The 72,089-nt window shown below is 38.7% G+C and overlaps 1 pseudogene; it reads left to right on the top strand.

Annotated features, from left to right (window-relative positions):
* The first annotated feature begins 21,736 nt into the window (after positions 1-21,736).
* LOC107789969 (uncharacterized) lies at positions 21,737-35,108 on the top strand (annotated as a pseudogene).
* The last annotated feature ends 36,981 nt before the right edge of the window (positions 35,109-72,089 follow it).

Raw genomic sequence — 72,089 nt, forward strand, 5'->3', positions numbered from 1 at the left:
GGGTGTACACGTGATGACAGCAAATGAAATGATCTTAATTACGCTTCCAAACAAAGGATGTTTTTTCTACATCTAAAAATTAACACTAGTAATTATCAACTAAATCGAAGAGACTAGAAGACTAGTAATTGTTATTGTAGTTTTTATCAAATGGGTAAAAGGCCCAAGGATGTAACCTTCACCTACGTGTTAGCCTAATGGGTAAATCATGTTATAGCTTGTTTTAGTGATCGGGGTGTATTATAACTCTCAACTCTAAATTACCCACTCAATACCTCTCGATTATAGAGTGATTTTGCCCAAATTGGCTTTCTCAAGGCCAATTGGGTATCAATTCAAATAGTTGATATGAACTGAAGTCGGGTTTTCCCTATCTCTAGTTCAAACCATTTAATTAGGCTAGCCAAAATCTTAACTAGCCCAATTTCTTGCTAGGCAATTATTTCTATACTAAGTCCATCTTTCTCAAGTAAGAACCAAGTCAAATAGGCATGAATCAATGTTTGCAACCATTAATTCTAGAAATAATGCATGAACAAGGCTAAATAATAAATAACCAATTATAAACAAGTATTAGATTAATCACCCATAAGGTTTACACACTAGAGTTGGGTCACAACTCTAAACAAAATGTAGCTACTCATGATAAAAATTGAAGAAAACAAAGAAGAAGAACTAATTACCCAAAGTAGTAAATTATAATGGTCACTAATTACCCAAAGTAGTAAATTATAATGGCTACAGCACTAAAAACTACCCAACTTGCCCTAAAAGTGTTTCCCGTCTATTTATAGTGGCCCAAAGGTTACTGACAAAAATACCCTTCGGGAGGTTCTGCTGCCGCACAATTCCATGTGCGGTCCGCACTTCTTAGTTCTGCAGGTGAAGAACTTCTTCAGCTGCACAATTCAGTCTACGGCTGCACTTCAGCTTCTGCGACCGCACTTTTCCTTCTGCGGCTTGGCAAGGCTTCACACTTGGTCGTTTTGCACATTCTCTGAACTTTTTGAATTGTTGTCAGTGCGACCATGTTTTGCGGCTGCACAAATTGTGTGCGGTCCGCACTTTTTCAAACATCCTTTGATCTTCAGGTGCCAGATCTGTTGCCGTAGAGGTAATTCTGCGGTCTGCGCTTTTTTCTGTGGCCGTAGAATTCCTTTTGCAAATCGCACTTTTGGCATGTTGCACTCTTTCTTGCTTTATGAGTCGGAATACTCCTTTTTGAGTTAGATTTCTTCGTTGAGGTGCAATTCTCCAACATTCCTACAATTTGCATAATTTTATTAGTTTTGGGAACAAAAATCAACACTTTCGGACTAAAACTAAAGTAAGAAGGTACTAATAAGTGGTTAAAATCCGCACTTATTAATTATCGTCGGTTCATGGAGGGGTTTTCATCTATCTCAGCCCCCATTGACCAAGTTGACCCAGAAGGGTGCTCTTTTCAGATGGTCCGATGAGTGTGAGTTGAGCGTTTAGAAGCTCAAGACTGCTTTGACCACAGCTCCAGTTCTAGTTTTGTCATCAGCATCGGGTTCATATGCGATTTATTGTGATGCTTCATTAATTGGCATCGGATTTGTCTTGATGCAGGAGGGTTTTGCGATCGCTTATGCTTCACGTTAGCTGAAGCCCCATGAGAAGAACTACCCATTCTTAATTTAGAGTTGGCAGCCATTGTGCACATATTGAAGATTTGGAGGCACTATGTCTACGGCGTGTCATGTGAGGTATTCAAAGATCATCAGAGTCAACAACACTTATTTAAGAAAAAGGATCTAAACTTGAGGCAGCGGAGGTGGTTAAAAATGTTAAAAGACTGATATCACCATTTTATACCATCCCGAGAAGGCCAACGTAGTGGCCGATGCCTTGAACATAAAGGCTGAGAGTGGGTAGCCTTACATGTATTTCAGTTGGTGAGAGACCGCTAGCATTGGATGTTCAGTCTTTGGCCAATCAGATCGTGAGGTTAGATATTTCGGAGCCTAGCCGGGTTCTTGCTTTCACGGTTTCTTGGTCTTCTTTCAATGAGCGCATCAGAGTGCGCCAGTATGACGACCCCAATTTTCTTGTCCTTAAGAACACGATGCAATGCAGTAATGCCAAGAAGGTTTCTATTGGAGATGATGGGGTGTTGCGGATGTAGGTTTGGATTTGTGTACCAATGTAGATGGGCTGCGTGAGTTGATTCTTGAGGAGGCTCACAGTTCACGGTATTCCATTCATCCATGTGCTGCCAAGATGTATCAGGATTTGAGGCAACAATATTGGTGGAGAAGAATGAAGAAAGATATAGTGGAGTATGTGGCTCGGTGTTTGAACTGTCAACAGATAAAGTATGAGCACCATAGGTCGGGCGGTTTGCTTCAAAGACTTGAGATTCCCGAGTGAAAGTGGGAGCGTATTACCATGGATTTCGTTGTTGGGCTCCCACGGACTTTGAAGAAATTTGACGTGGTGTGGGTTATTGTGGATAGACTGACTAAATTTGCACATTTCATTCCGGTTGTGACTATTTATTCATTATAGTAGTTGGCTCGAATCTATATCCAGGAGATTGTTCGTCTTCACAGTGTGCTAGTGTCTATTATCTCCGATCAAGGCACACAGTTCACATCGCAATTTTGGAGAGCTATGTAGCGTGAGTTAGGTACTTGGGTTGAGTTGAGTACAGCATTTCACCCCCAGATAGATGGGCAGTCCGAGTGCACTATTTAGATCTTGGACGACATGTTACATGCTTGTGTTATGGATTTTGGGGGTTCATGGAATCAGTTCTTACCGCTTGTGGAGTTTGCCTTCAACAATATCTACCAATCGAGTATTCAGATGGCTCCTTATGAGGCCTTATATGGGAAGCAGTGTCGTTCTCCAGTTGGTTGGTTTGAGCCGGGAGAGGCTAGGTTGTCGGGCACTGATTTGGTTCGATATGCCTTTGAGAAAGTCAAGTTGATTCAGGATAGGCTTCATGCAGCTCAGTCTAGATAGAAGAGTTATGTTGATCGGATGGTTTGTGATGTTGCATACATGGACCCATCGTTGTGGAGGATCGTTGTCACGACCCAAACCGATGGGCCATGACGAGTGCCCGAGTCCTACCTGTCGAACACCCCTAAGCATGCGTCTAAGATATAAACATGAATTAAGGGTAGGTCATGGATAACATTTGTCAATAAACTACTGAATCACGTGAATAACATACGTGAGGAAAACATGTCCAAAAGACATATATACATATACATGCGGAATACGGTAGGGCGAGCCGACAAGGCTGCTATAGACAACTATATATCCAAAACTAGAAGCCGACAAGGCCACATATTTTCCAACTATACATGACTGTCTACATACCTATAATAGAGTGTATAACTGTATGAAGGATGGGACTGGGCCCCGTCATACCCATATCTACATACCAAAAATAGCGTACCAAAACTAGTAAAAGCTCTGGATCAAGTGGAGCACACCAACTCTCGCTGATCAAGGATCCTAAAAAGGAGGACTGTCAGCCTGTCTACCTGCACCTACATGCATGAAACGCATGCCCCAGGAAATAGGGGCGTCAGTATGAATAATGTACCGAGTATGTAAGGTATGAAAATCAGTACATAAAATACATAAAAGAAATATGGAGTAAAGGAATCCGCCTGTAAGTCTAAATAACTTTGTGAATCCTGAAATATTTATAAAGTCATGCATGTGCGTATAAATGTCGTATCATGCATAGGTATATGTGTACATAACATCATCAAGCCTCTGAGGGCATCCCATCATATCATCTCAGCCTCGGTGAAATCATCAACGTATACCAACTGATCAGGTGGTGGTGCGTATATAACGTCGTAACCTTTTCTCATATCCCATATCCATATAATATACGCGTATATAACGCCATATGGTCATGGGTCAATGTACATGTATAAATGAATGAAATGCATAAGAAGTAAGTTAATAAGATTTTTCGGAATGTCATAAGATCAATATGCTTTCGGATAAACTTTATCAATTACGCATTTTTCTGAGACCCATGAACAAAAGATATGATAATAAGACACATGGGAATTCAAGAGCATAGGCACCCCTAGTGCTTCTATGAATATAGACAATTATGAAAGTTGTGCGTTTGCTCGTTTCGTTTGTATCATATGGATTATGCCAAAAGGAAAGAAGAGATAGCCTTAACATACCTGAGCCGATTCTCTTAACAATCCCTCTAACCCACGTCTTTTGCGAAAAACACGTAACGGCAGATCGAAGTAGGGAAAAATCTGTATGATATTCTTGAGAAAGATTATATTGTGCTCTCTTAGAATTGCATCTCACGCTGCTGTAGCGTTATAAGGGTTCATATGGACTGTTTTGAGGCTCCATCCATTACTTAGCAACCATAACATCACACTTTAATGATATAGGAAGATATTTTATCCTTGTGGGTTGTGGGCCCCACTTGATAAGGATTAATTTTTCCCAAAATCCCCTAAATATGCCACCTAGTTACATAAACTAAGAGTCACCATTTGGCTTGATTAAGAACCCCATTTGCTGCCACGTTGGGAGGTCCATTAGGCTTATCCACAATTTCCTAATAAGCTTGTTAATTTCCCACTAAACCAATAATTAACCCATTACCAACATAATTAGGTAATATCTTAATTTACTTAAAATACTAATCACTTTTAACATGCTTTATACATCTTACTCTCATGGTCATATGGTACCTTGTATGGTACTAGTCCATAAATACCGGGTATTATAGTTTGGACCGTATTTTATCCCAAATTGACAAACTTCAACGAATACTCATTCTTTAATTTGTTTACCCTCTAATCTTCACGGCACTCACTTATCACTTGTTACAAATAACATAAATACTTATAACCTCAAAAATAATCTCATTCCCGAGCTTACGTCGATTAACTTATGGCAAAATTTTAACGTACTAAATGCGGGATGTAACAAGAGTTTTGCCCATGAAGGGTGTGATGAGGTTCGTAAAGAAAGGCAAGTTGAGCCCTCGGTATATTGGCCTCTTTGCGGTGCTTGAAAGAGTTGGGGAGGTGACCTATAGACTTGCATTGCCACCTAGACTATTGGGTGTTCACCCAGTGTTTCATGTTTCTATGCTCTAGAAGCATTATGGTGATTCGTCATATGTTTTGGACTTCAGCACGGTTTAGCTTGATGAGAATTTAGCCTATGAGGAGGAGTCGATGGCTATTCTAGCCTAGCAGGTTCGAAAGTTGAGATCTAGGAGTTTTCCTTCTGTGAAAGTGCAATAGAAAGGTCATCTGATCGAGGCAGCTACGTGGGAGTTCGAGTCCGATATGCAGAGAAGATACCCATACCTTTTCACCAGTCCATGTACTTTTCTATTTTTGTTCGAGGATGAACGTTTCTTTTAGAGGTGGAGAACGTGATGATCTGATAGGTTATTTTGAATACTAGCCCTTATTTTTGTATTCGGAGACCTCCCGTTGCTTCATTTGATGTTTCTTGCTATGGATGTGTGGTCTGTGTCGCTTTTCGAAAAGCTTTATATGAAATTTTGATAAAAATGGAAATTTTAACTACAAATAAGGCTAGAGTTGACCACGGTCAATATTTTGGGTAAATAATCCTGGATCGATGTTTTGACAATTCCGGTAGGTTCATATCGTGATTTTGTCCTTAGACGTATGACCGTAATTGAAATCGGAGGTCCCTGGGTTGATTTGACTTGGTTTGCCGAAAGTTAACAATTTGAAAGTTTGGAAGTTTTCTAGATTTGACCGTAGGTTGACTTTATGGATATCGGGTTCGTATTTTGGTTTTGGGACTTGGAATAGGTCTATTTTTTTATTTGAAACTTGTCTGTAAAATTTGGTGCAAAACGAAGTTGGTTTGATAGGAATCAGACGCTTAGTTGTGATTTTAGATGTTCTTGAGTTTTTCTTTGAAATTTCATTCATTTTGATGTTTGATTTATAGTTTTAGATGTTATTTTGGTGTTTTGATCATGCGAGCGAGTTCGTATGATGATATTACACTTGTATGCATGTTTGGTTTGGAACGCGAGGGGTTTAGGTGAGTTTCGGACGCGTTTCGGGTGAGATTGGATAGTTTGAGGATTGCTGGTGCACTGCTGTTTCTAGCGCTTGTCTGCAGAGCTCACATTTGCAAGGTCTGGCTCGCAATTGCGAGCCTCACTTTTGCGAACAATAGTTGGCATTTGCGAGCATGGGTTGGGGGCTAGGACTTCACATTTACGAATAAGGGGTCACATTTGCGTTGGATGTTGTGTCTGCATTTGCGACTCCGGCATCTCAATTGTGTTGCAATGTTAAATTGGGGTATCTTCGTAATTGCGAAGAAGTTGGTTGTTTTTGCGAAGGTGGGCAGTTCACATTAGCGAACATTTTGTCGCATTTGCGACATTTGGGCTTCTGATACAAGGTTTGCATTTGCGACCTTTGTTTCTCATTTGCGATGTTCGCAATTGTGAAGAAGAGCTCGCAATTGCGACATTTGCAGCTGGGTAAACGAGGAAAAAATCGGGACTTAGCTCATTTTACACCATTTCTCAACCCTAAACACTCTGAAGGCGATTTTTCAAGAGATTTTGCTTCCCAAATTCATTGGTAAGCAACTTTAATTCATTTCCTTTCAATTGCCCACTTCTTTTCATGTGCTTTCAATATCAAATCTAGGATTTTCATGGTAGAAATTAGGGATTTAGGAGGAAATTGGGGATTTTGAGAAATTGAGATTTAGACCTCAAATTGAGGTCAGATTTTGAAATAAAATACATAACCGGCCTCGGGGATGAATGGATAATTAGGTTTTGATCCGAATTTTGGGTTTTGACCAAGCGGGCACGAGGTTAATTTTTTTCTAATTCATCAAAGATTGAATCTTTTTCACTCGTGGATAGTTTTTAAAGCCTATTTTGAAGTATTTGAACTATATTTGACTAGATTTGATTGGTTTGGAGGCTAATTCTAAAGAAAAAGCTGCAATTGAGCATTGATTTGGTTGTGGAGTGAGGTAAGTATCCTGGTTAACTTTGACTTTAGGGATTAGGACTTGTTGGTCTTTTGCTAAATGAATTATGTGTGGGGACGGCATATATATAAGGTGACGAGTATATATACGTTGTTATTGGGTTAAATCATGCGGGTGGTAATTATTTTATTATATTATTTTATTTCCATGACTATGTTTTCCGTGTTGTAGTTAGATTATTACTTCTTTAATTGTTCGCTTGCATATCTATTGATTATTTGGAATTGTTAGAATTTTAAAAGCTTAGATGAATTATCATTACACTAAGATTGAAGTGAAATAGCTTCCCTTCTTGTTTTGCTATTTTGAATTAACGTTGTTGCTTGGTGAGGAAGAGTGAAAAGTACGAAGGTTGTTGTCGTGCCTTATTTGCATACACTATTATTTATTGAGAGATTGTGAGGTTTAAAGCACAAAGGGTGATGTTGTGCATTCGATTGCTTATTATCATTTATCACATCAAGTGAGGTGGAGAGTAAAAGCATGAAGGGTGATGCAGTGCCATTTTACTTATGATATTACATAGAGCGGATGAGAGTAAAAGCACGAAGGGTGATGCCGTGCCATTATTGATTTTTTTGCTTTACTTGGACATCAGATTAATGATTTGCTTGGTTGAATTATTATTGTTTCCTTTGGGAGAAAGGTTATTCGGTGATTTTGTACTTGTCGTTCTTTTGTACTCCCTTTTCTATATGTCACATCCCAGTTAATACTTTAACGGTTCTACTTGTTATTTTGTTGCTTTATATATATATATATATATATATATATATATATATATATATATATATATATATATATATATATATATATATATATACACACACACACACACACACACACACACACACACACACACACACACAGGGTTAGGCTCAAAACTTACGGAGTACATTGGGTCGCTTGTACTCATGCTACACTTCTTGTGTAGATACTGGCGTTGGTCCTAGAGGCATTTAGTGGTGTTTTTCCTCGGATTCAGCTGCATCGAAGACTTGAGGTAAAGTTGCACGGCGTCCGCAACCTTGAAGTCCCCTTCTTTATCCAGTTTACTGTTTATTTAGTTTCAAACAGTTGTATCTTTGTTCAGACTTTATCTATAGACTCTAGTTGCTCATGTATTCATAATACCAGATTTCTGGGATATGTTTAGTTATGCCATATGTTACTTATTATATCAACTTCAGACCATTGCAATTATTTTTATTAATGATTTGATTCGGATTATTAAAAACTGATTATGTAATCTAACTAATGCTGGTTTGCCTACCAAGTGAAATGTTATATGCCATCACGGTCTTGGGGATGGGATTCCGGGTTGTGGCAGTACTGCTATAAAGATAGTTGTTGTTGTTATTGGTAAAAAGCTATTATAGAGAGGTAAAATATAATATAAAAATTTAGTTTCGAGAAAAACTTCATTTTTATAGTGAATGGTTGTTATATAAGAATATTATTATAAAAAGGTCTAACTGTATTATAAGAATATTCGAGGTAGACTTTTATACGATGAGGTGGCTCGGATTGTAGTGATAAATTAGCACTTTTAGCAATGTTTGTTCGTTTTAAAGAAGAAGAATTAAATTGAATAGCTGCATAACCAAGCGCTTAAACTCAAAATAGCGGACGGGTGTATAATATATATAAAATTCATGTATTTATAAATGTATAATGAGGAATTTTCAGAAACCACTATAATTTAGTGACTATTAACTTCCTATAGCTACCATGTATATATTTACTTCCTATAACTAATATTTTGATGCTACTATACTGTATTCGTTGTATTCGCGCTAGTGTATTCATGAATACATTCACGGAATTAGCCTAATAAATAGGGTGTCTAGTTTTTTAATAAAGGAAAGAGGATTAATTAGCATATATCACTCCTAATTCAACTCAACAAATTCAATTCTACAAAATTTTGTTGCTATTGTGCTATATTTCATGTATTCGCGCGACTGTATTTATAAATACAGTAAGGTAATCCACCTAAAAATAGAGATTACAGCTGTTTAATTCTATATTTTATTTATTCACGCGACTGTATTTATAAATACAGTGAGGTAATCCGCCTAAAAACAGGGATTATACTTGTTTAATTATGTATTCCATGTATTCACGCGAATGTATTTATTAATACAGTGAGGTAATCTGCCTAAAATAGTGATTACAGGTGTTTAATAACGAAAAGCGCAATATTGAATTGTATTCAATTTCACTATATTGAATTCAGTTGTATTCAAACAACAAAACATCAAGAAATAAGGTGTATACCATTCTATTCAATTCGACTGTATACATTGTATTCAATTCGCCGAAATTCATTATTCCCTATTATACATTCTATTCAATTCACCGTATTCAATTCAACTGTATTCAAACAAAAAAATTAACAAAAACAGTGATATTCAGTTGTATTCAAAAAATACAGACCTCCTGAATACATAAATACAAGTAAAAATATAATGTATTTATACACAAATATAATATATTTGAGTGTATTTGTATATAATACAATGTATTTGTACCATTGTATGTGACTCAATAGCAAAGAAGAGAAGAAAGTTCGCTGGAGATGGCGTTCTCCAACCAAGTAAAATACTATATATATTGTATTAAAACTAAAAATAGAGATGAACAAAAACCCCGCCTTCAAATCTTCTCCGGCGGCGCTACTTCAAATTTCCAAAAGCTCAATCCGTAGCCATGGCCAGATTTGTTCACCTACTCCCTCTTCGCTTCAGATCTATTCTTTTTGCTTTAGAAAGTCCACCATCGCCACCAAAAATGGCTGCTACGACGACTGCCTTGATGGAAAAAGGAGAGAGATTTGAGGGAGAACAGAGAGGGTTGAGAATCTTGTTGATAGAGAAAGAGAGAAGGAAGAGAGAGAGAGAGAGAGAGAGAGAGAGAGAGAGAGAGAGAGAGAGAGAGAGAGAGAGAGAAAGAACATTACTGGTGTATTTCACGCCTCAATGGTAAGGTATAAAATAAATACTTATTTTGCTATAGAATAGAAAAGGTAGCTGTAAGTAATAATATTTTGAAATTGTTTTGATTTATAATAAAGCGGCTGTAATAATTTGCTATGGGAGATAAAATTTCCATGTATAATTGTGTATAATTATTGTTTATATAGTGAATTAATGGGTGCCCAAGGTCATATGTAAATGACGTTTATGAGATGGGCTTTTGAGCTGATTCTTACTCGGGTAGGGCCCATTACAAGTATAAATGATCGGTTTTTTTTCCTATTATACAAAATTAGAATACTAATATTTATCCGTTTTATTTAGGTTTTACTATTTACAAAAAGCAACTAGAGATGCTTACAAAATATATAATAAATTCAGTCAAAAACTATAATTTACATATAATATATGTAACTTGTATATAATATTTTTTATTATACCGAATCCGATCGAAAAGCTATAGTTTATATACAACTTGTATACAATTATATTAGTTGTATATTGTCACGATCCAATTTTTCCCTCCGTTTGATATCGTGATGGCACCTAGTCTTAGGGACTAGGTGAGCCTAACAATAATTGAAACAACATTATATAAATAACATCTAATAATTTGAAATAGAATCTCTTAAAATTTACAATTCCCAAAACCGGTAGTACAAGTCATAAGCTCTATAGAGTGTTTGCTAGAAAACTTCTAAATACAACTGTCCAGAAATAAGAATAAACAGTGCAAAACGAAAACTTGAAGGTGACTCCGAAGCCTGCAAACGCAGTGGCAGGTTTACCTTGAGTCTCCGCAGCAACAGTCCACACAGCTAGCTAACGAACAAATACCTGGATCTGCACAAAACTATACAGAAGAGTAGCATGAGCATACCACAGCGATACCCAGTAAGTATCAAGACTAACCTTAGTGGAGTAGTGATGAGGAACAGTCAAGACACCCACTGATCTAATAAACTAAACGGGTACACGTATATGAATAACAGGAGTATGATGTCTACATAAGAACTATGCAATATGGCTCACAATACAGTAATGGCATTAAGGAAGGAAACAACAAGTATCAGCGGAATATCATGAAAATGACACAGACAAAGTGAATGGAACACAACCTAAATCCGGAATCACAAATACAACAAGGACAAGTAATAACTCAGCAACTACAACCGCTTTTACATCAGATTTTAGCCAACAATTCTACGAGGTACCGAACCTCGGACAAATCACAACTCACGGGTCTCAATACCTGAACTCTAACACTTGGCATCATGTACCCTCATAACACCTCACAACCGCACTAACGACTCGCGTGCCAATAGAGCCATTCTCACATAGAAGGCAAGTAAATAAGGGTGAGCATCTATGCTCAACAATATCAAGAACACCTCTTATCTGATAAGAGTGCTTAACTATGTGTATGCTTGTGCAAGTGTCCTACTATAGTCCATATCAGCAAATAAGCATAAGAAAAAAGAACGGACAACACGTAGAATATTTTCTCACAACTTTCACAATATAAAGCTCACACAGGTACGTATACCACTTGTCTCGCCACAAATCATCACAAATCAATCCCTGAAATAGCCCACCTTGTCTCGCCACGTGTGCAATAATAAAGTAAGAGCCTGCCTTGCCTCGCCACATGTGCATAACAATGTTCCCACCTTGTCTCGCCACATGCGCAACCCACATATATATATATCCCGCCTTGTCACGCCGCATGTGCAAATATCAATAGTAACAATAGCACGGCAGAAACCTTGTGCAACCCCATAACAACAACTGCACGGTAGAAACCTCATGCATCACCACAACAAGTACAATAACAACAATGGCAATAATACAAAGTACGACAAGTAAATCAACTCAAAAACATTAAATCACAAGAAACGGTAGAACCAATTCGCAAGGAATAACTACATTAAAGAATGCTAGGCGTAAAGAGAACAGCTCAAATAAGGGAAAACTAATGTGTAGTAACGATCCCACAATATACACTTCAACAACAGGGAAGCTAACACGAGTCAAATAATTCCAAATAAAACAAGTCGACTAAGATATAGGATATCTAAACTTCTTTTAAGATTGATGAAATTACGTAGGATATTCAACAATTCAATTAAGGATAAGCAGCGGAAAAAATAATCATAACCTCAATTAAGACTGAACAATTATAGGATGAAATAATATTAATTCCAAATAAAGATAAGCAGTTATGAAAAGATAGCACGGCTATAAAAGAGATAACAGTTTCAATTAAGGCACATATGAATCAAGTAACAATAATAGTGGATTATGAAGCAATTGATTCTAATTAAGCAGGTAGATGTGAATCTAGTAATTAAGATATATAATCATAACAAGAACAACTGCATATTCAATAAATATAAGGACCTAAGAACCCTAAAAGGCCAACTTTCCACAAATAAGTCAATGCACACACTCGCCACCTCGTGTACACGGACTACAATCAACATAGAAGACTCAAATCCTAAGGGAAAGTCCCCTACACAAGGTTATGCAAGATACTTACCTCGAACCAAGCTCAAACAGCCCGTAAGAATGCCCTTTCCTCGATTATCAAACTCCAAATGGCACAAATCTAGCCAAACACAAATTTGCATATCATGAATACAACCATAATAGACTCATCTAATTAGTGAAATTAATATTTTAACAAAAATTCCGAAATCCGCCATAAAAGGTCGACCCGGGCCCACGTCTCGGAATTGGGTAAAAGTCACAAAATACGAACACTCATTCACTCACGAGTCTAACCATAATAAAATCATCAAATTCGATACCATTTCGTCCCTCAAATCGTGATTTTTCATTTTGAGAATTTTCTTCAAAAAACACCTTTTTTCTCAACTCAAAACACAAATTAAATAATAAAAGTAAAGATAGAATCATGGAAATAAATAAATTCTAGTTGAAGAATATTTAGCCAATCGATTTTCTTGAAAAACCCATAAGGAAGCTCCCAAAACCGAAGTCTAAAACTCAAAATATGAAGAAAATGGCCAAACCCTCGACTTAATGTTTCTACCAGGATTTCTGCATCGCGAACTAGGAGACGCACCTATGCACTCGCATTTGCGAGAAGGGTCCGCATCTATGAACTCAGTTGGCCAGGACTGGAATCGCATCTGCGGATTTACAGCCGCACCAGCGACACCGCAGAAGCAAAAGGGGGAACGCAGAAGCAAGCTTCTTCGCAGATGCGATCGAGGAACCGCAGAAGCGGCCTTCGCACCTGCGTGTATGCTTCCGCAAAAGCAAGAAAGCTCCCAGACCTCAAGGATCGCAGAAGCGACCAGGCTCACGCAGAAGCGGAGCCGCACCTGCGCTCCAGGCGTCGTAGGTGCGAAAACACCAAAACCAGACCTGTTCAAAACCATGAAAAATATCGGAAACTTGTCTGAAACACACCCGAGGCCCCCGGGACCTCGTCCAAGCATACCAACAAGTTCCATACCCTAATACGGACTCGCTCGAGGTCTCAAATCACATCAAACAACGTCGAAACTATGAATCGCACCATGAATCGAACTTATAAATTTTCCAATCTTCCAACTTCTAAAACCCATGTCGAAACCTATCAAATCAACCCGGAATGACGTCAAATTTTGCAGGCAAGTCCCAAATAACATAACGCAGTTGTTCCAACTCTCGGAATAGCATTCCGACCCCGATATCAAAAAGTCCACTTCCGGTCCAAATCTCCAAAAAATCGACTTTCGCCATTGCAAGCCTAAATTAGCTACAGACCTCAAATTCACAGTCCGGACACGCTTCTAAGTGCAAAATTACCCAACGGGGCTAATGGAACCGATGGAACTCCATTCCGGAGTCGTCTTCACATAGTTCCGACTACAGTCAAAATCCTAAGACTTGAGTTTCCGTTTTAGGGACTAAGTGTCCCAAATCACTCCGAATCATCCGGTAACTGAATTCAACCACGCAGTCAATACACATAATACGAAGCTGCTCAGGTCCCTATGCCGCCGAACGGGACTTAAATTCTCAAAACGACCGGCCGGGTCGTTACATCTTTCCCCTCTTAAACAAACGTTCGTCCTCGAACGTGCTAAGAATCGCCTCAAAGTCTTCAAATCACTGAAAGTACATATCCAACATACATCCGCGGGGGACCCCACGTCACCCCAATCCACATAAGCCTAACGACACCATCCCAGCTGTAATTTATCCTTTCTATCAACATCGATAAGCCTTAGAGTCAAAATTCTCACCTTCAATTTATCTTCAAAAGACCCGATTCTAAATCCATAACCAGTATCAGTCTCAACCAGCTGTAACAACTCTTGTCTACACCCACAAGGTACGACCATTCAATAACACACCACACATAGGCTCATAATAATATTTCTGATCACCATAGCTGCCCGTAATCAAAACCATCACCCGCAATTAGCCTCATATTCATTAGAACCCTGTTCAAACCTCCAAAACACTGACAATGATGCAAGAAACATAAAGACCTCATAACTATACACCTGAATTAACAAGTCACAACTAACACCACCGGGCACACACCTCGCAAGCCAAAACGTAAGAAGCACATAACGAAAAATGACTGAATATGTAAAAAGAAACACATAAGAGAAATATCAAACAAGCCTGACAGGCACAACTCTCTAACAGTACCCTATTACGAATCAATTTAAAAGGAAAATTAAAGTATATGAACAAATCACAAGGATCTCATCGTGATATAACTTCCACCGTGGTACTCAGCCCGGCTCAAAATATCAAATCACATGGAATCGCGAGGGTCTCACCCTCAACTCTGAATCACAAGTCGAATACACATCATACCAATGGAAATCTTCCACTAACTCAATTATGCCAATAAAATCACAACACTTACTAAACTTTCACCCCGGTAGAGTATCAAATCACAAATCGTAACCAAATTACTCATGAATCACATCAAACCTGCCATAATAGACAGCATGAATACACTTATAGTCTCGTAACTTTCAATAACGCATTAAAACAATGATAGACATGGCTATCGCTCATAGAATCTCCCAACAGGGGTAAACACCTAAACATAATACTAAGTCATGAACTCACCCATAGGTGGGACAACAAATAGGGGAACTCGCCCCGATAAGCAGAACCGAATCAAAATACGGATGGTGCCCCTTTGTAACAAATCAAAGCATACCCGTATGACATCATCTGGCGTAGTGGCCTCAAGACTACTATATGAAACATATCAACGGGCCGGGCCTTCCCCTTTTGGGCGCCCTCTACTCGCCTGAATACTCCATTGTGACACACCTGTCCGGAGTCTAGGAAAATCTCTCACCCTATGGCTGGTATCTCCATACTCGAAGCAACCTCTCTGCTGATGTGCCTGTGGAAACTGTGCAGTACGTCTACTCTAAGACCCATGAGCACCTGAAACACTGTGTGAAGCCTGAAGTGCAAACTGAACTGGCTGACCCACAAAACCTCTACCATGTCATACCCTGCCTCCAAAATAAGGACCAGTAGATCTGTCTGGTCTACGAGGCCTCCTCACCTCCCTGTCCTCTCTCTCCTGATCTCGCTTATACTCTTTCTCATGGACCCGCATGTCCTCTCTCTCATGAAACCACATGCCCTCTACACTGCCAGCGATCCCTACCACCTGCTAAAACTAAACATCTCACTTTAACTCCCGAGCCATACTGAACCGAATATCATGCATGAGTCCCTCAATGAATCTACGGACACGCTCTATAACTGTGGCGTCCAAAGCAGGTGCATGCCTGGCCAAATCACTAAATCTCACGGCATACTCTGACACTGACATAGTGCCCTGGCGCAGCTGCTCAAACTCCGCGCGCCATGCATCTCGAAGGGACTGAGGTACAAACTCTCTCAGGAACATCTCTGAAAACTGAACCCATGTAAGTGAAGCTAACTCGGCTGGGCTACCCAAATCATATGCCCGCCACCATTGGTAAGCCGCTCCCCTGAGCTGGAACGTAGTAAAAGCAACCCCGTTCGTCTCCACAATACCCATAGTATGGAGAATGCAGTGACACTCTTCCAGAAAATCCTATGCACTCTTCGAAGCCAAACCACTAAATGTAGGAGGGTCATATTTCTTGAACCTTGCAAGTCTAAGGTGCTCTTCCTCAGATACTATTGCCTTGACCACGGGCTGAACTGGAACCATAGGCTGTGTCACCATGACACCTGGAACCTGACCAACATGAACTCGCTGCTCTGGGGTGTGGGCGGCGGGAGTCTAGGTTCCTCCCCCGGTCTGTGAAATAGCTGGTGCAACCGGAATCAACCCCGCCTAAGCCAATATACCAAACATGCTCAAGAACTGTGCTAAGGTCTCCTGAAGTCCGGGGGTAACAGCAGGCGCCTCCAGTACTTGCCCCCCAACTGGAACTACTGGCGGCTCCTCAATTGCTGCTCTGGTAGGTGCTCTCGTCGGCCTCTGCCTCTTCCCCTAGCGACATCTGCTCCGGGGGTAACGTTATCAACAACTGCAGCACCTGTCCTCACCATTTGTGAGAGAATAGAATGACAAAGGCTCAAAATCCGATATCAATAAAATCGCACGATAGGAATGAAATAAGTGAAACTATCCTAATAGTTTGGTAGCCTCTCGAAGATAAGTACAGATGTCTCTGTACCGATCCGCAAGACTCTACTAAACTCGCTTATGACTCGTAGCACCTATGAACCTAGAGCTCTGATACCAACTTGTCACAACCCAATTTTTCCTCCGTTGGGTACCATGATGGCACCTAGTCTTAGGGACTAGGTAAGCCTAACAATAATTGAAACAATATTTTTTAAATAACATCTAAAACTTTGAAATAGAATCTCTTAAAATTTACAATTCCCAAAAACGGTAGTACAAGTCATAAGCTCTACAGAGTGTTTGCTAGCAAATTTCTAAATACAACTGTCCAGAAATAAGAATAAACAGTGCAAAACGAAAACTTAAAGGTGACTCTGAAGCCTGCAAACGCAGTGGCAGGTTTACCTTGAGTCTCCGCAGCAACAGTCCACACAGCTAGCTAACGAACAAATACCTGAATCTTCACAAAAATGTGCAGAAGAGTAGCATGAGCACACTACAGCGGTGCCCAGTAAGTATCAAGACTAACTTCGGTAGAGTAGTGACGAGGAACAGTCAAGACACCTACTGGTCTAATAAACTAAACGGTTACACGTATATGAACAACATGAGTATGATTTCTACATAAGAACTATGCAATATGGCTCACAATACTGTAATGGCATTAAGGAAGGAAACAACAAGTATCAGCGGAATATCATGAAAATGACACAGACAAAGTGAATGGAACTCAACCTAAATCCGGAATCACAAATACAGCAAGGACAAGTAATAACTCAGCAACTACAACCGCTTTTACATCAGGTTTTAGCCAACAACTGCACGAGGTATCGAACCTCGGACAAATCACAATTCACGGGTCTCAATACCTGAACCCTGACACTTGGCATCCTATGCCCTCATAACCGCACTGACGACTCGCGTGCCAATAGAGCCATTCTCACATAGAAGGCAAGTAAACAAGGGTGAGCATCTATGCTCAACAATATAAAGAATACCTCTTATCCGATAAGAGTGCTTAACTACGTGTATGTTTGTGCAAGTTTCCTACTATAGTCCATATCAGCAAATAAGCATAAGGAAAAAGAACGGACAGCACGTAGAATATTTTCTCACAGCTTTCATAAGATAAAGCTCACACAGGTATGTATACCACTTCACAAATATCAACAACAAGAATGCCCCCAGGCCACAAATCATCACAAATCAATCCCTGACACAGCCCACCTTGTCTCGCCACGTGTGCAATAATAAAGTAAGTGCTTGCCTTGTCTCGCCACACGTGCATAACAATATTTCCACCTTGTCTCTCCACATGCGTTATATACGCATATATATATATATATATATATATATATATATATATATATATATATATATATATATATATATATATATCCCGCCTTGTCACGCCGCATGTGCAAATATCAATAGTAACAATAGCACGGCAGAAACCTCGTGCAACCCCATAAAAACAACTGCACGGCAGAAACCTCGTGCATCACCAGTACAAGTACAACAACAACAATGGCAATAATATAAAGTATGACAAGTAAATCAACTCAAGAACTTTAAATCACAAGAAACGGTAGAACCAATTCACAAGGAATAACTACAGTAAAGAATGCTAGGCGTAAAGAGAACAGCTCAACAAAGGAAAAACTAATGTATAGCAACGATCCCACAATATACACTTCAACAACATGGAAGCTAACACGAGTCAAATAATTCCAAATAAAATAAGTCGACTAAGATATAGGATATCTAAACTTCTTTTAAGGTTGAGGAAATTACGAAGGATATTCAACAATTCAATTAAGGATGAGCAGCGGAAAAATAATCATAACCTCAATTAAGACTGAACAATTATAGGATGAAATAATATTAATTTCAAATAAAGATAAGCAGTTATGAAAAGATAGCATGGCTATAAAAGAGATAATAGTTTCAACTAAGGCATATATGAATCAAGTAACAATAATAGTGGATCATGAAGCAATTGATTCTAATTAAGCAGGTAGATGTGAATCTAGTAATTAATGTATATAATCATAACAAGAACAACTGCATATTCAATAAATACAAGGACCTAAGAACCCTAAAAAACTAACTTTCTACAAATAAGTTCGTGCACGCACTCGTCACCTCGTGTACACGGACTACAATCAACATAGAAGACTCAAATCCTAAGGGAAAGTCCCCCGCACAAGGTTAGGCAAGATACTTACCTCGAACCAAGCTCAAACAGTCCGTAAGAATGCTCTTTCCTCGATTAGCAGACTCTGAATGGCCCAAATCTAGCCAAACGCAAATTTGCATATCATGAATACAACCATAATAGACTCATCTAATTAGTGAAATCAATATTTTAACAAAAATTCCGAAATACGCCCAAAAACGTTGACCCGGGCCCACTTCTCGAAATCAGGTAAAAGTTACAAAATATGAACACCCATTCACTCACGAGTCTAACCATACTAAAATCATCAAATTCTGATACCATTTTGTCTCTCAAATCGTGATTTTTTATTTTAAAAATTTTCTTCAAAAACTACCCTTTTCCTCAACTCAAAACACAAATTAAATGATAAAAATAAAGATAGAATCATGGAAATAAATAAATTCTAGTTGAAGAACACTTACCCAATCGATTTGCTTGAAAAATCCATAAGGAAGCTCCCAAAACCGAAGTCTAAATCTCAAAATATGAAGAAAATGGCCAAACCCTCGACTTAATGTTTCTGTCAGGATTTCCGAATCTGCGGACTAGGAGACGCACCTGCGCACTCGCATTTGCGAACTCAGCTGGCCAGGACTGGAACCGCATCTGTGGATTTACAGCCGCACTAGCGGCACCGCAGAAGCGAAAGGGGGAACGCAGAAGAGAGCTTCTTCACAGATGCGATTGAGGAACCGCAGAAGCGGCCTACGCACATGCGTGCAAGCTTCCGCAGAAGCGAGAAAGCTCCCAGGCCTTAAGGATCGCAGAAGCAACCAGGCTCATGCAGAAGCGGAGCCACACCTGCGCTCCAAGCGTCGCAGGTGCGAAAATGCCAGAACCAGACATGTTCAAAACCATGAAAAAATATCTGAAACTCGTCTGAAACACACCCGAGGCCCCCGGGAGCTCGTCCAAGCATACCAGTAAGTTCCATACCCTAATACGGACTCGCTCGAGGTTTCAAATCACATCAAACAACGTCAAAACTACGAATCGAACTTATAAATTTTCAAATCTTTCAACTTCTAAAACTCGTGCCGAAACCTATCAAATCAACCCGAAATGATGTCAAATTTTGCAGGCAAGTCCCAAATAATATACAGAGTTATTCTAACTCTCGGAATCGTATTCCGGCCCCAATATCAAAAAGTCCACTTCCAGTCCAAATCTCAAAAAATTTGACTTTCGCCATTTCAAGCCTAAATCAGCTACATACCTCAGATTCATAGTCCAGACATGCTCCTACTTCAAAATTACCCAATGGAGCTAACGGAACCGACGGAACTCTATTCCGGAATCGTCTTCACATAGTTCCGACTACAGTCAAAATCCTAAGACTTAAACTTCCGTTTTAGGGACTAAGTGTTCCAAATCACTCTGAATCATCCGGTAACTGAATTCAACCACGCATGCAGTCAATACACATAATACGAAGTTGCTCAGGTCCTTATGCCGCCGAACATGACTTAAATTCTCAAAACGACCGGCTGGGTCGTTACATATATATTTTGTACGTCAATTGTACACCCGTTATACAAAATATATATAATTTATTTATATCTTCTTCTTCGAGTTTCAATTTGAAATTATAACCAAAATCAACTCGAATCTTCACCATGTTCCCTCAAAGTTGAGATATAAACTCCAAAGGATATTTTCAATCCAAACAAATAAGCAATTTCGCAAAATTCGATTTTCAAATTTAAAAGTTTCGAAGTTTTTAAATGTTTGTTAATGGAGTTTAAACTCATATTTTTCCGTCTAATTTAGTTTTTGGTTTTAAGTTTCTGTTTATTTTCAAATTTTACTCCATCTTCATTAGTCGTTCCCTTTCATAATCCTTCCACAAAAAAAAATTCTTACTAATTCGGTACCTTCATCCTCTTATGTGTCGTAACTCGTAAGGTGCAATGACGAATATTGATTAGTTCAAGAAACGACGAATTTCTCAAGCTGGTAGTCTTTTTAGGTTTTCCGGTTCTTTAAGATTCTTCACTTTGTGTTAATTCTCCATTTTATTTTTTAAACTAGTGATTTTGTTTGCACTTCGCGTGGTATAATGATAAATTTAAAATTTTCCTTTTTTTAAATTAAATGGAGATAGAGTATTCCACTAATTATGAGGACTATTTTTCTATATTGTACCATTTGTTAGTAAAATGGTATTGAAGGAAATTACTTATTTGACAAATTTCATTTGTTAGAGAAATGCACTCTACATTTCCAATGATTTTTATTTCATATATACAGCAACTTCACTACTTATAAATCAAGAAGAAATGAGATGGGAAACAAAAAAAAAAAAAACGGAGGAGAAAGGAAAAGCAGGTTACTCCTCTTAAAAGATAATGATGGATGCAACAATTACCATGCAAAAGACAACACACCTAAAGTCAATAAAATATGAAAAAGTATAAAGAAGAAGAAGAAGAAGAAACACAAAAAACTAACCAGAAACCTCAAACAAAGATCAAAAGCACAACATTTTCAACAAACTCAATGAAAGAACATTTGATATTGTAATTTAAGTATTTGTAGTTGGAGAAAAATGTGCGGCAACTGAACGTGTCCAATATAGAGGGAGCTTTTAAAAGACACCTTCATTGGGAAGGAAATGTAACTGCTGCAGGAAGATGCAAAAGTCAGGTTATATCGTTTAAGATTTTAAAGTGACGTTCCAGTTCCTTTTTTGATGTTTAGTGATATTCGGCTTAATGTAGGTATATTTTGATGTATATTGCCTCACATTATGCTCATGTCTCATAGATTTCGGATGTATAATATAATGATATGCTAATTTGGGGTATTTCTATGTGTAGGAATCATTCCGACGCCATTTGGGATGAAAGTACGCGAATTGGAGCGAAAATGGGAAGAAAAGGAGAAATGGCTCAGTTGAGCACCACAGGCAGCATGGGGCGCTACCTGTGGCGTACAAAACAGAATGAAGAAAGGTTGAGCGCGAGGGCCAGCGCCCCACGCTGCCCTAGACGCTCAAAATGTGAACATGTCTTATTTTGACTAGGACTCGATTATTTAGACCCCAAGACGCCCCAACTCATATCAAAGCCAACCTAAACCTACTTTGAGGGGGGGAAGTGACTTTGAGAGAAGAACAAAAGTACGAAACACTCAGGAGCACGGATTTGATCAATTCTTCCATTCTTCTTCTAGTATTCATTGATTTTATGTTTGAAAATATTATTTTTGATGATTGTATGAACATGAGTGGCTAAGAACCCTATTATTCTGGGGTCATGGTTGCTACATGAATGTTGACGTTTGAAGTTTAAATTAACGAGTTTGATTTTATCATATTGGATTGTTTATTTAATTCTGTCCTTAATTATTTTGCTGAGTAGCTAACAGTGAAATACCATTTATGAATCTAGAGTTGAACTCGAAAGTGGGAATTCTAGATTGCATATATAATTAAATATGGCAAGTTCTTGAACCCGGGCATCGGGAACGAATTCGCAATTAGGATAGAAATTTACCTAATTGCCTTGCTTGGTTGAAATACAGGAAGTGTAAATGCATTCTTGTTAATCTTAATTCCATAGAAATATAGGCATTAAGTTAGCTTGGATAGACGAGTAAGAACTCGACAGATTCTTATGAGTAATATCAACCTGTCAATCAACAATCCAGATAATCAATTAGTCATTTTAAGCTAAGAACGCAACATGATTGTTAGCTAGCCTATGACCCTGGAATATCCTCTCCTACTGATTGTTAACCAAAATTGCTTAAGTATTATGGTTGATTTCTAGTTATTTTATTGCGTGATAGTTTCTTAGGTAGTAAATTAGACACTTATACACTTTGTGAGAAATCTCTTGAATCGATAAGTTGTTTGAGTTTGAATCAGTCAAAAGTTAATCATAAGTCTTCGTATGAATGATACTCTACTCATTACTCTATTACTTGACGATCATGTATACTTGCGTGAATGTGTTTGGTCGCAACAAGTTTTTGGCGCCGTTGCCGGGGACTTAGAAATTAGCTACTTAACTGAGTTAAGCTTTTATTAGTTATTTGTTAAAGTTTTAATTTTCAGTTTATCTTGTTTGTGTTAACGCATGCTCTTCTCTTGAATGCGGAGGAGTAAAAGCGCAAACAACCTCCTTCCTCTTGATCCTGAAATTGAATGATCACTTCATAGAGTAAGGAGGGAAGTCGAAGCTAGAACTAGAGTAGAAAGAGAGTTGGACATCGTAGTTCAACCATAACCAATAGAGATGGCAAGTAATGAATAGCGTCTAGAGATAGAAGCTGCAAGGCCTAATCTTGCTAATATGACTCAGGCTATTGTGAAGCTTGGTATCACAAGTCACGTTGAACTCAAACAGTGCATGATACAGCTGATTCAGTCTATACGGCAATATGTGGGTCTATATCATGAAGATCCGGAGAGGCACATTCAGAACTTCCTAGAAATTACGGGCACTTACAATTATCCGAACATTTCCAAGGACTATGTCAGGCTGAATGTGATGACCCAATATGTCATCTTTAAATTTAATATTTATTTCTATCTTCTGAGACCTCAAATAGTACCATTCAACTTTCCTCGACTTGCGTGCATTTTTTGAAAATTTTTTATGTGAAAAATTGATTAAAATTTGAGATAGTGCTTTAAAACTCACTTAAGTTGACTATGGTAAATATTTTGGGCAAATAGACCCGGATCAGTATTTTGACGGTTCATGTAGTTCCGTATCGTGATTTGGGACTTGGGCGTATGCCCGGAATCGAATTCGGAGGTCCCTAGCTCGAATTATCGCCATTTAACGGAAACTAGAAATCTAAAGGCTAAATACTTTCAAAGTTTGACCACAAATTGACTTTTCTTGATATCGGGCTCGAATTTTGATTTCGAAAGTTGAAATAGTTCTGTTATGTCATTTATGACTTGTGCGCCAAATTTGAAGTCATTTCGGATTTGTTTAATATGATTCGGCACGGGTTTTGTAAAGTAAAAATTTCATAAACTCATAATTCCAAATCGAGGTATGAATCATAATTTTGATGTTGGTTGACGTGATTCGACACTCCGAGTAAGTCTGTATTATGTTACAGGACTTTTTGGTATATTTGGACGGGGTCCCGAGTACCCCGAGTGCGATTCAGATTGAAATCGAATCAAATTTAGGACTTAAGCAAATTTTGGAATTTTGTTGCTTCTGGTGTGTTCGCTTCTGCGAAGCTTTGGCCGCAGAAGTGGCTCCGCGGAAGTATGAAGTCCATCGCAGAAGCGGAAGCAGAGGAGTTGGGCAAGAAGCTACAGAAGCAGAAAACTGGACGCTTTTGCGAGTCCGCAGAAGCAGACATTTCATTCACAAAAGCGGAAGGCAGCACAGATGCGCATTTGGCATCGCAAAAGCGACGCCGCAGATGCTGCCATTTCGTCGCAGAAGCGAAAATTGACAGAAACATAAGGGATCGAAAATCAGTCATTTCGCCATTTTTGTTTGAGTTTTAAAACCTCAGTGTTTGGGCGATTTGAAGGCGTTGTTCACGACTTCGGACTGGGTAAGTGTTCCTTATCATATATTGATGATATTTCACAAATCCATGTCGATATTCATCATTTATTTCTGATTTAGATGGAAAAAATCGGAATTTTTGTAAAACTTTCCAAAAACAAAAATTTAGGATTTGAAAGACAATACGATGTCGGAATTCGATAATTTTAGTATGGTTGAACTCGTATCGGAACGGGTATCCGGATTTCGTGATTTTTCGTCGAGTTTCGAAAAGTGAGCCCCACATTGACTTTTCTAAAAATGACTTAAATTAAGTCTCTTTTGAATTGTGAATAATTTCTAAAGCTTAAATTGAATTGTTGGTAAATAAATTGCTAGGTTTGATTGGTTTGGAGGATAATTCAAAAGGAAAAGTCGTGGTCGAGTGATCTCTTGAATTGCGAAACAAGGTAAGTGTCGTGATTAATCTTGACTTGAGGGAATAGAATCCTTGAATTATTTGTTACGTGAATTTCATGTGTAACGACATATAGGTGAGGTGACGAGTGCCTATACGTCGTCAAATTGATTATTTGCATATTTGTCTGAAAATCATAAATTATTTTAAATCATGAATTAATTAGTATATTAATTATTTCTCTCATATTCCTTGTCCAATATTATGTTTTGAATTCATGCTATAATTGTTACCTGCTTATTTGTTTTATGTGTCTTAATTTCTACTTGACATTTAGTGTCACGACCCAAAATCCAACTAGTTATGATGGCACCTAACCCAACCTGCTAGGTAAGCCAACTTTCAATTATCCAATTCCAATAACAATTATTAAAGCAATTTAAGTAAATAAAGATCTTAATTTTACACATTCCCCAAGAACTGATAGTACAAATCATGAACTTCTAAGAATAAAATATACAATGCTGGTATGAAGTAAATACATCATCTGTTTGAAAAGTACATAAACATAGTTTTATAAATCTAAGGCTACCATGAACAAGAGGCAGCTACAACCGGAGTGCAGGTACATCTTCAGATCCAGCTCCCAACGAACACAGCAACATCAGCAGCCAACATCTGCACGCAAGGTATAGAAGTGTAGTATGAGTATAACCGACCCCATGTACTCAATAAGTAACAAACCTAACCTTAGGTTGGAAGTAGTGACGAGCTTGTACCAAGGTCGGGTCCAAAACCAATAGTCCACAACAGTCCATAACAACGTAAAGCAAGTAATACAAGAAGTAACTCAGAGATAAAATGCACAGCAAAATCATGATTTCTGAAAATAGTTCTGCCTTTCAAGTATATCAGTGAAAACCAAATCATTTACCGGAATTGCCAAAAATATGAATAAGTTTGAAAATAATAATTTTCCCAAGATCCTTTCAATAATAAATAAGATGTTTCATTTCCTTTCCATATAGCAAGTGTGAAATACCTTTCTATGCTCACATATCAATGTGTGTAAAAGTCATGAATGACGTGATACCGTACAGCATGAGGAAAATGCGTCTCTATGCATGTATGTCATGTGTGCATGCCAATGCCATGTATCTCAGAGATGAATCATGTACTCACACTCTCAGAGTACTCAATCTCATTGCTTCTCACTTTTCACTCATCATGCTCAACCACTCGGTACTGTATATGGCCCATACGGTCCAGGAAATTCATCTCGGAACATATACAACACTGACTATAAGTCACCCAGTACCAAGGAAAAAAGGCAATTCAACCCTGTGGAGAAATCCATCTCCAGGTAGTAAGTACTTCGGACAAATCCATGTTGAGGGAAATCGATCCCTCAATAGTATCATCCACGCTCACTGGGGTGTACAGACTCCGGAGGGGCTCCTTCAGCCCAAGCGCTATAAACCGCACAAACAACTCACGTCCTGCACGGACAACTCACGTGCTATATAAAGCCTATAAGACCTGCGGCAGGAGGGCAGCCCCGATCCACATAATAATAATAATAATAATAATAATAATAATAATAATAATAATAATAATAATAATAATAATAATAATAATAATAATAATAATAATAATAATAATAATAATAATAATAATAATAATAATAATAATAATAATAATAATAATAATAATAACAATAATAATAATAATAATAATATTTAAATGATTTAGAAGAACTTCTTGATAAAAAGTTATCCGGTTTGAATATCAAACCTATTGATTTATCAAAAGATTTTGCTGATAAATTAGATACTACTTTTGATTACAAAAATGAAGTTTGGTCAGAGTTTAATAAACTTAGAGGTTATCCCAAAAAGAATAGTAGGCATGCTGATAAACCCAGAATGCAAACTTATTATTACGATCATCCTACTCCTCAAGATGTCTTAATAGAGGAACGTGATTGGAATCAGACTAATACGTCTTATAGTGGTTCCGAAATTTATGAGTAGAATCTTGATGGATTGACTGATAGACAATTAACTATTCGTGTGCATAGAATGCTTATGTATGCAACTATCTGTAAGAGTATGAAAAATACAGATAGAACTATTTGCAAAATGATTGTTGCAAGTTTTACTGGCCAACTTCGTGGCTGGTGGGATAATTATTTGACTGTTGATGAAAAGTTAATGGTTATTAATGCTATAGCCACTGACGAAGGAGTTGATAACTTAGGCATGGCTCTTGTGAAAAATAGAGAAGATGTTATTTATACCCTTGTTCTTATAATATTAGAACACTTCAATGGTAGATTTACCAATCATCATAAGACAGTTCGTACTCTACTTAATGGTCTTAGATGTAGGACCTTAGGTGAATTCAGATGGTATAAAGACACCTTTATGAGTAGAGTTATGGAGTTACCAGAAAATAAGTACGACCATTAGAAAGCTAAGTTTATAGATGGCCTTCCCTCCTTATTTGCTGAAAGAGTTAGAAAGACTCTAAGAGGTAGCTTTGGTGAAATTCTGTACAAAGATTATACCTATGGTAAGTTGATAGGAATTTGCACATAGGAAGGTTAAACCTGTGCAATGAGTTAAAATTATCTAGACAGCTTAAGATGGATAAGCTTAAGGAAAGAAACCAATTAGGAGACTTTTGCACTCAGTTCGGTTTACCCGAGACTTCTACTCATAAGAAGAAGAAACACAAGTATCATAGATACCCTAACCGAGACAGTCCTTATAAGAGAAAGAGATCTAGATATAGATCTAAAGAAGAGCGTGATGCTAAAAAAGCCCATCGCAAGTCCACTAGATTTACAAAAAATAGGTCTAACCGTGATCTTGCTGATATTAAGTGTTATAAATGTGGAAAGTTTGGCCATATAGCTCCAAATTGTAAGCTTCAAAAGCTGAAAACCTTAGAACAAGACAATGAGTTACGTGATAAGGTTTATGGTTTATTATACACTTCTGGATCAGAATCTGATTATTATTATTCTGAGTCAGAATCTGAAGCTGAAATATATTTACTTGATTTATCTGATAGTGATAAAAATATTGATAATACTTGTGCAGCTTGCAAAGGTAATACGTGTACCTGTGATGATGATGAATTTTATAAATTGCAATCTCAGTTCTAATATTTGAACATAAAAACTATTACATCTGATAATGTAATAGAACTTTTAAAAGAAGTTACTGATGATAAACTTCGTGAAAAAATTATAAATTTGGCTGCAAGTACTAGTTCAAGTTCTTCAAAACCTTTTGAAAACTCAAAAAAAAGAATTTGAATATTCTACTCCTTATTCTTTAATAGAGGTTAATAACCGTCTTTTAAATAAAAATACTACTCCAGCAAGAGATTCTTCTTTCGATGATTTAAAGGTTGAAGTTGAAAACTTGAAACGAGAGATCAAATCTCTTAAACAAAATCAAATGATTTGTGATCATAGGATTACTCAGATTGAGAAAATCAATTCTCCAGCTGAGAAATCTGATGACAAAAACAAAGGTATTTCTGAAAATGATATTTCTTCTGAAAAACCTATGATTCTCAACATGATATGTTTTTGGGAATGATGCAAATTGTTACTGCTCATAGATGGTATATTAAATGTACTATTCTAATTGATAATAGTTTTTCTATCACAAATATTGCTATGATTGATAGTGGAGCTGATGTTAGCTGCATTCAAGAAGGTTTAGTACCTACTAAATATTTTCAAAAAACTACTCATATGGTAAAGTCTGCATCAGGACATGCTTTAGATATAGAGTATAAAATACCTAATACTGGTATTTTTCAGAATAAAGTCTGCATTCCTCACTTCTTTTTCTTAGTAAAAAATCAGTTATATCCTCCGATTATACTTGGAACATCGTTTATTAACGCTATTTATCCTTTCACTAGCATAGACTCAAAAGGTTTTTCTGCTACTTATAAGGATAAAGAGATAAGTTATACTTTTGTTACAGATCCTGTAACTAGAGATATAAATGCCTTAATTGATATGAAGCAAAGACATATTGATTCGTTACAATTGGAATTGTTTAGTATGAATATATTCGATACTTTGAATTCCACTAAAGTGCAGGAAAAGATTAAATAAATTTCAGAAAATATTGCTATTGATATTTGTGCTGAGCATCCCAGTGCTTTTTGGAATAGAAAAAAGCATATTGTCACTCTGTTATATGAAGATAATTTCTCTGAGAATGATATTCCTACTAAATCTCGACCTTGTCAGATGAACGCTGAACTGGTAGAATTCTGCAAGAAAGAGATTGATAATTTGTTACAAAAGGGTTTGATAAAACCCTCAAAATCTCCTTGGTCTTGCACAGCTTTTTATGTTAATAATGCTGTTGAAAAGGAACGCGGTATTCCTAGATTGGTTATTAATTATAAACCTTTAAGTAAGTTTTTAAAGTGGATAAGATATCCAATTCCCAATAAAAAGGATTTATTGTCAAGATTATATGATGCCAATATATTTTCAAATTTTGATTTAAAATCTGGATATTGGCATATTCAAATATTTAAAGAGCATACTTATAGAACTGCTTTTAATGTTCCATTTGGGCAATATGAATGGAATGTTATGCCTTTTGGTTTAAAGAATGCCCCTTCTGAATTTCAAAAAAATCATGAATGATATATTCAATCCTTATCTTGATTTTATCATTGTTTATATTGATGATATTTTGATATTCTCAAAAATATTTGAAATGCATATTAAGCATTTAGATATTTTTAAAAGAATTGTTATACAAAATGGTTTGGTTATTTCAAAATAAAAAATTAGTTTATTCCAAACTAATATTCGATTTTTAGGACATTATATTTGTCAAGAAAAAATTACTTCGATTCAAAGATCTATTGATTTTACTTCAAAATTTCCCGATGTTATTACTGATAGAACTCAATTACAAAGATTTTTGGAAAGTTTAAACTATATATCACCTTTTTATAAAGATTTGTCTCGTGATTTAGCCCCCATATATGATAGGCTAAAACAAAATTATAAAAACCCTTGGACTGATAGTCATACTATTTTGGTTAAAAATATTAAGCAACGTGTTAAATCTTTACCTTGTTTGGCCCTTGCTAATACTGCATGGCAAAAGATTATCGAGACTCATGCGTCCAATATTAGTTACAGAGGGATTTTGAAACAGATAAATCCTAATAATAATCATGAATATTTGATTAGATTTTACTCTGGAAAATGGTCTGAAGCCCAGAGAAAATACGCTACTGTGGCTCATGAAATGTTAACCATAGTTAAGTGTGTTTTAAAATTCCAAGATGATTTATACAATCAAAAGTTTTTGATAAACACTGACGCACAATCTGTTAAATATATGTTTAACAAAGATTTTAAATATGATGCCTCAAAAATGATATTTGCAAGATGACAGGCTCAATTGGCCCCTTTTGATTTTGAAATTCAATACAAAAAAGGGAATTGATAATTCTCTGCCGGATTTCTTCGTGAATATTTGTAGGATGGAACCCCCATGGGGTGGAGGTAGAGGTAGAGGATGGGGAAGATCATCCCCACATTCCAAAGGGAGAACATCCCCTTCAGGATCGTCATACGGATCCACATCAAACTCCCCAGTTATACAAATGGGAAGAAAAAGTTTGACTAATGAGAAAATATCTCTCAGAGGCGAGTCCTCGATGATAGGACCATCCATTCACCTGGAAGATATTCCAGAAAATAGTCTGTTATACGCACACTATTATTATTATTAGGAGAGAAGGCCGTGCGGATTACCGCCCGCCACTTTATCCTGTTAAAATGGTATCAGAGCCTAGAAACTTTCATGGTATATATGAGATAGATATGAAATATTTGACATAGATATGATTTTGTTTCTATGAATTTGGGAGCCTAGGAACTTTCATGGTATAATTATGTGCATGTTAGGATGGTTCAAATTGCTTTTAAGCCATTAACAATTAAAGGGTTACCAGAGACGTTTTTGGCTTCTCTTAGAGATGCTAGAAATCTGAATTTTAGACAGTCTCTGATGGGTTCTATTGAATCTACTGTGGCCTACGGTCTAGTATATTTTAATACTCAACCCAATCTTCAATTATCTCTATCTGATGTTTAATATACTTGATGCCTTGACATTAAATGTGAAAACGCATGGTTAAAATTATGCACCTGGTTCTGAACTTATATGTTTATCATATAGAATTTATTTCAAATTGCTATTTACGTTAAACCCTAGATGTAAATTATATGATACATCTGATCAGACTATATTAGTGGAAACGAATTTTGCAAAGTCTAAGGTTACCACTAGGAGACCTATTAAGTGGGAAGAAATTAATTTCCCAACTACTTGGACTTTGGATACGGTTATATCCCCGTCATGACCCAAAACTAACCCCCTGTCGTGATGGCACCTATCGTGGAACTAGGAAAGCCGACTCATTTCCAAAACAAAATGATATTTTCATTTCAAAGATAATTTCAAGGTAAAAACCTCCATATAAAGAGTTCAAATCAAAGAAAAACAGAAGTGCAGAAAAGAAAAGCCCGACATCGGGGTGTCACTAGTCATGAGCAGCTACTATAATCTGTCTAACAATATCAAGGCTAACTTAGCCTGAAAAATAGCTAAATACAACTAAAGGAAGATAAGAGGGAGAAGAGCAGGGGCTGCGATTGCCAAATAGCTACCTTACTATCTCCAAGAAAACCTGTAACCAGAACATTCAATAATCGCTACCGTGTCCAGCTACACCTGAATCTGCACACAAGGTGCAGGGAGTAATGTGAGTACGCCAACTCAGTAAGTAACAACAATAAATAAAGACTGAACAGTAGTGACGAGCAATAAAGTATATAACGTTCATATCATGAAATCTCAGTAAAGTACAACATGCTTTAAAATCAGTGTTTGAATCGAATCGTCTCGTTTAAACCGGGTTCCAGTAAAAATTATTTAAAAATATTTTTCCAACAGTTTTTCTCAAACAAGGCTCAATGCAAAGGTGAGTAAAAATGATGAAATCATAAACAGCCGCTCGGGCATACCTCACAATCACTCTTGCCACTCGGGCATACCTCACAATCACTCTTGCCACTCGGGCATACCTCACAATCACTCTTGCCTCCCAGTCACTTAGCACTCGGCACTCGGCACTCACACTCAGTAGGTACCTGTGCTCACTGGGGGTGTGTATAGGCTCCGGAGGGGCTCCTTCAGCCCAAGCGCTATAATCTGCATGGACAACTCACGTGCGATAATAATAGAGTATGCTGTAGGCGGGCAGCTCCGATCCACACTCATCCTCACAAATCAGGCCCTCGGCCTCACTCAGTCATAAATATCTCAAGCCACTCGGGCATTTCAGTAAAACAGGGCATTCGGCCCAAAATATTTATATGCATCAAAATAGAGTCATAAAACTGAGTTATGCGGTAAACAAGTATAAACATGACTGAGTATATGTTTTCAATCGAAAACAATGAGAGGATGGTAAGAAACAGCCCCTAAGGGTCCATACAGCATTGGCGCAAGGCCCAAACATGGCATTCAGCCCAATTTATAGAAATTCTTTCTAAAACATATAAGTATCAAATGGTTTCAACAAAGTATGCAACTTTACAGTTGCCATGGGACAGACCAAGTCACAAATCCCCAATAGTGCACGCCCACACGCCCGTCACCTAGCATTTGCGTCACCTCAAAATAATAGAATGATACGAAATTCGGGGTTTCATACCCTCAGGACTAGATTTACAATCGTTACTTACGTCAACAAGATGAACCCAACGTCGAGCAAGCTAATCAATACTCAGGAAATTTCCACTCCGTGCGTATCCACCTCTGAATGCCCTCTTGTCTCCTCAATTCAATGCCAACGATCCGAAACTGAAATTCACCCTTAATGATAATACAATGATCTACTATACTAAGCAACTTCAATCTACAATATCAACATCCATTGGGACCAATTTTAGTAACAAATCCCATAGGTTCATTGTATTCATAAATTTCATCGCCAAGATTACCATTCACCTTCTCTCTTATTTTCTCAAAAGTACTATTCATGCCATGAACTAGAGTTTTATAATCCAATCTTTCAACCATTAAAACTTGTAACAAATGCTTCAAATACTTCTAGCTACTCATAATAAACGAGTTTGAAGCATTGGAATTACTTCTAGTAGATCAATCTTGAAAAATCACAACTTTGGTGATTTTTGTGTTCTTGAGGATTTGATGATGAAATCTTGTATTTGGATGTAAAAATGATGTTAGAACTCATGTATATTGAGTGATAATCAACCCAAAACATCATTAACAACTTACCTTGGTTGATTGGACTTGACTTGAGCTCAAAATCGCCCCTTCACTTCAAGAACCCTAACCCCCAAATACACAAAATACCCTCTTTACCCGACCTTGTATTTATAGGCCCAGATTTCTGGGTTTCGGATGCGGCCCTGGATGCTTCGCATCCCCACTTCACTCCTCTTTGAAGGTCGGATGCGGACCTGGATGCTATGGCAGCACTTCACTGCCAGCCTCTCTTTCGGAGGCGGCCTCGGATGCTTCGCATCCGCAGGCTTCTCCGCCAGCCTTTGATAATTTGGTCACAACATCTTGTAGGAATGTCCAAATGATGAATGGTTTGAAGAGTTAGAAACTAGACTCAAAGATCTTTCATTTGATAGGTAATAAACCATATAACACTTCGTATAATGAGAGTTATGCTCAATGGAATTTAGGTCTTATGCGAACTCACTTGAAACTTTAGTCTTATGAAATTTCCAACTTCCAAACTTCTCATTAACCATCCGAAATCATCCCGAGCCCCTCGAGACCTTAACCAAATATACCAACAAGTCCTAAAATATCATACGAACTTAGTCGCATCCTCAAATCACCTCAAACAACGCTAAAACCATGAATTACACCCCAATTCAAGCCTAATTCCTCTACGGGCTCCCAAATAATATTCCGGACACGCTCCTAAGCCCAAAATACCATATGGAGCTATTGGAATCATAAAAATTCAGATCCAAGGTGATTTACATATAGGTCCATATCTGGTCCACTTTTCTAACTTAAAATTTTCAATCATGAGACTAAGTGTCTCGTTTCACTCCGAGTTCCTTCCGGACTCGAACCAACTAATCCGATATAACATAATATAGTTGAATAACATAAAAAGAAGTAGAAATGGGGAAAACAGGGTTACAACTCTCGAAATGACCGGCCGGGTCGTTACAATCCCCTAGTCAAATTACTGATGTTGTTAGTAATACTGAATATTCTCATATTACTCAAAATCTGGAGGGTAGGATTTGCATTCAGTTTGATGATAATAGTTCCACTTATAATAGGCAGTCATTTTCTAATAATAGACTTTTGACTGCTACTAGTTCTAATAATAATAGACATTCATTTACCAATCGTAGACTGTTACCTGATATTCAACATATTTCTCCTGTTGAACCAGTCTATGGACCAGCTAGAAATCGTGCTGCATCTTTGCATACAATTTCTACTAAAGTGGGTGATAAGCCAGTTGAAAGGGTTAAGATTAACCCCCAGACAAATATTGTTCAGGATAGTGAAAATATTTCTGATAAGGATATTCCTTCTGTATCCGAGATGGATTTTAACCCCAATGATGTTTAATGATCCCACACCAAATAGATTTTAGTCTAGGGTCACAAGCTAGAATTTATATTCAAAAATATTTTTTCAGTGACAAATGAAACCGGTTTAAAACTTGGTTTTTTGATACCTATAGTAAAGATGATTTAAATAATATTTCTCAAGAGTTTTATGAAACTTGTGCTTTACACAATCAAATTATGTATTTTGTTCCTTGGTTTATAACCACATATTTACCTCTTTATATAAAGGTTTTAGAAAGGTCTTTTAAAGATGGGAGTGGCAATATTACCAACGCCATTTACCCTCCTCAAGCACCTTTTGTTTTATCAAATAATACAGGTATTACATTTACTGCATTTCAAAACTTTATTGATGAAGATATTGCTGCAGTCAGCATCGCAGAAATTAATAAACTAATTTCTCAAAATAATTATTTGAGTTTATATGTTAAAGTTTTAGGTGAACAAATCAGTTTTCTTGATAAAAAACTTGATGGTTTAACAGTTTTGATAAAAGATATGAGTACTAACAAGATTTTAACTGATATTGCCTCTACGTCAGGAAGCAAATCAGAACCTCAAATTATTCTTACTCGTGTTCAAAGACCCCCTGAGATTCAGGATCAAGTGGCGGGCGGTAATCCGCATGGCCTTCTCAACTGAGCTAAAACAGAGATCACCGATTGATCGGGAACTGGAATTGTTTCACACCTCTGTTGACTGTTATATGTCCACCGAGGTTTCCACCAGTTAAAGATCTCTATTTTAACACTATTGAGAATTCTTAATCTAGCTAATTCAGCATCCTTATGTTTAATACTGGCGGCAATCCGCACAATCAGTAAGGATATAAGAATCGAAATATACTAGTATTTTTTATATATTTTTATGACTGTATGAAAGGTTAAACCTTTTACTCAAGCAAGGGGTCTGTCTTAATATAATACATACTCTCATTGAGCCCATGTGTCTAGCAGTTCTGACCGTGAAAGAAGATGCCCTTTTCAACTCATTCATCGGGCTAAGGTTCACGGCTGGCTAGACGGAGCCACTAAGGCAAAGCCAATAAGAGTAGTGCTATATTAGACTGTACCAACCATCTCGAAACCAAGTCAAGAAATTATATACAAAATTCATTTATATTTTGATAGATGCCATCTCTTTCATGGTTTATATAGGAGAGAAGTTAGATATTCATCATAGATACAATTGCATCGTGCAGCTCGATCCCAAAATATCCTCACGTTCAGGTCCTCGGCCTCCCTCAGTCGTTAATCTCTCCAGTCTCTCTCTCATGGGCTCCCAATGTCATGAAAATAGCCCGAACATGATGATAAGATATATCAATAAATAACAACAGAGACTGAGATATGATATGAAATGAAATGAATATGACTGAGTATGAATTTCCAATTTTAAAACAAATAATTCACAATAATATGACCTTTGGGGGTCCCAATAACACTGGCACATAGCCTCAACATGATTTTTAATATGATTCTATGCTCAATTTCTTTAACACATAAAATTGCATGGAAAATGCAAAGATTATTTGACTACAAAATTCCACTGAACAATTACGTCACAATTTCTATGGTGACGTCCACACGCTCGTCACCTAGCATGTGCGTCACCTTCATCAATTCACATAATACGTATATTCAGGATTCATACCCTCAGGTCCAAGATTATAAGAGTTACTTACCTCGAACAAGCCGAATCCAATGTCGAGCAAGCTAAACAATGCTCAAAAAATTCCATTCTGCGAGTATCAATTTTTGAACAGCTCAAATCTAGCCAAAATAAATTTGATTCAGTCCAAACAATTATAGAAATAAATTCCATATCAAAATACTAATATTTTCCCACAAAATCCCAAATTACACTCCAAAAATCGCCCGTGGGACCCACCGACGAAACTCAAAAAATCCGACAACCCATCCAATTACAAGTTCAACCATACTAATTTCACTCAATTCTGAATCCAAATCGATGTTCAAAACTCAAAAATTCATTTTATGAAATTATAGGAATTTCCTTCGATTTCTTTTGAAGATTCGATAATCTTACACCAAAAATGAAGATTAATTCATGAAATATAATCACAAGGGAATCAAGAACACTTACCCCAAGTTATGTGGAAATATTCCTCTCCAAAATCGCCCAAAAATCCGAAAATGGGTGAAAATGTCGAACCCTTGAACTTAAAGGATTCTGCCCAGCACTTTCGCAGATGCGGTCAAGAGGTCGCACCTGTGACCCTCGCTTATGCGAGAATAGCTTGGCCAGCCCAGATCGCTTCTACGATGCCTAGGACCGCACCTGCGGTCGCGCTTTCGCGCAACAAGCACCGCACCTGTGAAGACCCTCGCTTCTGCATGTATAATGTCGCTTTTGCAACCATCGCGCCTGCGAGTCCATTTCTGCAGGTGCGAAAAAACCAGAACCAGCAGCCTTTAATAATGCAATATGCAACGAAATTAATCGGAACCTCATCCGAAACTCACTCGAGGCCCCCGGGACCTCAACCAAATATACCAACGAATCCCATAACATAATACGTACCTACTCGATGCCTCAAATCACACCTAAAACATCGAAACGAAAAATCACACCTCAAATCAAAATCTATGAACTTTGAGCTTTCAAATTCTATATCTTGTGTCGGAACACATCAAATCAATCCGGAATGACTTCAAATTTTGCACACAAGTCACATTTCACATTACGAACCTATTCCAATTTCCAGAATTAGATTCCGACCCCGATATCAAAAAGTCAACCCCCGGTCAAACTTCCCAAAAAAAATCAACTTTCGCCATTTCAAGCCTAATTCCACTACAGACCTCGAAAAACAGTTCCGGACACGCTCCTAAGTCCTAAATCACCATACGGAGCTAATGGAATCATCAGAGTTTGAATCCAAAGTCGTTTACATATAGATCAACATCTGGTCGACTTTTCTAACTTAAACCTTCCATTTATGAGACTAAGTATCTCATTTCACTCTAAATTCTCTTCGGACCCGAACTAACTAATTCGATAAGTCATACAACAGCTATAAAGCACAAACGAAATAGTAAATAGGGGAACGAGACTGTAATACTCAAAACGACCGGCCGGGTCATTACATTCTCCCCTACTTAAACATACGTTCGTCCTCGAACGTGCCAAGAGTTGTTTTCAAGCCATCAAATCACTACTCTATCTTACCACGCACGTACCCGGGGGTGATCCCACGTCACCCTATTCCATATAGGCCTGACAACACAATACAACTGAAAATCATTAATTTAACCTTACACCAAAAACCTTGGAATTCAATTCCCAACCTTCAGAATTTCTTTTCAAGACACGAATCTTACATTTACACACTGTGTGAGTATGAACAAGTTGTATCGAGCCATAACCATAACCACAGACATAATCACCTAACATATTACACAACTCGCATGCTCGTAGCACCATTCCTGATCACAGTAACTACTTCAAACCAACCAAGTACTAGTATTAAACCCATATTGAACCAAACCTCATCCCAAAACCTTCGTACACTGTTGATAATAAAATAAACACGCAAAAATCTCATGACCCCTTATCAGATCAATAGGTCATGGAGCTCTCTTGCCCAACCAGAACCATAATCACTTGTTAAGCTGACTTTCAATATTATCCTTCCGAATATACTGTAATCAAATATGATAGTACCCATTCTAGGTCCAATGACCTTACATTATTAAATACAACCATCCCACAAACACGCCACATCAATATAACTTAGAGCCACAAACCGTGCCATCCGTGCACCAATACGCAATAATTCAAATGTACTCAATCGTGAAAATGACTCAAACAAGAGAACCGTCCTGCAAGCTCGACGGGTACCACCCTAACGCAATGCTAAGAACCCATCACAAATCGTAGAACCATAACACACGAATCTAACACCAAGGATCATATCTCAATATAACTCTGCCGCAAATGCACGACCCCATCCAAACACCGATCCATATGAAATACCTCAGCCACCATGCTCAAAATCAAAAACCACGCGTAATCCGACATCAAGTACTCAAAGTGCATTACCCTAACCATGGAGAAGCAAATGACACAGTGCCACACAAACCCGAAAGAATATAACCAATGAATCACAACTCCTCGTAGCATAAAAGAGTAACTCACAGATCATTTCAGAATACCAAAAAGCTCAACATCACCCGAACGACACATCCCTCAACAATAGCAGTATGGAGCGAACCAATCCGACCCGGTGTAGAATACACATCCTAATTGGGCCTACCAATGGACCCCCAAATCAACTCTGGTCACCCACAAATAGATAAATAACCCTCCGAAAATCCACAACGACTGAGTCATAATACATACTATTATCTGGCTAGCTTCGGCCACGACTTCACAGTCCGCAACCATGAAACAATCTTCTCCTGACAACTCCCAGTCTCCCAATCCATAGAACACGCGAATCACCATTTCTGATCCAATCTCCATCACTAGAATGACTAACACATCTTTCATGCATGATCATCCCATGAGGAATACTTCTATAATTCTCCTGTGCCACATAGCAAAAATCTGAATATCAGTAGTATATCAACCAGGTGAGTACAGCAATACCAATGAACACCCTTAAATCAAAACACTATGCACTTTTTGAAATGCACATTGTTCTCAGGGATTACCGAGCAGTTATAACATTCATCTAAATATTTAAGACTGGCCATTCTGTCCAAAATTCGTGATCTCCCTTTTCAAGAATGAACTACCACCTTGTACATGTAAATCTAAACCCCGCATAACACCCACATATAAAAAATACGAGAACCTCATAATCATTCTGAGTCACAAGTAGAATACAAATTCGATCATCCAAAAGCCTTACATTTAATCCCATCCGGTATAAAATCACAATACTCAACATGTTCCTCAGGCCGGTAGGAAATATCCATCTCAAACTATGGTAGAAATCCTCGAGAATGCCTTGGAATCCATTTGTACATAATCAAGCCATTAGAACTTAATCTTTCTAACTCGACTAACCCACATAGGTTTCCAAATCCGAAAGTTTTGCCACAAAACACCCGTAAAGCCCCCACCTCATCATAAGAACCAAAAGAACCGAGCATACCATCGCCATATTGATCCAGCATGTTACCCATTTGTCCTATTTACTCCGAGTTTCTTCTGAATTACCCTCGAGTTAACAATTCTCCTTGTCAGAACACAACGATCCTTACCCAAAGCTCACTACAAGACATCCTAACATAATACCACATCACCCTGAGGTCCATAAGCCACTGTATTCTTCTTAAGATCCTCCATAAATACCACAACTGTAACACTCACTTTGAAAATACCTTATGTGAATTTAAAATTGTTCCTCTTCCCTTTTCTTATACTGAAATGTAGAATCCATAGTCATATAGAATTACCGCAAATCCCGGCACCACTAAATGTAAATCTCAGATTCTATCCATGCACAAATCTTCTCGATTGCTATATATAAGTCTCGAACCCATTAGAACCTTCTCGGGAGTAACCCATTTTGCTCAAATCTAAATTGCACCACCTAAATGGGATGAAAGACAAGTGCCTCATTAGCACAACAACACTCAAAGAGGTAACCCTGCCCTAACACCACCAATCAAATTCATACTTTGTATACACTACATCCTTCACAATTAACAACTCACTCCTTCCATGATTTTCATATACTCATAAAGTGCCATATATCCCATATCTAGGAATTTCAGTATTCTAGTCATCCTCGATCTCAACCTCTGCAAGTCATAACTAATCCACAAATATGCCTCAGACCAAAACTAAAATTTAACATATAACCATGAAATTGAATTGTCAATAGCAGGCTCCCTCACTTGGCTCAGAGCCATAAATCAAAACATTCGATAACTCACAATACCCATACTCTATTACTGCCATGATGTTGCAGTCAGTTCAATAAAAATTCTTCTCAAGCTCATGTAACACCAACCATAAAATACCTTGATCATCCTCTAAGCTCGCATTTATTCTCTTGACAGTCAAGTCAACTTTCTTAACCAGATTCAAATTCAAATCTCAACACATATAACCCGTAGGTAGAAAAGAAACTCTCCAATCAACATTATAAAGAACACACCTACATAGATTACTCTACAGGAGATAAACCACCTGCTTAGCCTCAAATTGGCATCTTGTTATACCCTTTCGCAGCCACAATTACTATGAAATCACTTAATCTTTCTGAGTCCAAACTCATTAACCAGACACGAGAATTTAATTTTCTCCAAAATTTAACAACGTGAAATATCTTTCAAAACATTCACACTCGAGACTGTACGTCACATCAAAAAAAAAAATCAAGCACCCAATGGCCTTCCTTTACACTTGAAGGAAACACTTCTTGCCACATTCACATCATCTTAACACATCCCGCAGTTACATCATACTCATCACAAAGCCATTTCACCGCTCATAGAGCCACAAATTCCACTCGTAGGGACATTACTGGATATATGAGTCCAAATGTACAAGTTATAACTGAAGCTACCGAGCCTAAGCTACGGTCCAAACCTAGCCTCAAGTCCTCCAGACTGGCCTATCACCAAAACACAGAATAAAATCTTGTGCCTCGTTCATAGAGTCACAAGTCGGCGATGCACAGCTGATACCGAGCGCTCATGTGCGCATACGAATATGTGAAAGGAATTCAAAGAGTTATATTTCAAGCTGAATCAATTCCGCACAATAAGGAAAGAAACATGGGAAGTATATATCCTAAATGCCCTATAGCCTCTCGAAGATAAGTATGGACGTCATCATACCGATCCACAAGACTCTACTAGACACTTGCTCATGACTCGTAGAACCTATGAACCTAGAGCTCTGATATCACCTTGTCACGACCCAAAATCCAACTAGTCATGATGGCACCTAACCCAACCCGCTAGGTAAGCCAACTTTCAATTATCCAATTCCAATAATAATTATTAAAGCAATTTAAATAAATAAAGATCTTAATTTTACACATTCCCCAAAAACTGGTAGTACATTTCATGAGCTTCTAAGAATAGAATATACAATGCCGGTATGAAGTAAATACATCATCTGTTTGAAAAGTACATAAACAGAGTTTTATAAATCTAAAGCTACCATGAACAAGAGGCAGCTACAACCGGAGCGCAGGTATATTTTCAGATCCAGCTCATAACGAACACAGCAACATCAGCAGCCAACATCTGCACGCAAGGTGTAAAAGTGTAGTATGCGTACAACCGACCCCATGTACTCAATAAGTAACAAACCTAAGCTTAGGTTGAAAGTAATGACGAGCTTATACCAAGGTCGGGTCCAAAACCAATAGTCCACAATAGTCCATAACAACGTAAAGCAAGTAATACAAGAAGTAACTCAGAGATAAAATGCTCAGCAAAATCATGATTTCTGAAAATAGTTCTGCCTTTCAAGTATATCAGTAAAAACCCAAATCTTTTACAGGAATTGCCAAAAATATGAATGAGTTTGAAAACAATAATTTTCCCAAAATCCTTTCAATAATAAATAAGATGTTTCATTTCCTTTCCAGATAGCAAGTGTGAAATACCTCTCTATGCTCACATATCAATGTGTTTAAAAGTCATGAATGACGTGATACCGTACAGCATGAGGAAAATGTGTCTCTATGCATGTATGTCATGTGTGCATGCCAATGCCATGTATCTCAGAGATGAATCATGTACTCACACTCTTAGAGTACTCAATCTCATTGCTTCTCACTTTTCACTCATCATGCTCAACCACTAGGTACTGTATATGGCCCATACGGCCCAGGGAAATCCATCCTGGAACATATACAGCACTGACTATAAGTCACCCAATACCGAGGAAAAAGGGCAATCCAATCCTGTGAAGAAATCCATCTCCAGGTAGTAAGTACTTCGGACAAATCCATGTCTAGGTAAATCCATCCCTCAATAGTATCATCCACGCTCACTGGGGGTGTACAGACTCTGGAGGGGCTCCTTCAGCCCAAGCGCTATAATCTGCACGGACAACTCACGTGCTGCATGGATAACTCACTACTATATAAAGCCTATAAGTCCTGCTGCAGGCGGGAAGCCTCGATCCACATAATAATAATAATAATAATAATAATAATAATAATAATAATAATAATAATAATAATAATAATAATAATAATAATAATAATAATAATAATAATAATAATAATAATAATAATAATAATAATAATAATAATAATAATAATAATAATATATATAAAGCCAACATGGCCTGCTGCGGCGTGCAGCCCGATACCAAAAATATCCTCACAGTCAGGCCCTAGGCCTCCCTCAATCATCAATCTCTCCAGTTTCTCTCTCATGGGCTCCCAATGTTATGAAAATAGCCCGAACATGATGATAAGATATATCAATAAATAACAACAGAGACTGAGCTATGATATCCAATGAAATGAATATGACTGAGTATGAATTTTTAATTTTAAAACAAATAATTCACAACAATATGACCTCTATGGGTCCCAATAACACTAGCACATAGCCTCAACATGATTTTTAATATGATTCTCTGCTCAATTTCTTTAACACATAAAACTGCATGGAAAATGCTAAGATTATTTGACTAAAATATTCCATAGAACAATTACGTCACAATTTCTATGGTGCACGCCCACATGCCTGTCACCTAGCATGTGTGTCACCTTCATCAATTTACATAATGCATATATTCAGGGTTCATACCCTCAGCTCCAAGATTAGAAGAGTTACTTACCTCGAACAAGCCGAATCCAATGTCAAGCAAGCTAAACAATGCTCCAAAAATTCCATTCAACGCGTATCAACTTCTGAATGGCTCGAATCTAGCCACAATAAATTTGCTTCGGTCCACACAATTATAGAAATTAATTCCATATCAAAATACTAATATTTTCTCACAAAATCCGAAATTACACTCCAAAAATCGCCCGTGGTGCCAACATCTCGGAATCCGACGAAACTCACAAAATCCGACAACCCATCTAATTACAAGTTCAACCATACTAATTTCACTCAATTCCAACTCCAAATCGATGTTCAAAACTCAAAAATTCATTTTATGAAATTATAGGAATTTCCTTTGATTTCTCTTGAATATTCGATAATCTTACACCAAATATGAAGATTAATTCATGAAATATAATCACAAGGGAGTCAAGAACACTTACCCCAAGTTGTTTGAAAAAATTCCTCTACAAAATCGCCCACACTGAGCTCCAAAATCCGAAAATGGGTGAAAATGTCGATCCCTTGAACTTAAAGGATTCTGCCTAGCACTTTCGCAGATGCGGTCAAGAGGTCGAACCTGCGACCCTTGCTTCTGCAGAAAAAAACTCGCTTCTGCGAGAATAGCATGGCCAGCCCAGATCGCTTCTGCGATGCCTAGGACTGCACCTGCGTTGCACTTTTGCGCAATAGGCACCGCACCTGCGAAGACCCTCGCTTCTGCGTATATAATGTTGCTTCTGCGACCATCGCACATGCGAGTCCATTTCCGCAGGTGCAAAAATACCAGAACCAGTAGCCTTCAACAATGCAATATGTAACAAAATTGATCTGAACCACGTCCGAAACTCACTCGAGGCCCCCGGGACCTCAACCAAATATACCAACGAGTCCCATAACATAATACAGACCTACTCGAGGCCTCAAATCACACCTAACAGCATCGGAATGACGAATCACACCTCAAATCAAAATCTATGGACTTTGAACTTTCAAATTCTATATCTTGTGCCGGAACACATCAAATCAATCCGGAATGACTTTAAATTTTGCACACAAGTCACATTTTACATTACGGACCTATTCCAATTTTCAAAATCGGATTCCGACCCCGATATCAAAAAGTCAACCCCCCGGTCAAACTTCCCAAAAAAATTTAACTTTCGCCATTTCAAGCCTAATTCCACTACAGACCTCCAAAATTTTTTCTGGACACGCTCCCAAGTCTAAAATCACCATATAGAGCTACTGGAATTATCAGAATTCAAATCCAAAATTGTTTACACATAGATCAGCATCCGGTCGACTTTTCCAACTTTAGCTTTCCATTTAAGAGACTAAGTATCTCATTTCACTCTAAATTCTCTTCGGACCCGAACTAACTAACCTGATAAGTCATACAACAACTATAAAGTACAAACGGAGCAGTAAATAGGGGGACGAGGCTGTAATACTCAAAACGACCGGCCGGGTCATTACATTTAGTATATTAAATATTAAATTGCCTATTTTTTCCCTGATTTTCATAATTAATTGATACTTATTATTACTTGTTTCCTAAATAAATCATAATCATTGTATGCCTTGTTTCCTAATAATTCCTTATTGAATGTGGTATTTCTTGGGGTATTTTTACATTTAAGAGTTGTTAAATTATATTGTTGGAGTGGGTTGCACACCGCAACGGATTTATTTTAAGTTTATATTGTTGGAGCGGGTTGCACGCTGCAACAAATTTATTGAAAGTTTATATTGTTGGAGCAGGTTGTACGCCGCAACGGAATTTAATTGAAAGATTATATTGTTGGATCGGTTTGCACTCCGCAACGGATTTTATTTTAAGTTTATATTGTTGGAGAGGGTTGCACGCCGCAACGAAAAATTAATTGAAGGTTTATGACTGTTGAATTGACTTCAATAATTGATATGATTTACCAGTTTTACTTCTTTTCCTATTATTATTATTATTGCATACATGTTAATGTAAGCGACTTGCCTTAGCCTCGTCACTACTTCGTCAAGGTTAGGCTCGGCACTTACAGAATACATGAGGTCGGTTGTACTCCTACTACACTCTGCACTTCTTGTGCAGATACCGGAGTTGGTCCCAGCGGCGTACTATAGATTTGCTCAAATTCAACTATCAAAGGAGACTTAAGGTATAGCTGCACAGCGTTCGCAACTCTAAAATCCCCTTCTACTTTATCTTAGCTGTGTGCTTTCTTTCAGACAGCTTTATTTTATTCAGACCCTTGTTTATATTATTCTAGAAGCTCGTGCACTTGTGACTCCAGTTATAGGTTGGTGTTTAGACATCGTTATCATTTTGGTTTGTTTACTTTAATTCAGACATTATTCCAGTTGTTTAGTTTCTTTACTACTTAATTAAAATGAATTGTTAAAAATGATTAAAATAATTCTAATGTCGGATTGCCTAGCAAGTGAAATGTTAGGTGCAATCACGGTCCCGAATGTGGGAATTTCGGGTCGTGACACTGACACTGATTCCCTTTTCACTGCTGGGGGAAGCTAATGAATGGTTGCAAAAGGAGCCTGCGAACTCAATCCACACTTGGAATGATCTAGCAAGGAAATTCTTAGTCAAGTTTTCCCCACTAAGAAGACAAAGTTGCTGAGGAGCCAGATTCTTGGGTTCCAACAATGGGATGGCGAGACTCTTCGTCAAGCTTGGGAAATATACAAAAAGCTACTCAGAGACTGCCCGTATCATAGTCAGACGGATGAGGTATTGGGTCATACTTTCGTTGATGGGCTAGACGAGGCATCAAAGATGAATATTGATTCAGCTTGTGGGGGTAGTTGCATGGCGAGGCCGTATAGTAAATCCAGGTCCTGCTAAACAACTTCACTGCTAATGATCATAATTGGCAAGGAGATGGGGAATCACAAAGAGCAATTAAACAGAAAGCAGTCGATGTAATTGAGCTTGATGACTTCTCATCCATGAGAGAAGATATAGCAAAATTGGCAAATCTGATGAATAGAATGACAATGCACCAAACACAACAGATGCAACATGTACAACAGATGTCTACTTGCTGCGAATTATGTGGTGATAGTCACATGGGTGACATATGCCTCGCGAATCCTGAATCTATCTACTATGTAGGGCAACAAAGCAGAGGTCCGATGAACCAGCATGCACAATATGGGAACACTTACTATCCAAATTAGAAGAGTCATCCTAACTTCTCCTGGGGTGGAAATCAGTCGACTCAGAATCATTATAGGCCCCAAGGAAATTTTAATAAACCCTAGAAGCCACCCCAGCAAATAGAAGATAGTACGAATGACTTGTTGAACAAGTTGTTGCTTGAGAATCAACAACTCAAGACTGATTTCAGAAATCTTGAGAGACAAATGGGGCAGCTAGCGTCAAATCAAAATACTAGGCATATAGCCACTCTTCCCAGTGATACAGAGAAGAACCCTCAAGTTAATGCAGTTACACTTAGACACGGGAGGGAATTAGAAGAAGTGCCAAAGAAGAGAAAGTACAAGCCTATACCTAATGGGGGGTTGTTTCCTAAGGCAACACATGAGTCAAAGAAAGATGACACAAGTTCAGAGCCAGTGAATGCTACAAGGCCGCCACCACCATTCCCCCAACGATTGCAGAAGAAGAATGAGGATTGCATGTTCAACAAATTTCTCTCTATGTTGAGTCAGGTTCAATTGAATATTCCGTTGGTGGATGTACTTCGCGAAATTCCAAAGCATGCTAAGTACATCAAAGATATAGTATCTCACAAGAGGAGATTGACTGAATTCATAGTCTCACTTACTGAGGAGTGCACTTCAAGAGTCCAAAACAAGCTTCCTCAAAAGCTTAAGGATCCTATCAGTTTCACCATCCATGTGCGGATTGGTAATATCGATGTGGGTCGTGCTCTTTGTGATTTAGGGGTGAGCATAAATCTGATACCCTTGTCCTTGTTCAAACAATAGGGTCTGGGAGCTCCAAGACCAACCATTGTGATGTTGCAACTAGCCGATAGGTCCATAGCCTACCTTGAAGGAGTGGTTGAAGATGTGCTGCTGCAAATTGCAAAATTCATCTTCCCCGTGGACTTCATTATCCTAGATTATGAGGCTGATGAACAAGTTCCAATCATATTGGGATGACCTCTCTTGGCTACAGGTGATGCAATTATTAAAGTGAGAGAGGGAAAAATGATTATGAGGGTGGATAACGAGGAAGCAGTTTTTAATGTCTACAAGGCAATCCAACTTCCCCGCCATTATGAGGAGCTCTCTATGATATCTGTTGTGGAGGTGGATGAGCAACTTATTGACACGAGTGTATATCTAGATGATTCTCTAGAGAAAGTACTCATGTTGTTTGATAGCTTGGAGATTGATGATGAGGTTGAGGAGATTATGCGTATCCTAGATGCATCATGTGCTTACATGCAGAGATTAAACCCTTTTGAGCCCCTAAATAGGCCAAGTGGGCCTCCTCCAAAGCCATCGATTGAAGAAGCTCCAAAACTGGAACTTAAAACCTTGCCCCCTCATCTTCAATATGCTTATTTGGGTGGTTCTGACACTTTACCTGCTATTGTTTCTTCTGACTTATCTAAATTGCAGGAAGAAATGTAGTTGAGAGTGCTACGTGAGCACAAGCGAGCAATTGGGTGGACGATGTCTGACATTAGAGACATTAGTCCAGCTTTCTGCATGCATAAAATCCTCATGGAGGAAGGGCACAAGCCAAGTGTAGAGCAATAACGCCGCCTAAATACAATCATGAAATAGGTGGTAAGAAAATAAATGATTAAGTGGCTTGACGCGGGTATTGTATTTCCAATCCCTGATAGCAAATGAGTAAGCCTCGTCCAACGTGTGCCTAAGAAAGGGGGGATGACTATAGTGGTTAATGCAAATAATGACCTGATTCCCACAAGAATTGTCACTGGGTGGAGAATTTGCATAGATTATAGAAAATTAAAAAATGCCACTCGTAAGGACCACTTTCCCCTCCCCTTTATTGATCAAATACTTGATAGATTAGCTGGACAGGAATACTACTGTTTCCTAGATGGCTATTCGGGGTATAATCATATTGTTATAGCCCCATAAGACCAAGAGAAAACTACATTTACGTGTCCCTATTGCACGTATGCGTTTAAGAGAATGCCATTTGGTCTCTGTAATGCACCTGCGACTTTTCAAATGTGTATGATAGCTATTTTTACTTACATGGTTGAAAGATTTGTAGAAGTGTTCATGGATGATTTTTCTGTGTTTAGGTGTTCTTTTGATAATTGTTTAATGAACCTTGATAAAGTGCTTGCTAGGTGTGAAGAGACAAACTTGGTGCTAAACTGGGAAAAACTCCTTTGTGCAGGCTTCTTGAGCCATGCAGCTTTTTATCGTCGTTTAATTAAAGATTTTTCAAAAATTTCTTCTCCTTTGTGCAGGCGTCTTGAGAAAGATATCTCGTTCAAGTTTGATGATGCCTATCTGAAAGCGTTTGAGGAGCTGAAGAGAAGATTGGTGACTGCACCAACTATCATTGCCCCAGATTGGTTGCAGCTATTTGAGTTGATGTGCGATGCAAGTGACATAGCAATCGGAGTTGTTCTGGGGCAAAGGGGAGATAAAAAGTTTTCACTCCATTTATTACATGAGCAAAACTCTGAATCCAGCCCAGATGAACTATATTGTTACTGAAAAAGAGTTGCTTGTAGTGGTGTGGGTGTTTGACAATTTTAGATCTTATGTAGTGGGAACCAAAGTCATCGTCTACACAAATCACTCAACTATAAGGTACTTGTTTGAAAAGAGATACGCCAAGCCAAGGCTAATTCGATGGGTCCTCCTCTTGCAAGAATTTGACTTGGAGATTGATCTAGCCCAAGTCACACCTCAAGTTGGGGTTGTGAAGCGCTCGATTGCAATAATAATACCCAACTAGGAGTCGGGATCGAATTCACAGGGAACGTAGAAGGGATTAGTGGTATGTATTTGGTCTAAGCATGTAAATTGTCTAAGTTGCACTTCCACAAATTTTGTTTTGATTTTACTTCTAAAATTATACTAAGGATTGCAATTGAAAAATATGAAACTAGAGAAGAATGTTTTTGTTTTTGTTTTTCAAATATGTAAAAGGTCTAGGGCTGTGACTTCCAGGTGTTTGCCTAACGGGTTGTAGGCTTTAGGGCGAGTTTCGTTGGTCGGGATGTATTATAGCAATCAACACTCAAATACCCGCTGAATACCTCTCGGTAATAGAGTGGTTTTGCCCAATTTGCCTTTCTCAAGTCCAAATGGGTATTGAACTAAATAGTTGACAAATTGCTCAAGTTGGGTTTTACTATCTCTAGTTTCAACCCTTTAATTGGGACTATCAATCTCTTAATTTCATCCCAAACTCTTATTAGCTACGTTTTCCTAGACTAAGTCTCTCTTTCTCAAGTAGAGACCAAGTCAAATAGGCTTGAACCAACGTTTGCAACCATTAATTCTACAATTATAGCAAGAACTAGGCTAAATAATACACACCCAACCATAAACAAACCCTAAATCAAACACTCATTAGGTTCCCACACAAGGGTTGGGTCACAACCCTAGCTAGAAATTTAGCTACTCATAGTAGGTAATAAAGAAAATAAAGAAGAAAAGATGATAAAACTCATATTGAATGATTAATAGATGAAAATTCAGTGTAAAATCCACAATAAAAACTAAGTTGCCTAAAAGAGTAAAGAAAAACGGCTACAGAATTTCTGGTATTCAAAACTTCACCTAATTTCGTGAAAGTAGTAAATTTATACAAAGCTAGAATTTTCAGACAAAATTGCCCTTTCGGAGGTTCTGCGGCCGCACAATTCTGTGTGCGCTCCGTACTTTTGTTCAGCTCTTGATAGGAGTGGATTTTGCGGCCGCACAATTCTGGATTGCGGCCGCATCTCTTGAGTTCTGCGGTTCGCATAATTCTGGGTGCAGTCGCACAATTATAGTGTGGTCCGCAGTTCATGTTGGGCTTGAATTTAAAACTATCTAAACTTTGACTTCTGTGGCCACACAATTATTATGCGGTCCGCAATTTACACTGAAGCTCTATTGATTCTTCTCCATATTCTGCGGTTCGCACTTGAGCCAGTGTGCTTGATTTTTGTCCTTGTTCAAAAGTATTCCTTCTTGAGTTGGATTTCATCGTAATGGCTCATTTTCCAATATTCCTGCAAGTAAGCATATTTTATCAGTTTTCGGGAATACCTTTAACAATTTTGAACTAAAACGAAAGTCAAAAGGCACAAATAAGTAGTCAAAATCCCCACTTATCAACTCCCCCAAACTTAAACTTTTGCTTGTCCTCAAGCAAATAAGGTAATTCCTACCTCCACGAAATAAGAGCTATTCCAGCTAATCTACGGTGAACCAAATACACATCAATTGGGACCAACAATTACCCACACACTCATGAATTATCAACAAGGCAATGGTTTGAAGTTTTAAGCACAAATAGTTCTAATGTGACACTTGAGCATCAAGAGTTGACTTTACTCATCAAGGAAGTTCGCTCTTTCATGTAGGTCACTGTGGATCCCAAACTCCACCTCCTCTACTCTCCGTTAACTTATTTCACTTAAGAATGTAGCACTCAATTCAAGGATTTGTGAAAAGATTGCTCATCTTTCTCAAAAGAATGTCACAAGTACGGCTCTAAGTACCATACGCTTGCCTCTCATGTAAATCACCACTAATGTAAGTTCACTCGGCTTGAAATCACGTAGGGATTTTTCGGGATGTAATGAAGACTTTTGGACTAAGGTAGGAAATGTTGGAATAGAACGGGTTCATCTTTCCTTAAGCACTCCATTTTCTCTTTTTGGCTCATGCTTTGCCGACTTTTTGAGGCATTTTCTTTTTCTTTAGGGGAACTAGAGAGACTTGACATCACTCTTTCTTGGTCATGATATTCATTTTATCCTTCTTTATTTTCTCCCTGCTTTGCATTTTTGCTTTTCTTTGAATCTCTTCAACTCCTCAATTTATTAACTTTTTTTTTTGCATTTTTCTTTTGTTCTTTCTTTCTTTTTTATTTGCCTTTCCTTTTTTTCATTTCTTTTCTCTTTTTGTACGTTGATACCACTTTCAAACTCCTCGTCTCTCCCCCAAACTTATGTTTTAGCCAATTGCTTCTCATGAGTGTTAAAGAAAGCTCGGGTTCCAAGAGAGAGTCACTACAAAACTGGTAAAGGCTTGTAACATGGTTATCAAAAGAGAAAGGTTTTAGGCTCAAAAGGGTTGACTAGGGATAACATCATTGGTGGGCAATGGAAAATTTCAAAACGGGTCAAAGAGAGCCTACAATCACTTCTCAAGCCAAGCAAAACTTAAAATTTCGCCTAGAAACACATTCGAGGCAAGTTCTAGACCATTCGTACGGGTACTTGGACTTGCAACAAAACATCTCACATCTCACATAACTGGATTATTCAAGAGGATAGAGTCGAGGGCCCACAACAACCATATTTGAGATTGAAAATCACTAATGGTTCAACTAAACCACTCGATGATTGCTTAAGTCAACACAAGAGTCAAAAGGTCACTAACTAGAGCTATATCTTTGCAAGAACTTGTTTTTAATCATAAGCATGTAGTTAAGTGTGTTGGTACCAAGTGAAGCATGCTTGACTCTTCTAGTTCGACTCAATTAGGTCCTCTTATTCATTATTACTACTGTTCTTTCCTAAACATCAAAAACGGACTCAATCTCGTAAGAAGGTTGTCACGCCATCCATCATTGGGAAGAGTCACCCGGTTCAGACAAAAACCACCTTTGGAAAGAACCGTGGCATTAAGAAAACCAAAGGCTTATTGATCACTAAAACATAAAAAGAATCTACTAAATCAAAAAGAAGCTATTAAAGTAAATAAAAAGCTAGACTATTAAGAAAACAGAATAAAGAAGTTATGAAATAAACTATTGAAAGCAAAATTGAATATACAAACCGAAAAAGGGCAAGAGAATATATACATCAATAGAGAGAGAAGAATATATACATAATGAAAATAAAAATAAAAAGAGAGTATTATAGTTATTACACGACAATGTCAAATGTCATATCAAATCAGAATAGACCACCCCCCGAATAAGAATAAGCATTATCCTCAATGCTTAACAAAAATTAAAATAAGGAGGGGAAAGAGTAGAGAGGACTCCCTATGTGGTCTCGGTATCCATAGCAGCATCACCTCCCTCAGGCTCCTCCAATTGGATCTCATCATCCTCTGCTCGGGGAGTAGCTGGGTTGGTGAACATCTGTAGCACTGCCTCAGCAGTGTGGGTAGCGCGGTCTAGCTCCCCAGACTGGTCAGCTGGTGCCACTAATGTTATTGAGTCTGCTGGTACTGATGGATCTGTCTCCATCAGTAAGTCAAATGGAAGATCCCCAACGGCTGTTATCTTGGTCACTTCTCGTCTCAATTTGTCAACTGATTTTCTCGAAGCCTGAGATTTCTTCATCTTCTTCACCTGCTTCCCAAGATCCTCAATTTCTCCCCCATGTGCCACCAAGGTGCCCATGATGGTCTTTTGATTCTCCAATATTTTCTTCAAAGTTTCCTCCACTGACGGAGGAATCTGGGGTGCTGAGGTAGAGGTCTAAGTTGTAACAGCACTAGATAGGTCAGACAGCTTTGCAGTAGCTGTCCGCATCTAGTTGTTGAGACTCGCCAGTGTCTGGGAGACTCGCAGTGCAGAGAGTGGATAAGTAGAGGAGAAAGGCACTAATACTGATGCTGATGGCCCTGAAGATGGAGGTGGTGGTATGGCAGTAGTCTCAGTGGAAGGCCCGGCTGCTGTGGAAGGCATGGAAGCTGTAGAAGGCATAGCAGAAGAATCTGCAACTACCATCGATGGCTCATAAGACTGGCCTACGGTAGTAGTCGACTTACCCTTATTTTTCGGGTTCCTTGGGTCCTTCAGAGAGTACCAGGAGAAGGGATGCTTAGCCTTTACCTTTGTATCAAAGCTCTTGGGCTCCAACCCACATCCGTGAGATACTCCGTGATAGTGTTGGGATACGGATAGGAACTTTCACCCTGCCTGACAACCAGAGACATGTTGGCCGACATGATGTCACCCACATTAGTTGGGTACCCGGCCATGATAGATGCGATTAAGACTGCCCGGGGGATTAGAAGATCGTTTTCATTCTGGCTTGGGTCTATGCGACTGCATACAAATATTTGCCACCCTTTTGCTTCAAGGTTGAGGGTGTTCTGCAGAATAGGAACCCCTATTGTGATCCATGGTGGTGGTGGTCCTGGAGCTGCTAGTATCTCAGCTAGCCAAGGGCGAGCTGCATCAGCCAATGTGAACTTCTCTAAATACTGCATCGTCTCCATATCCTCGAGCCATATAAGTGTTCAGGGTGGTCTGATCAAATCGTACTTTTAAGTTCTGCACCTTAGTCCCTTTTTTTATGTGCACCACATTGGCGTAGAAATCCCGGATTAAGTGCTCCTTGTCATCCAATATGCTTTTTGTGAACCATTTCCACCCTTTTCTTTCCCGAAATTGTCTTAACACATTCGGGTTGTATCTATCCAGATCTTTCAACACAAATTGCCGCTCAAGAGTGAGAGATCTATGCAGACACCACTCTTGGAACCTGTTGAATGTACTCAGGCTCACAAACCTATCTTCCCAAACTTCCTTCTTCTTTGACCTCTCTAGGCCTGCAACTCTAGTATAATACCCCCCCCCCCCCGACCGTCATTTGGAATATCATCATCATCATCAACTATGACTGGTGCAGCAGGGGCATGAATAGATGAGGGCTCTGTAGCCTGACTGTTCCCTTCTGGTCCCTCAGAAGTACTCTCAGAAGAGGTAGGCTCATCTCTCAGTCGGAATCTCTCCTGGGGCAGCTGTGGCTGTGATAGCATAGCAGGCTGCCTTTGCACTGAGTCGCCCTCTGATGCTTCCTTATACGGGGCATATGAACTTGATTCGGAGTGCTCCGACTGTCTACCTCGACCTAAGGTTGCCTTCTTACTAATCACTTTTTGCACAGTGAGTGGTAGGGTACCCCTGCCTCGGCCTCGGGAGGGTTCACCCTCCCTTTGGAAGTATCACCATGTCCTCTTGATCTAACCATTTTCTGCAATACATAGCAACATGAGTCAGTTAAAGTTCAAACACAGACTATAAAACAGTTGCACATAAAACAGTGGGCAGGAGGGGGAAGTGCGGTCCGCACAATTCTGAGTGCGGCCGTAGAATGGCTTGTGCGGACCGCACAATTTTGGAAGTGCGGCCGCACAATTGTAGTGCGGTCCGCACAATTCTGAGTGCGGCCGCACAATTCAAGGCCCAGAAATATCAATTCTCTGAAGTTTTGATTTGTGGCCGCACACATTTTTCTGCGGCCGCAGTTCAGTTTCTTCAGACCGCACAATTTGGAGTGCGGCCACAGTTCAGTTTCTGCGGAACGCAAAATTTTGAGTGCGATCTGCACAATCAATGCACAAACTTTGCCCTCGCCTAAGGATCTGCGGACTGCACAATTTCTTGTGCGGCCTCACATTTCAAAATTAGATGGCACTGAACTTAGGTTTTGCACAATTTAGACATGGTATTGGCAAATTAAACATGATGCACAGTTTACCCATCTCCCAATTAGCAACTAGGAAGTTACCCACATAATTTTAGGCACACATGATGATGAATTTGAAATTAGGCCTAATAATAACTATACTAAATATGAACAAAATTAAGAAAATTGAAACATTTGAAGATGAATTGAATCTACCAATGATGTAGCGATGCAAGGAAGGATCAAGGAAGATGAAATGAGTGTGAGATGCTTGAATCAATTTAAGTGCATTGTGCTGGCTTTTGTGTTAAGTGTTCACAGTGTGTAAAGTTTGACCAGTGTGATGGGGCTGCTATTTATATTTTGACCGACTATGGGAAAATGCTAAGCTGAGTGCGGCCGCACAACTTTGTGTGCGGTCCGCACTCCTTACTTGTTACCAATTACCCTTTTAGATGATCTGCAGTCTGCATATTTCTGAGTGCGGACCGCATATTTCCTTGTGCAGCCGCAGATCGGCCATTTCTCTAACATGCAAACTTCAGAGAGTTTGCAATTTCTGATCTCCAATTATGTGGTCACACGATGAATTGTGTGGCCGCAGACTCCTTTCTGTTGTGGCCATCAAGATTGTGCGGTACGCATAATAAATGTGCGGTCTGCAATTTTTTCCACACTTAGCATTTTTTCTGAGCACAGTTCCTGTAAAGCACATACATTCCTGCAACATACTTCAAAACCAGTTAGCATAAAACAAGACCTATCTAAAAAAATAAAAATAAAAAAGAAGAAAAATAAAAAGAAACATGGGTTGCCTCCCAAGAAGTGTCTGATTTAACGTTGAGGCACGACGCAGATTACCATTAATCACTTGAAATGAACCACAAAATTTCAAAGAATGGTATTGAGGTCGACGTGGCCATCATCAACTTTTCCCAAATAATGCTTCACCCGGTGACCATTGACTCTACACACTTCATCACTTTTATTCTTCAAGTCTAATGCACCAAAGGGTGTCACACTCACAACCTCAAATGGGCCACTCCATTTAGACTTCAACTTTCCCGGAAACATCTGTAACCGAGAATTGAACAATAAGACAAGGTCACCTTCTTTGAACTCCTTGTTTCGAATGTACTTGTCATGGAGGTACTTCATCTTCTCCTTATATAAGGAAGAAATTGTATATGCATGGTACCGAAATTCATCAAGCTCATTCAATTGTGCCACCCTTAAGTTGGCGGCGACATCCCACTCAAGATTTAGCTTCTTCAATGCCCACATAGCCTTGTGCTCAAGTTCCACCGGAAGGTGAAAAGCTTTCACGAACACCAACCGGTATGGAGACATCCCAATCGGTGTTTTGTAAGATGTCCTATAGGCCCATAGAGCATCATCAAGTTTCTTCGACCAATCCGTCCTGTTGGCATTCACTGTCTTTGACAAAATACTCGTGATCTCTCGGTTGGAAACTTCTACTTGTCCGCTTGCTTGAGGGTGATATGGGGTCATGACTTTGTGAGTGACACTATAGTTGGTGAGTAAGGTATCAAAAGCTTTGTTGCAAAAGTGCAATCCCCCATCACTTATAATGGCCCTTGGAGTACCAAACCTTGTGAAGATGTTCTTTTTCAAAAATGCCACTACATTTCTAGCTTCGTTGTTGGGTAGAGCAACGGCCTCAACCCATTTTGACACATATTCCACAGCTACCAAAATATAGGTGTTCCCACAAGAGCTTACGAACGGTCCCATGAAATCAATGCCCCGCACATCAAAAATGTCAATTTCCAAGATGGTGGTGAGGGGCATCTCATTTTTCTTAGAAATCCCACCGGCCCTTTGACATTTATCACAATGCTTGACTAGATCACTTGCGTCTTTGTAGAGAGTAGGCCAATAGAATGCACAAGTCAACACATTCATCATTGTTCTCGCTCTACCATGGTGACCACCATATGGTGAAGAGTACCAAGCACCAAGAATTTCCACTTGTTCCTCCTTTGGCACACATTTTCGAATCACTCCATTGGTACAAATCCAAAAGAGGTACGGTTCATCCCAATAGTAGTCAAGGTAATCCCGTTTGAGTTTCTTCTTTTGGTTTGAAGAGAACTCATATGGTACAATACCACTCACAAGATAATTTGCTAAGTCAGCAAACCAAGGCATCTTGGTCATTGAAATGGCTAGAAGTTGCTCATCTTGGTCATTGAAATGGCCTCCCCTCCTCCTCCAAGCGAGACAAGTGGTCCGCCACTTGGTTTTCACTGCCTTTGCGATCTTGGATTTCTAGATCAAACTCTTGCAATAAAATCACCCATCTCATTAACCGTGCCTTTGAATTTTTCTTGCTCATTAGGTACCGAAGTGTCGCATGATCCATGTGGACAATCACCTTTGTACCCATCAAGTACGGGCGGAACTTATCCATAGCAAAAACAATAGCAAGGAGCTCTTTTTCGGTCACCGTGTAATTGACCTGGGCATCATTCATGGTCTTACTAGCATAGTAGACCGGATGGAAGATTTTGTTGATACGTTTCCCCAAAACTACTCCGACCGCCACATCACTTACGTCACACATGAGCTCAAAAGGCAAGCTCCAGTCTGGTGCAGTGATAATAGGAGTAGTTGTCAACTTGGACTTGAGCAATTCAAATGCCTTTATGTAATCCTCGTTGAAATAGAATTTGGCTTCTTTCTCCAATAGCTTACACAAGAGGTTCACCACTTTGGAAAAATCCTTGATGAAACAGCGATAGAACCCTACATGAACCAAGAAACTCCTCACTCCCTTCAAGAATGTTGGGGGTGGAAGTTTAGAAATCACCTCTATTTTGGCCTTGTCGACCTCAATACCATTCTTTGAAATTTTGTGGCCAAGGACAATGCCTTCCTCGACCATGAAGTGAAATTTTTCCCAATTGAGTACCAAGTTCGTCTCTTCACATCTTGCCAAGACCTTATCCAAATTTTTCAAGCAATCATCAAAAGAATTCCCGAACACTGAAAAGTCATCCATGAAGACCTCAAGGGAATCCTCCACTGTGTCCGTGAAGATAGCCACCATACACCATTGAAAAGTCGTTGGTGCATTGCATAAACCAAATGGCATCCGCGAGAATGCCAAAGTACCATAGGGACATGTGAAAGTAGTCTTATCTTGATCCTCCGGAGAAATAAGAATTTGATTGTAGCCGGAATACCCATCAAGGAAACAATAGAAAGCACGGCCCGCCAACCTATCAAGCATTTGATCGAGGAAAGGAAGTGGAAAATGATCATTTTTTGTGACTTTGTTGAGCTTGCGATAGTCCATACACACTCTCCACCCGCTCACTGTTCTTGTAGGAATCAACTCGTTCTTGTCATTGGTGACCACCGTCATGCCTCCTTTCTTTGGGACTCATTACACCGAAGAAGTCCACGAACTATCGGAAATGGGGTAAACAACCCCGGCATCCAACCACTTTATGATCTCCTTTTTGACCACCTCTTGCATTTCTTCATTTAGCCTTATTTGATGTTCAACGGATGGTTTAGCATCCTCCTCCAAAATAATCTTGTGCATGCAAAATGCGAGGCTTATACCCCGAATATCCGCCAATGTCCATTCGATAGCTTTCTTCCTCTTTTGTAGCACCGCCAATGTGGAGTCTACCTGCACATTAGTCAAACAAGAGGAAAGAATAATATGGAGGCAATGGCTTTAACTCCAAAGTGGGAGGCTCCTCGATTGACGGCTTTGTTGGAGGAGTCTTCCAATTTTCAAGATCCAAGGACAATTTGCGGGGTTCATAAGTGTAAGACCCCATTCCTTGCAATGCATTCACACATTCTACATAGCCATCCTTCTCATTATCATCAAGGTTGAGCAAAACGGCCTCCAAAGTATCATCCACATTTATCATGGTACTAGTATCATCAATAACCACATCGGTCACCAAATTCACAAACGAACAAACTTCATTGCTACTCGGTTACCTCATAGATTTACACACATGGAAAACCACATTTTCATCACCCACTCGGAAAGTGAGCTCACCGGCTTCCACATCAACAAGAGCCTTCCCCTTAGCAATGAAAGGTCTCCCTAGAATAATAGGCACCTCATAGGGTACTTCATAGTCAAGAATCACAAAGTCCGCCAAGAGGATGAATTTATCAACATGAACCAACACATCATCAATAATACCCAATGGTCTCTTCATAGTATGATCCGGCATTTATAACCTGATAGATGTGGGTCTTGGTTGCCCAATTCCCAAAGTTTTGAAAACCGAATAGGGCATCAAATTGATACTTGCCCAAAAATCACAAAGATTTTTTGCAAAGTCGGCACTTCTAATAATACAAGGGATTGTGAAAACTCCGGGATCTTCCAATTTAGGAGACATTGAGTGCACAATTGCACTCACTTGATGTGTCATCTTTGTAGTCTCACAATTCATCGACCTCTTCTTTGTCACTGAATCCTTCATGAACTTTTTGAATTGGTTCTCGCCATTTTTCTTGGCAAGCCTTTGAGGGTATGGAGGAGGAGGCCTTGGCATTGGTGTCTTAGCCTTTGGCACTACCGGTTCTGGTGTGTCTACAATGTGCTCCCTAGACGGGTTCACTTCCTCTTGAGTCTCCTCCACATCGTCATCAATATCCATTCTTACTTCATCATTGGCTTGCACCAAATTGTTTGGAATCTCATCTTCTTGAATCACTAGTTCATCATCCATAATTTTTCTTTGACTTGAGGTAGTTGCATCCCCACCTTTTCCACTCCTTGTAGTCATGGCCATGGCATGTCCTGTGTTGTTCCCACCCTTTGGGTTCACCACCGTCACTTGGTAGTGCCCTCTTAGGACGAGTGTTCAAAGCTTGCAAGATTTGCCCCAATTGGACTTCTAAATTACAAATTGAAGTGTTGTGAGAGGCTAGTTGAGCATCGGAGTCTGCATTCTTCTCCATCATTTGTTTAAACATGTTCTCAATTCGCCCCATCTCATTGTTGGAAGAGCTAGGACCATAGGAAGGATAAGGAGGCGGGTTGCTTGGTTGTTGATACATTGGGGGCCTTTGAAAGCCCGACTCCCGATTCCCTTGATTATTGTTCCATCCCCCTTGGTTGTTGCCTCCCCATTATCCTTGACTATTACCACCCCAATTGCTTTGGCTGTTTTAACCATTCTAATTTCCTTGATTGTTTTGATTGTTACAATTACCTTGGTTATTTTGATTGTTCCAATTCCCTTGATTACCTTGAGATCGCCATTGTGGCTAGTCAAGCTTCAGAGTCGGCATTCTTCTCCATCATTTGTTTAAACATGTTCTCAATTACCATCTTATTGTTGGAAGAGCTAGGACCATGGAAAGGATAAGAATGTGGGTTGTTTGGTTGTTGATACATCGGGGGCCTTTGAAAGCCCGTCCCCCGATTCCCTTGATTATTGACACCCTCTATTGTATTTACTTGCTTAGGACCTTGAACTTGTTGAAGTTGAGCTTTGGCTAATTGATTCATTGTAGTGGTCAACTCAGCAATTGCTTGCCCATGATCATGCAATTCTTTATGTAGGTGAATCACATTTGGATCACCTTGAGGAACATTTGCTCTACTTTGCCATGCCGATGAAGTATCCGCCATTTCATCTAAGATTTCACAAGCTTCAGCATATGGTGTTGTCATGAAATTTCCACCAGCAAGTTGGTTGACTACGCATTGATTGGTAGTATTGATCCCCCTATAAAATGTTTGTTGAATCATAGCCTCCGGCATATCATTGTTCGGGCACTCTTTCACCATAGTTTGGTACCTCTCCCATATCTCATGCAAAGGCTCATTGGGTTCTTGTTTGAATGCTAGAATCCCATCTCTAAGAGTATCCATATGCCCGGGAGAAAATAACTTGGCAATGAATTTCTCCGCCAATTCATCCCATGTATGGATGGAATGGTTTGGCAACATTTCTAACCAATCAAAGGCTTTCCCTCATAGTGAGAAAGGAAATAGCCTTAACCTTAAAGCATCCTCGGAGACGTTTGTCTGTTTACTCCCCCAGGAAGTGTCCACAAATCCTTTCAAGTGTTAAGAAAAGAAGTGACTAAGTGGCTTGACGCAGGTATTGTATTTCCAACTCTAATAGCAAATGTGTAAGCCCCGTCCAATGTGTGCCTGGGAAAGGGGGAATAACTGTAGTGGTTAATGAAAATAATGACCTGATTCTCAAAAGAACTGTCACTGGGTGGAGAATTTGCATAGATTATAGAAAATTAAACAATGCCACCCAAAAGAACCACTTTTCCCTCCCCTTTATTGATCAAATGCTTGATAGATTAGCTGGACAGGAATACTAATGTTTCCTAGATGGCTATTCGGGGTATAATCATATTTTTATAGCCCCAGATGACCAAGAAAAAACTATATTTACGTGTATGCATTTAAGAGAATGCCATTTGGTCTCTGTAATGCACCTGCGACTTTTCAAAGGTGTATGATGGCTATTTTTACTAACATGGTTGAAATATTTGTAGAAGTGTTCATGGATGATTTTTCTTTGTTTAGGTGATCTTTTGATAATTGTTTAATGAACCTTGATAAAGTGTTTGCTAGGTATGAAGATACAAACTTGGTGCTAAACTGGAAAAAGTGTCATTTCATTGTACGTGAAGTTATAGTCTTGGGGCATAAGGTGTCCAAAAATGGGTTGCAGTTAGACAAAGCAGAGGTTGAGGTGATTGAAAAACTGCCCCCACCGACATCCGTCAAGGGCATTCGCAGTTTCTTGGGCCATGCAGGTTTTTGTCGTCGTTTCACTAAAGATTTTTCAAAAATTTCTTCTCCTCTGTGCAGGCTTCTTGAGAAATATATCCTGTTCAAGTTTGATGATGCATGTCTGAAATCATTTGTGGAGTTGAAGGAAAGATTGGTGACTGCACCAATTATCATTGCCCCGGATTGGGTGCAGCTATGTGATTTGATGTGCGATGCAAGTGACATAACAATCGGAGTTGTTCTGGGGCAAAGGAGATATAAAAGTTTTCACTCCATTTATTACATGAGCAAAACTCTGAATCCAGCCCAGATGAACTATAATGTTACTGAAAAAGAGTTGCTTGCAGTGGTATAGGCATTTGACAAGTTCAGATCTTATGTAGTGGGAACCAAAGTCATCATCTACACAGATCACTCAGCTATAAGGTACTTGTTTGAAAAGAGATACGCTAATCCAAGGCTATTTCGATGGGTCCTCCTCTTGCAAGAATTTGACTTGGAGATTGATCTAGCCCAAGTCACACCTCAAGTTGGGGTTGTGAAGCGGTCGATTGTAATAATAATACCCAACTAGGAGTCGGGATCGAATCCACAGGAAGCGTAGATGGGATTAGTGGTATGTATTTGGTCTAAGCACGTAAATTGTCTAAGTTTCACTTCCACAAATATTTTTTTGATTTTACTTCTAAAATTATACTAAGGATTGCAATTGAAAAATATGAAACTAGAGAAGAATGTTTTTATTGTTGTTTTTCAAATATGTAAAAGGTCTAGGGCTGTGACTTCCACCTAGGTGTTTGCCTAACGGGTTGTGGGCTTTAGGGCGAGTTTCGTTGGTCGGGATGTATTATATCAATCAACACTCAAATACCAACTGAATACCTCTCGGTAATAGAGTGGTTTTGCCCAATTTGGCTTTCTCAAGTCCAAATAGATATTGAACTAAACAGTTGACAAATTGCTCAAGTCGGATTTTACTATCTCTAGTTTCAACCCTTTAATTGGGACTATCAATCTCTTGATTTCATCCCAAACTCTTGTTAGCCAAGTTTTCCTAGACTAAGTTTCTCTTTCTCAAGTAGAGACCAAGTCAAATAGGCTTGAACCAATATTTGCAACCATTAATTCTACAATTATAGCAAGAACTGGGCTAAATAATACACACCCAACCATAAATAGGCCCTAAATCAAACACCCATTAAGTTTTCACACTAGAGTTGGTCACAACCCTAGCTAGAAATTTAGCTACTCATAGTGGGTAATGAAGAAAATAAAGAAGAAAAGATGATAAAACTCATATTGAATGATTAATAGATAAAAATCTAGTGTAAAATCCACAATATAAACTAAAGTTGCCTAAAAGAGTAAAGAAAAATGGCTACAGACTTTCTGGTATTCAAAACTTCACCTAATTTCGTGAAAGTAGTCTATTTATACAAAGCTGGAATTTTCGGATAAAATTGCCCTTTCAGAGGTTTTGCGGCCGCACAATTCTGTGTGCGCACCGTACTTTTCTTCAGCTCTTGACAGGAGTGTATTCTGCGGCCACACAATTCTGGATTGCGGCCGCATCTCTTGAGTTCTGCGGTTCGCATAATTCTGGGTGCGGCCGCAGATTTAATTTCTGCGGCCGCACAATTATAGTGCGGTCTGCAGCTCTTGTTGGGCTTGAATTTCAAACTCTCTGAACTTTGACTTCTGCGGTCCGTACTTTACACTGAAGCTCTATTGATTCTTCTTCATATTCTGCGGCTGCAGATAGAATTCTGCAGTCTGCACTTGAGCCTGTGTGCTTGATTTTTGTCCTTGTTCCAAAGCACTCCTTCTTGAGTTGGATTTCATAGTAATGGCTCATTCATCAGTTTTCAGTAATACCTTTAAATATTTTTGAACTAAAACGAAAGTCAAAAGGCGCAAATAAGTAGTTAAAATATCCACTTATCAGAGATCCGAGATCGAAAAGGAATAGAGAATCAAGTGGATGATCACTTGTCCAGATTAGAAAATCGGAACTATGTAGCTGGGGGGGTCGATCAAAGAAACATTTATGGATGAGCAGTTATTGGAAATCACCTCGAGTGAAGCCCCGTGATATGCAGATTATGTGAATTTTATTGCAAGTGGGGTGACACCACCATAATTGACACCCGATAATAGAAGAAGGTTTCTACATGATGTGAGGCTCTACATGTGGGATGAGTCATTCCTATATAAGCAGTGCATAGATTAGTTGGTACAAAGGTGTGTCCCTGAGGGGGAGATGAATGCAATATTGCATGACTGTCATGCTTCTCTATATGGAGGTCATCACGGTGGGGATAGAACCGCCCAAAAAGTGCTCCGGTCGGGTTTCTATTGGCCAAAATTGTTTAAGGATGCACACGCCTTTGTTAAAAAGTGTGACAGGTTCCAAAGAACCGGAACAATCACAAAGAAGCACGAGATGCCTTTGCAAAATATTCTGGCAATAGAGCTCTTTGATGTTTGGGGGATTGATTTCATGGGACCGTTTCCATACTCTAATGGTCATAAGTACATCTTGTTGGAGGTCTACTATGTGTCTAAGTGGGTGGAGGCTATTGCTCTTCCTACTAATGACGCCAAGGTAGTGGTAAACTTTGTAAAGAAGCACATCTTCACACGCTTTGGGACTCCAAGGGTGCCGATAAGTGATAGAGGAACTCACTTCTGTAAAAAATTATTGAATAATGTTCTATCAAACTATGGATTTAAGTACAAGGTTTCCACCGCCTATCACCCCAAATGAGTGGTCAAGTGGAAGTGTCAAACAGAGAGGTGAAGCAGATTCTAGAGAAAACAGTAAGTGGAAATAGGAAAGACTGGGCCGGAAAGCTTAACGACGCATTATGGGCATATCAAACTGCATACAAGACCCCCATAGGTACTTCTCCGTATAAGTTGGTTTATGGGAAGGCGTGCCACTTGCCTGTCGAGCTTGAACACAAAGCCTATTGGGCGATTAAAAAGCTAAATATTTATATGGACTTAGCCGGCGAGAAGAGGTTGTTACAATTTGTTGAGCTTGATGAGTTTCGGTTGCACGTGTATTAAATGCCAAATTGTATAAAGAGAAGACAATAGGTGGCATGATAAACACATCCAACATCATGAGTTTGAGCCAGGTCAAGAAGTTCTCTTGTTTAATTCGAGGTTGAAGTTTTTCCCCGAAAGCTTAAGTCTCGATGGGCAAGTCCTTTCATTGTGGTAAGTGTGAGGCCTCATGGAGCGGTGGAATTGTGTGATACGAGCTCAAGTGGTACCTTCTTGGTAAATGTGCAACGAGTAAAATATTATTGGAGTGCTGACATTGCACATCACAACACCTCGGTGGACTTGGCCGATGCTTGAAAAATGTGTTGAGTCATGCCGCGACGTTAAATCGGGCGCTTGTTGGGAGGCAACCCAATTTTTTAATGCTTTCGTAGCTTAGGTTTTTGTTTTCTTTTAGTCAAAGTAGACTAGTTTTTTTTTGTTTTGTTTTCTTTGTAGTTATAGAGATCATAGGCGGGAATGGTATGGGGTGTGTATAGTGTATGTATTGAATGCTCGGGTTGAGGGATGTTTATTAAAATAAATAGCGAATGAGTGCCCAGGTCAGCGCCTCACGTTGCCTGGGGCACAGTTTAGAGAATCATGCAGACCCCCAGCGCCAACCCCAGCATGGGGCGCTGGGCTGGGGGGTCAACAGGTAAGTATTTTTTTTAATTTTTTTATTTTTGTTTTTGTTATAAAAAAAAAACACCCCTAACCCATACAACCCGACCCAACTATCCATATTCACACACATACTAACCCATACCCAATTACCCAAACCCTTCCCTCAATTTAATTAAAATAACTCTAACCCAAAACCCCACCCTCTCTCTCACCGTAACTCTCACACACGATCCCCCCACTCTGTCTCTCTCCCCGTTTCTCTCTCTCCTTCTCTCTCAAATTCTCCAAATTTTTTTGTTCACTTTCATCTCAAGACTCAAAGGTATGTTCTTCTTGTTATCTCTTTTCTTATATTTTGAAGTTTCTTAGTGTAATTCTAGTCATCTTTCTCCAACAACCCCCAATCCCCTAGGTCTCTTTAACATATTTTGTTGTTATGGTGGGTGGCCCTAGTGTGCACGAAATTAGGTGCAAACATTGGTTGTGAAGTTGTATTGGAAGTAGTAAACTACAATTCCCTCTACTTCATTTAAATTTGGGAGGGCCACCTTGTTCCACCATTGTTGAAATAAGAGAAGCAAAATTGATGCCCACAAGGTGTTTGCTAAAATGCCTAAAAGAGTGAATTGAACACCGGTGAATTCTGAGTAGCCGAGTGTAGTTGTATATGATGTTGGGAGAAGTGTGGGATGTTTAGGGGTATTGTATCTTGTTGTAAACTCTTGTAAGTAGTAGTTAGTGTACTATACTAGTGTAGTAATGTTAGCATTGCATGCTTGCACTACGGTTACGTTATGGCCATGTTAGACTAATGGGGAAGTCTTGAGTACCTATCGCCTTGTGATGATACAGTGGTGCACGTTGAACCGCTATAATGAGTAGATTATACATAGCCTACGGTTTTAAGTGTGGGGTCATCTTTGCCTCTCACAATGACCTTGGGCGAATTTCTTGATTCATTCTCACCTTTGTGTTTGTCGTGTATAGGTTGCTATGGCTCGTGACAGTACCGCCAAAGGAAAAGGGGTGGGAAAGTCCTCCGCCACTACTCCCCCTCCCAAAAAGCGCAAGCAAGGTGAAGGTTCTTCCCGGCAAGCTAAGGGAAAGCAGGTTGGTATAGGGTCGACGAGGCCACCACGGCCTCGGGTGGATCTAGTTCGAGAAGATACCATCAAATGGCATGATAACTTTGTGCCATATGGGAAATATGTTTCCGAAATGGGGATTAATGTGAAGGCCCTAGAAAAGAACTTCCCAGATATACTTGCCCAGTTGGTAGAGATGAAGATGGAGAAGTTCATAGAATGTCCGGGCCCTACAAATATGAGCATGGTACGGGAGCTGTATGCCAACTAGAACATGGACTTGTTTTGATCATGTGTCCGAGGGAAGGATATACCACTGGACAGGAGATCCTTGTGTGCATTTTTAGGAGCTGATAACCCAAATCCACGGAGGCTCCAAAAGTTCGTCAAAAGCCTACGCTATCGGGCAATACGTCACACACTCTGTGGTGTTGATTATAATGCAAAGTGGATGCGGACTAAGGGAAATTCCCACCTTGCGATGCTCCATTTTGACTTCAGCAAGACGGCTAAGGTATGGCAAAACTTTGTGCAGGCTAGATTGATACCCGTTGAGCATAACAGTGAATGCACTCGAGCTCGAGTGTGTGTGATATACTTTCTGATGATCAGGCGACCCATAAATGTAGGTGAGCTCATGCTTGGGGAGATGGACCGCACCCGGTTTGGGGGAAGGATCAAAAAGTTCTTCTTTGGAAACCTCCTGACACAATACATGTTATCTCGTGGGGTACCTGAGTACCCTGGCTACGATGAGGTAGTGGAGGCACCCAAGGCATTTCTAGACGTCACATCCTTGCTGGAGTCCACATCAAAACTAAGCCAGGTTGCAAGGAATGAGAGGGACAAAAATTTTAACAGGTATCCTTATAGTTCCCTCAATGTGATAATGAGCAGTCTAGGGGTGTCGGATGAGGAGCGCATGCATTTGCGAAATGATCTCTCCAGTTCTTCCAAGGAGATGTTGGGCATAGCACCGGGCTGTCCCATCCATCCGTCTGAGAATGAGAACACTCACAAAGGAAGCGGATGATAATAAAGTTACGGGGCCCATGGCTTTGGTGCCCTTAGGAGATGATGATGATGAGCCCAGAGTCGTGGCTGGTGGGCATCCTGAGGAGGCGGACTCCGACTAGCAGGGAGTTCTTTCTTTCCACCTTACTTTTTTTTGAATTTGTTATGTATCGGGGACTATGCACTATTTAAGTGTGGGGTGGGGGAATACTTCCTGACTTGTAATTGTATAAAAATTTTATTGTTATTGTTTTGTTTTATATTTTTTAGCTTAGTTTAGAACTAACATAGTCTAACTAGCTAGTAAAAAAATCAGAAGAAGTTCGGACTTTTCCCGACGATGGATCTGTTGGACAATTTTCTTGAGGGATTAAAGTTCGATTAAAAATACCAAAATGATTTTCCTTTGTTATTTTTAGGATAGTTAGGTAGCATCCCTTGGTTTTTCTTTGGACGCCGGTTCTTTTTCAAGGGTATAGCTCGAACCGGGTGTTTTTATTTTTTTATTTTTTTAGGAGTAGGATAGGGAGAAAACTGAGGTGCTCTGAGGTGCCTATTGACATGTTTGGTGTTGGCACGTTAAGCTATGGCATGTGCTCTGTCTTCCTGAATATTTGATTTGAGTTGTAATGCATAAGTAAACTAAGTATCCTACTCTTTGATGCCTTTTTCTTAGTTAGTTGACTTGTATGCCACCTAGTGCATTATTGCTTAAAAAATCTCAACTCACTATGCTTGCTTGACTTGAGAGTCGAACAGAACCATCCTGATTGAGTCAAGTGCAACGTGTGTGTAAGGATTGGTGATATTTTGTGCTATCTTGTGTAGATTAGAACTTGCCAAGTGTGTTAATCGAAGTGAAATCATTAAGTTGTGCTAGTCTAGGAGATGACGTAGGCGTTTCTTGCTTGACCATAGAGGTGCTTGTCACTCACAAATAAAAAAAATTCCATTGCTAGCCCTTTTGAGTCTATAGATCTTTTCTTTGGCACCCACATTACAAGTCGTACCCCTATTTTGCTCTTAATTCGAAATTGTTGAACATGTACCTCCTAAGGTACTTAGTCGCTGAAAGAAGTAAGGTGAGAGATTGGGAAGTGGCTTTCGAGTGGAACCATAGAAGGGCCCTTAAGGTGTAATAAAATTGTGAAAGAAAAAAGGTCACTAGCCGGTGAACCTTAATGTATAGGGTGTGTGGAGAAAAGAAAGAGAAGGAAAAAAAAAGAGAAAAATAGTTCAAATAATGTAGAAAGATACACACCTCCTAATCCTTCTAATTCATGCTAGTAGAACCATAGAGAGGTGCTTAATTGAAAAGAGGGCTACGTTATATATGATGTATGACAAGTGAATTGGTTGAAAAGAAGATGTGCTCAATTTGTGAGAGTAGTGTAATAAAGTGCTTAGGAGGGTTAGTCATTATTCCTAAATGTATCCTACCCGTCCCTTAGCCTATATTACAACCTTAAAGTCCTAATTGATCCTAGATTTGGCTAGCTTAGATTAATAGAGATGTACACTACGGGCAAGCTTATGGTGCGACCACAGGATGCGCATGAATTCTTTGTGAGAGAGAGCGAATTTTGTTCAATAGTGTGATGTCCTTAATTTATGTTCAATGACATATTTGAATGTATGGGCTACCTCTATATTCACTATTTTGCTTGTGATGAAGACACTTGGTCTCATGACAGACTGGTGATGTTGTACACTTCTTTTGTTGGGTGAGTACGTGAGATGAGGATGCTTAGTGGTAACGAGTCGTCTCTCGAGGTTGGGTGTTTGTGGAGAGGTTGCTTGAGTTGGTTGAATAGAATTGTGTATACTTGGGCTAGTTTTAAAACGGGAAGAATGTGAAATTTGTGTGTTCATGCTTAATTGTCGGTATCAACCATAGTCAAAAGGTAAAGTGTTTGATTGAATTAATTGAGAATTGCTATTTCATAGTGATCAGTACGTTTTGGGGTGTTAATGTAGTTCCATTGCTCGAGGAAGAGCAAGAGTCTAAGTGTGGGGTGTTGATATTAGGCTTAATATATGCATATTTTGATATATATTGCCTCACATTATGATCATGTCTCATAGATTTCAGATGTATAATATAATGATTTATGCTAATTTGGGGTATTTCTATATGTAGGAACATTCGGACGCGATTTGGGATGAAAGTGCGCGAATTGGAGAGAAAATGGGAAGATAGGGAGAAATGGCCCAGTTGAGCGCCATAGGAAGCGTGGGGAGCTACCTGTGGCGCACAAAACAGAATGAAGAAAGGTTGAGCGCCAGGGCCAGCGCCCCACGCTGCCCTGGACGCTCAAAACATGAACATGTCCTATTTCGACTAGGAATCGGTTATTTCGACCCCAAGACATCCCCAACTCATATAAAAGCCAACCTAAACTTACTTTGAGGGGGGCTTGACTTTGAGAGAAGAACAAAAGTACGAAACACTCGGGAGCACGAATTTGATCAATTCTCCCATCCTTCTTCTAGTATTCATTGATTTTATGTTTGAAAACATTATTTTTTATGATTGTATGAATATGAGTGGATAAGAAACCTATTATTATAGGGTCATGGGTGCTACATGAATGTTGACGTTTGAAGTTTAAATTGACGAGTTTGATTTTATCATATTGGGTTATTTATTTAATTATTTTCTTAATTATTTTGCTGTGTAGCTAACAGTGAAATACTTTTTATGAATCTAGAACCCGGGCATCAGGGAACGGATTCGCAATTAGGATAGAAATATACCTAATTGCCTTGCTTGGTTGAAATATAGAAAGTGTAAATACATTCTTGTTAATCTTAATTCCATAGACATATAGGCATTAAGTTAGCTTGAATAGGCGAGTAAGAACTCGACATATTCTTATAAGTAATATCAACCTTATCAATCAACAATCCAGATAAATCAATTAGTCATTTTAAGCCAAGAACGCAACATGATTGTTAGCTAGCCTATGACCCTGAAATATCCTCTCCTACTGATTGTTAACTGAAATTTCTTAAGTGTTGTGGTTGATTTCTAGTTATTTCATTGCTTGATAGTTTTTTAGGTAGTAAATTAGACACGTACACACTTTGTGAGAAATCTCTTGAATCGATAAGTTATTTGAGTTTGAATCAGTCAAAAATTAATCATAAGTCTTTGTGGAAATGATACTCTACTCACTACTCTATTACTTGACGACCACATATACTTGCGTGAGTATGTTTGGTCGTAACATTCAGACAAATGGTAGATATGAGAAAAAAGTCAAAAATATGATAAAAAAGAGAAATATGATTCCCGGATGGTAAGAGTTGCCATGTCACTTTCTTATCCCCTCGATTATATATAGATAGATTTTTCTCATAGCCAGCCTTCAGAATTTAGAATGGGGAAGGAAGAAGAGGGAGAGAAAATGGAAAAGATCGAAGTCTAATACATCACTTTGTATATAAATAGTAAACATGTATATGATATTGTAATTAAGTGATATTCTCTCCAAAAGGAATAAATAAGTTTAGAATGTAGTATAAATAGGTAAAAGTTCCTAAATAATAGGAGTCCATTATTCAAATGGTCACTCAACTATCCGAAATTATCTAATAAAGTCATTTTTCTTTTATTTATAACAACAAAGTCACTTCACTATGCATATAGCACTCAGAAGGTCACTCAACTAGATTCTCAAACTTTTGATTGTCAAATACCTATTTTGCCCTCTAAATTATCAACTTTTGTATTTCCTTTTACTTTTTAATTATATGATTTTTTTTCTTTTTAATTTAAATAATGAACTTCCCTATAGAATAAATAAATTTTATCTATAAAATAAAAAAATAAAATAGTATTTAAGCATATATAATATTGAAATAATAAAAAACTGAGCATAGTAAATAATTTAACTAGAACAAGTGGTTCGTAATAACAATTTTGATGTTAGCAACAAATACTCAAAAATTTATTGACACAAATGAGAATGAAAGAAAATAAAAGTTTTTAAAATATATATTCTATGCATGTAATATAAAAAAAATATTTAAAATAAAGGTATTTTTATAATATATATTATATATTCTTAAAAATTATGCTCATTATTTTATTATTTTGATATTATATATGCTAGAATATTAATTTTTATTTTTTAAATAAAATTTTATTTTCTCGGCAAGTTCATAATGTAGATTAAAAAGAGAGAAAAATATAATATTACAAAAATTGATAATTTAGAGGGCAAAATAGGTATTTAATAATCAAAAGTTTAAGAAATCTAGTTGAGTCACATTCTGAGTGTTGTATGCATAGTTAAGTGACTTTTCTATTACAAACGAAAGAAAGATGACATTACTAGATAATTTCGAATAATTGAGTGATTATTTGAGTAATGGATTTCTAATAGACATCAAGGTCACTTATATGATGATTCCTATTCTATATGCTTAGTTATTGATTTTGGTTGAGAAAACTATTGCCCTTCACTACTATAGCAGCGAGTGAAATGCACATTTGGGAAAGATAAAAGAGTTGGGACCAAGTAAAGTGATTGTAAACTCAAATGTGCTTAACATCAGCAAATTTAGATATTATCACCATTGCTATTATTCAAGGTAAATTCCCGACACTTCTACTACATAAATTAGTAGTCTTAGAATCTTTAATGATTAATAGATTCAAGTTTGAAAAAAAATATTGGTAGAAATTGCCAAGAAAGCCATGAACTGATATTTAA

The sequence above is a fragment of the Nicotiana tabacum genome, chromosome 23 (assembly GCF_000715075.1).
Source record: "Nicotiana tabacum cultivar K326 chromosome 23, ASM71507v2, whole genome shotgun sequence".
NCBI lineage: Eukaryota > Viridiplantae > Streptophyta > Magnoliopsida > Solanales > Solanaceae > Nicotiana > Nicotiana tabacum.